This window comes from Coenobita brevimanus, chromosome 84 (assembly GCF_032717465.1).
Source record: "Coenobita brevimanus isolate Jiangsu-jjx chromosome 84, ASM3271746v2, whole genome shotgun sequence".
Lineage (NCBI taxonomy): Eukaryota > Metazoa > Arthropoda > Malacostraca > Decapoda > Coenobitidae > Coenobita > Coenobita brevimanus.
Genome location: NC_137037.1, coordinates 952,361 through 1,017,360, shown reverse-complemented (window position 1 = coordinate 1,017,360; position 65,000 = coordinate 952,361). Strand labels below are relative to the sequence as shown.

At 42.1% G+C, this 65,000-nt stretch overlaps 1 protein-coding gene and 1 pseudogene across 1 annotated transcript; one reads left to right on the top strand and one right to left on the bottom strand.

Moving 5' to 3' along the window:
- The first annotated feature begins 21,238 nt into the window (after positions 1-21,238).
- LOC145410025 (uncharacterized) lies at positions 21,239-32,657 on the top strand. Its single transcript, XM_080280244.1, has 5 exons — positions 21,239-21,242; positions 23,685-23,786; positions 24,192-24,280; positions 32,034-32,167; positions 32,564-32,657. Exons 1-5 carry the CDS (start codon positions 21,239-21,241, stop codon positions 32,571-32,573), a joined length of 339 nt encoding a protein of 112 aa, XP_080136370.1. The 3' UTR covers positions 32,574-32,657.
- LOC145410256 (5S ribosomal RNA) lies at positions 22,696-22,809 on the bottom strand (annotated as a pseudogene).
- Positions 32,658-65,000: the final 32,343 nt, after the last annotated feature.

Below are 65,000 nucleotides of genomic sequence, written 5' to 3'. Positions count from 1 at the left end.
AGTTTCCTGCCTCTATATATCTTTGTACATTTTCCGCTTTGCACTTGCTTTAGTCGTCTGCTTCTGGTCGTTAATTTTTCCTTTGCCAGTCGTGGCCCACGGCTGCCTCCTGCCTTACACTGACACCCAAGAGCCTGTTCAGTGAAAACAATGACACTCACTGAACCAGGAAGACACGCATAGTAATCAGCAAAACTACGTGTGTTACCTGTTGATGGATTTGCCAGCATGACACAGGTGCGGTCGACGAACATAAGTATTATAAACCTGGGCTGGGATGACTGGAAGGGGGAGGGAGGGAGAGAAGGAGGGGTAGGAGGTAGAAAATAAAGGTGTGAGGAGGATGGGGGAGGGGTAAAAGGTAGAAAATAAAGGAGTGAGTAGGATGGGGGAAGGAGGGAAGGGTAGGAGGTAGAAAATAAAGGAAGGAAGGAGGGAGGGAGGGGTAGGAGGTAAAACAAATAATGCAGTGAGTAGGAAGGGATGAGATGGTAATGGCTGGTGATGAACAAATAGATATGAATACCCTGTGAGGCTAAACACTGATGTTGTACAAAATGGTTCAGTGTTTAATGGAGTATCGTGTAATATCGGTGCCTCACAACACCACAGCTGCAGCACACTGCATGAAATGTTAATAGAATGGTCCAGTCTCGCTGTATCCACGCCCTTTACCATATTAACGTCTCCCTCTTATGTATCATATTGGCCTTTTTATGCGGCTTTGCTTACCCATTGTTTAGAAATATTATCTACTCCCTTCCTTACTTTGTTATTTTATTGTTTCCCTTCTCTCTCTCTCTCTCTCTCTCTCTCTCTCTCTCTCTCTCTCTCTCCCTCCCCACCTACTTCCTTCAGCACACTCTGCCATATGTGTCTGATATTTGGAGTATTTAGTATGCTTCCAGTGTTAGTTTTCTCTCATCCTCTGGTGCGTCTCTCCAGCCACTGTTCAACCCCAGTACATCACCTGGCGGCAGATTCACCTTTACCTGTACCACAATAACACCTGAACATTGATAAGCTGGCCCTTTACCACAGACGTACAGTACTGTGTGTAGAAAGTGACCCAGTTACCGGCACACAGTCCACCAGTTACCGGCACACAGTCCACCAGTTACCAGCACACAGTCCACCAGTTACCGGCACACAGTCCACCAGTTACCGGCACACAGTCCACCAGTTACCAGCACATAGTCCACCAGTTACCAGCACACAGTCCACCAGTTACCGGCACACAGTTCACCAGTTACCGGCACACAGTCCACCAGTTACCAACACACAGTCCACCAGTTACCAACACACAGTCCACCAGTTACCAACACACAGTCCACCAGTTAACAGCACACAGTCCACCAGTTACCGGCACACAGTCCACCAGTTACCAGCACACAGTCCACCAGTTACCAGTACACAGTCCACCAGTTACCAGCACACAGTCCACCAGTTACCGGCACACAGTCCACCAGTTACCGGCACACAGTCCACCAGTTACCAGTACACAGTCCACCAGTTACCAGTACACAGTCCACCAGTTACCGGCACACAGTCCACCAGTTACCGGCACACAGTCCACCAGTTACCGGCACACAGTCCACCAGTTACCAGTACACAGTCCACCAGTTACCAGCACACAGTCCACCAGTTACCAACACAGTCCACCAGTTACCAGCACACAGTCCACCAGTTACCAGTACACAGTCCACCAGTTACCAACACACAGTCCACCAGTTACCGGCACACAGTCCACCAGTTAACAGCACACAGTCCACCAGTTACCAACACAGTCCACCAGTTACCAACACACAGTCCACCAGTTACCGGCACACAGTCCACCAGTTACCAACACACAGTTACCAGCACACAGTCCACCAGTTACCAACACACAGTTACCAGCACACAGTCCACCAGTCACCAGCACACAGTTACCAACACACAGTCCACCAGTTACAAACTCACAGTTACCAACACACAGTCAACCAGTTACCAGTACACAGTTACCAACACACAGTCCACCAGTTACAAACTCACAGTTACCAACACACAGTCAACCAGTTACCAGCACACAGTTACCAACACACAGTCAACCAGTTACCAGTACACAGTTACCAACACACAGTCACCCAGTTACCAACACACAGTCAACCAGTTACCAACACACAGTTACCAACACACAGTCAACCAGTTACCAACACACAGTTACCAACACACAGTCAACCAGTTACCAACACACAGTTACCAACACACAGTTACCAACACACAGTCAACCAGTTACCAACACACAGTTACCAACACACAGTCAACCAGTTACCAACACACAGTTACCAACACACAGTCAACCAGTTACCAACACACAGTTACCAACACACAGTTACCAACACACAGTTACCAACACACAGTCAACCAGTTACCAACACACAGTTACCAACACACAGTCAACCAGTTACCAACACACAGTTACCAACACACAGTCAGTCAGTTACGGGCAGACGGTGGCTGAATGGCGGCAGGAAGTACAGGCCATAAAAACATTGTGTGGTGCCACTGATAACACAAAAGTGGCTGGTAACTCAGCCAGTCCCTACGCCACTTCTACACTGGGGTCTTGTATGCCACCAACACTAAGGTTCTGATGCTGCCGCCACATCACCCACACCCTCAACGAACCACACTTGACCTATTTTGTGTGCAGGAAAGAAGGAACCAAAGGCCAGGAGCCCGCAAGACTGTTCCCTCCAAGAAAAAACAAAAACAAGATAACAGGGCGCCAAATTCAAGATGCGTTCATATCGAGATGCCTGGACACACTGCTTTTGAAAGACTGGAGATCATAGGCAGTAGGAAATACAGACAGAGGGAGACAGTTCCAGAGCTGACCTGTACAGCATCACCTAGCATTCTTCCCTTTCCTCTCTCCTAATGTCACTTACTCTTTCCTCAGCTCACTGCTCTCTCTCCAGCTCCTCTCTTTCCCCCTCCTCTTTTCCTCCCTCCTCATATCCTCTTCTGCTCTCTGTCTAGTTGTGCCTAATATTTTGCCGCTGGATTTCTCTTTTATTTCCTGCCTTTAAGCACACACACACACACACACACACACACACACACACACACACACACACACACACACACACACACACACACACACACACAGATATAGTCATAAACACAGAAACTAACAGGAATTGCATATGGACAGTGACACACACACACACACACACACACACACACACACACACACACACACACACACACACACACACACACACAAGGATATAACCATAAACAAAGACACTAACAGGGAATTCCACAGAAAATGAGAGAGAGAGAGAGAGAGAGAGAGAGAGAGAGAGAGAGAGAGACGCACATTGATAAGAAACACCCGGACGCTTACAAAGAGATACACACACACACACACACACACACACGCACACGCACACACAAAACAAATATAGAAACAGAGAGAGAGAGAGAGAGAAAGAGAGAGAGAGAGAGAGAGAGAGAGAGAGAGAGAGAGAGAGAGACGCACATTGATAAGAAACATCCGGCCGCTCACAAAGAGATACACACACACACACACACACACACACACACACACACACACACACACACACACACACAGTCACATCCCTTGCTCATTCACCATACTCACTCCTGTCCCTTGTCTCACCTCAGTCAATTACTTCCTCATTTTACTCGTTGGCTCATCTTACTCAGCTGACACGCCTCATTCACCTCACTGACTGACTCAGGCAGGAAAGAACCAAGGAAGAGAGGAAAGCACAGTCACCCAGGAGCAACACTACATCCAGTGAGTGGATGGTGAGGCCTAAAAATGTTTGTCCTATTCCAATTTATTTCACGTAGCTCAGCGGCAGAAAATTTCAAATACGTTTCAAAAGGTCGTTGGGGAAAACTGCCATTAACCATTTTTGAGATAACCATTTTTGAGTTAACCATTTTTCTTTTTTCAGTTACGCGAGAGATACTATGGCAGCGGTTGGTGTATTTTGGGGTTATATAATTCAGGAAATATTTACTCCTGCAGCCAAGCCAATAACTATACAGTATAACACAAGGTTCATCATTTATCTGTACAAGTTTAGGAATTTATCAAAAATACAAGACTTGGCAAAACTTGGTGTGGTTTGTTGTATATTACCGAAAAAATGTTAAAGTCAATCTGTCTATCTACCTATTGCCACACGCCTTAATCCAGTAAGGGGTGGCCACAAACAAATCACCTCCATGTCGCCCTGTCCCCCGCCATGTCGCTGCCCTCCCCCCAGCTCACACCCCTCTCTCATACACCTCTCCACTCCATCCCTCCATCTCATCCTCGTATTATAAGGACAGGTTAGGGTTCAGGTTTTGGTCTGATGGGGACTGGGGCTTCCAACTGGGGCTTCCAACTGGGGCTTCCAACTGGGGGCTTCCAACTGGGGCTTCCAACTGGGGGCTTCCAACTGGGGCTTCCAACTGGGGCTTCCAACGTTACGACTAAATTGCCATATTTTCATCTTCAAATAAGTATCAGTACATTAACACTAGAATATGATGCCAGTCACGAAGAAGTGCTGTGAAAAGGATGTAGAAAGTGACTATAATGCACACCAGAATAACGGTGGGGGGGGGGAAGGACGGCAAAATGAACACTGTGACTAGGCAACTCTCTCTCTCTCTCTCTCTCTGTCTCTGTCTCAGTCTGTCTGTCTGTCTGTCTGTCTGTCTGTCTCTCTCTCTCTCTCTCTCTCTCTCTCTCACTTCCATCAACCAGCCACTATTCCTAACCTGAGAGAGGCTTGGAATCTTCATCTGCTGATAGATGTGTTATATGTATGTATATTTGTGTGTGTGTGTGTGTGTGTGTGTGTGTGTGTGTGTGAGAGAGAGAGAGAGAGAGAGAGAGAGAGAGAGAGAGAGAGAGAGAGGTGTACAATCAACCAAAAAAGACACATTGTGATATATGGGCCGCCCTGTTATTATAAGTCTAATATTGTCCTTGCTAATTATTACCACTCGATATCGCATAAATCGTCACTTGTTGCCTGGTATATTTTTTTGAGAGACAGACTGACAAATGAGGAAGTGAAGGAGCGTTGTGGTGTGGATGTGGATGTGATAGGAAGCGTTAGGAGAAATAAAGGGAGGTGGTTTGGCCATGTGGAGAAGATGGAGAGCGAGAGACTAACGAAGAGAGTGTATATGAGTGAGAATAATGTGGAGTTGTATGGAGAGACTGACATATGAGGAAGTGAAGGAGCGTTGTGGTGTGGATGTGGATATGATAATGAGCGTTAGGGGAAATACACTGAGGTGGTTTGGCCATGTGGAGAGGATGGAGAGTGAGAAACTGACGAGGAGAGTGTATGTGAGTGAGGTGGAGGGAGGGAGAGGGGGGGGAGGCCGTGGATGAGATGGAGATAGAGTGGACAGGTATATGAGAGAGGAGTGTGTGGGCTGGGGGGAGGGCAGGGAAATAGCTTGGGACAGGGCGACATGGAGGCGATTTGTTTGTGGCCATTTCTTACAGGATAGGATGTCTCGGGGGAGAGAGAGAGAGAGAGAGAGAGAGAGAGAGAGAGAGAGACTACTGACTGCAGGACACCACAAGCACTGACAAAAAGCTTTACCATAAACCTTCCTCTCTTCCTCCCTTACACCTTCTTTCTCCCTTCCCTTCTCTTTCTTTCTTCTTCTCTTCCTTCCTCCTCTTCCTCCTTCTTTCTCTTTTCCCTCCTCCTTCTCCTTCTTTCTCTTTTCCCTCCTCCTACTCCTTCTTTCTCTTTTCCCTCCTTCTTCTCTCTCTTTCTCTTTTTCTTTCTCCTGCTCGTTCTGTCCTCCTTCTTGTTGTTTTCCCTCCTCCTTCTAATTATTCCTTTTTTCCCTTCCCCTCCTCCTCCTTCTTCTTTTTCTTTTCGCTTCCCCTCCTCCTTCTTTCTCCTTTCCTCCTCCTCCTCCTTTCCCTCTTCCTTCTCCAACTTTTCCCTCCTTCTTTTTCTCTCTTCCTCCTCCTTCTTTCTCTTTCTCTCCAGTTGTCCTTCCTTCTCCTTTCCCTCCTTCCCCATCACCTTTCTCCTTGCCTTCCTTCTCCCCATCCTCCTCCTCCTCCTCCTCCTTTTTCCTCTTCCTCCTCCTGCTTCTCCCTCTTACTCTCTCTCTCCTTCTCCTCTTTCTTTCTCTTTTCCCTCCTCCTCCATGTCCTCCTCGCCCTCGTGCTTGTTGGGTTGGAGGGGCAGAATGAGCAGCGTGTATTCATCAGCGTGCCTGAAGGCCAGCTCATCAGTGTAATGGTGGGGCAATATCTGCACACCCTGGCATCTCCTTGCAGCCCTCCTGTCCCGCCCCACCACACCCGACCACTGGCTACCACACTGGTTTGGTCTAGAATTGCAGCCCAGTGAGTGTGGTAAATAATAATAATAATAATAATAATAATAATAATAATAATAATACTGATGATGATGATAATGATGATCAGTCTATCTGTCTATCTATAGCCAGACGCCATAATCCCGTAAGGGGTGGCCGATTGACTTTAAGTTAGTTGTTTTACGGGGAGGGGCACTAACCCTCCGCCAACCCACTTGTTGACACGTAGGGAACACGTATGTGTTGGTTATATGGTTACCACCCAGCTTTGTAAATGGTTTCCTGTAATGGTTTCCTGGCTTACAGGAAACCATTAGGCTTGTCAATGTAAAGCCACCTGAAAAGGAAAGAAGAGTAATAAAGAGTGACAGGAAAGATGGGAGAAATAGGAAGAGAGGACAGACACAGAAAAAGAATGATGAAGGTGAAGAAAGAAGTAGGCAGCACTACATCAAGTGAGTGGATGATGGTGGCCACCACCTACCACCATATTAATAATAATAATAATAATAATAATAATAATAATAATAATGATGATGATGATGATAATGATGATGGTAGTAGTAGTAGTAACAGTAGTATAGTCTGTTCCATATAAACTGGCGGAGAGAAACCTGTATTTTCCTTCCCAAGTCTGGGTCAAACGTAGAATGCAGGTGACCTTAGAAGGATTATCCCCCTCTTTCCTCAAGCCCCTCCCTCTGAGAGAGAGAGAGAGAGAGAGAGAGACACACACACACACACACACACACACACACACACACACACACACACACACACACACACACACACACACACACACACACACACACACACACACACACACACTCACATGCTCCCACGCACACGCATATAAGGTATATTCTCTATCGATAATTCTTATAAAAATATGTGGAACATGCTGGAACTCTTGGGTGAGTATAGCTTGAGATGAATGGTAACAAAGAAGAGGAAGGAGGGAATACATGAGTGGAGCACCTGCTGACCCGTACTGGTTCAGGTGTGCGTTTGGCCTCAGGTCAAGATGGGTGGAGCTTTTGCCCTGAGGTCACATGCAACATTTCCTGGAACGCCCTTGATGATGCTTCCCAACATCCCGCCAGGTCACTTATAATAATGGACAACGCATCATACCATTGCAAAATCATAAATAAAGCACCAACACAGAGCTTACGAAAACAAGAAATTATAAAGTGGCTTCTTGATAACAACCTCCCTCATAACCCTCTGCACACTAAGGCTGACCTGCTACACCAAGTGAAAAAAAAAAGAAAAAAAAAGACAAGCAATTGTTTGAAATTGATGAAATCGTCAATAATCCTGGTCACCAGGTGCTGCGGCTTCCTCCCTATCATTGCCAGCTCAACCCCATAGAGCTGATTTGGGCTCAGGTCAAAGATGATGTGAGGAAGAGAAACCCAAATTCTTCTCAAAAATTACGAGTGATAGAAGAGCTGACGAGAAATGCGATAGAAAAAGTAACAGCAGAAAACTGGCAGAAATGTGCGGCACATTAAAAAAAAAGAAAAAAAAAAATAATTTATGAGAAATGACATTGCTGTAAACCACATGGTAGAAAATTTTGTTATCAATATATGGGACGAGTCCAGCAGCGATGAAGATGAATAAGTGTTGTGTGAGGTGTCTTGTGTATACTTATTGTAAATAAGAGTTGTAAATATAAATATAAGCCATATACATGCATTGTTTAATATTATACAAGAGAGAGAGAGAGCGAGAGAGAGAGAGAGAGAGAGAGAGAGAGAGAGAGAGAGAGAGAGAGAGAGAGAGAGAGAGAGAGAGAGAGAGGGAGGGGGAGGGAGGGAGGGAGGAGAGGAGAAGGGGGGAGGGGGGAGGGAGGGAGGGAGGGAAGGAAGTAAGAACAGAGAGGGTGGGGAGGGAGGGAGGGAGGGAAGGAAGTAAGAACAGAGAGGGTGGGGAGGGAGGGAGGGAGGGAAGGAAGTAAGAACAGAGAGGGTGGGGAGGGAGAGGGAAAAACTTTCCCTTTTTAATCACACACACACACACACACACACACACACACACACACACACAGTACAAGGGAGAGAGAGAGAGGGTAATGAGTATTTCACCATTTTTTTTAATATAAAACTCTATCTTGATAGAAGTTATTTTCAGCAAATCATATGAATGAAATTTTCATAATTATAACGTTTCACCATTTCGCTACGAATTGGTGATTTTCTTAGGATTGCAAATCAGGATATAACTCGTAATAATGCCTTCAAATTACACAAATTCATGTTTGGATTGGATGTAAGAATAATTAATATTAGGTCAGAAAAAATATTATTGCTATATTAGAAGATTAGACAATAAACTGTTCAAATCTCTCTCTCTCTCTCTCTCTCTCTCTCTCTCTCTCTCTCCCAGGAGAGTAGGCTGGAGAAAGAGTCAGGTGAGGTCACGTTAATCCCTTTGTACGGTCACCTGCGTTCGACTATATAGGACTTGGGCGTAGCTTTTCCGCCACTTTATATGGAACATAAGAACATAAGAACATAAGAAGAGAGGATAACTGCAGTAGGCCGGTTGGCCCATGCTAGGCAGCTCCTAGAAGAGTAACTGAACTACTAGAATGAGATAAGGATAGCAAAGAAGAAGGCTCTCCCCCGCCCTCCAAACCCTCCAGCCGAAGCCGGCAGGAAAAAGTCAGAAAGAACACCACGCCGTATAGAAAAACTGGCGTGGACATTTTACAGGAAAGTGTGAAAGGAGAATAGAGACTATCATAGTGTAACCTGAAAAGAAAATTTATTTTTTAGTTAGTATTGGTTATAATATTTTCTTTATTCTATATCCACCCCTTATTTGTCATATGCTTATCTAGCCTATGCTTGAAACTCTCAATGGAAGAGGCAGCAACTACTTTACTAGGTAGCTTATTCCATTCGTCTACTACTCTATTACCAAACCAATTTCTACCGATTTCCTTACTGAAACGGAATTTTTCTAGTTTGAAACCATTATTTCTAGTTCTATCCTGTATGCTCACTTTAAGTACCTTGCTAATATCTCCCTTATTTATACCATTCATCCACTTAAAAACCTCAATTAAGTCTCCCCTTACTCTACGCCTCTCTAGCGAATGCAGACTTAGTCTTTTCAGTCTGTCTTCATATGACAGGTTCCGGACGTCATGTATCATTTTAGTCATTCTTCTCTGTACATTTTCTAACGAATTAATATCCATTCTATAGTAAGGACACCAAAATTGTACTGCGTAGTCTAAATGTGGCCTTACTAATGCTAGATAAAGTTTCAGTATTACTTTAGATGATCTATTGCTCACGCTTCTCGAAATAAATCCTAGGACCCTATTTGCTTTATTTCTCGCATTAATGCACTGTTGCCTAGGTTTAAGGTCGTTACTAATCATAACTCCTAGATCTCTCTCGCATTCCGATTTGCTAATTTCTTTGTTATCTAAGCTGCATTTAGTATCTCCAATGGTCTTGCCTACGTTAAGTACTTTACATTTTTCAACGTTAAATTCCATTTGCCAAGTTTTAGACCATTTGGACAATGTATCGAGGTCTTTTTGTAAGTAATGGCAATCGTCAGTCGAGTTAATGATACGCCCTATTTTTTGTATCGTCGGCAAATTTGCTGATTCTGCTATTGACTCCTAAGTCTAGATCATTTATATATATGATAAATAATAAGGGACCGAGTACTGAACCCTGTGGTACACCGCTAGTTACTAATCCCCAGTCCGATTTAGTTCCATTTATTAATACTCTCTGCTTTCGTCCTTTCAGCCAGGATTCTATCCATTTTAAGATATCGCCGTCTATACCGTGTGCTCGAACCTTTCTAACTAACCTTTCGTGTGGGACTCTATCAAAAGTTTTACTAAAGTCCAGATAAATAACATCGTAAGCTTTATCGCTATCTACTGCCTCATAGACCTCCGAGTAGAATGACAACAAATTTGTGAGGCAGGATCGTCCTTGCCTGAATCCGTGCTGACTTTCGTTTATAAGATTAAATCTTTCTAAGTGTTCTCTAATCTTATTTGCCTAAATTGACTCTAACATTTTTCCTACTATTGACGTTAGACTTATCGGACGATAATTCGACGCAGCTGATTTATCACCCTTTTTAAAGATGGGCACTACGTTTGCGGTTTTCCACGCCTCTGGAACTTCTCCTGAACTTAAAGAGTCATTAAATAACGTTAAAAGTGGCTGACATAATTCTTCTTTGGTTTCTTTTATAATTTTTGCATATATATCGTCCGGACCTGGCGATTTTTGGGGTTTTAACTTGTTAATTTCTTTCAATACGTCCTCCTTACTAATGGTTATTTTACTAAGAATATTTTCTGTATTCTCATGGTAAATATTTGCTGCTTGAGGGACCAGGCTTAGATTTTCCTTGGTGAATACTGATATGAAATAATTATTTAGGATGGAGCACATTTCTTTATCTTCACTGGTAATGTCACCTGATTCTGTTCTGAGTGGTCCTATCCTATCTTTATTTTTCGTTCGTAGTAGTAGTATAATAGTAGTAGTGACTGCTGATCTGGTAATGAACGTCACCTTGCAAATCTTACATCGTCATCCTTCCACCAAATTTGGCTAAAATCTTATCAGAACAAATTTATTTTAATAACCCCTCACACACACACCGACTTTGGCCTTGACCTGTGACCTTGACCTCTGAGTATTTGTCCTCAAGAGCCAGTCACTTCACTTCAGTCTTATCCTCCAGCCTTGCCCCAGGTGTAGCTATAATGAATACTGTTAAGTTGATGTTCTCTCTCTCTCAAACTTTCACCTAGCCCTCGAACCTTTACCTTTTATTTACAGTACTTTCTTAAAAAAAAAAAAAAAAAAAAAAAAAGCACGTTTCGTTCTAGGCTGTCACTCAATCCTTCCACCTAGTTTGGTTAAACTCGGATAACAACTGAGTTATCTCATGATAGGAACTATTCTCTTTGGGGGTTCCTCTGTGAGAATAGTTCCGGCCATAAGATAACGAGCGGTTTTTATCGGATTGTACCCAAACTTGGTGGATGTGTTGAGGATCAGCCCATGGCAAAAACTATTATTAATGAGGGCATTGTAAAAGTTCAAGTCCACACAGCATGGTCAAATTTCTGCCCTTGTGTGTGTGTGTGTGTGTGTGTGTGTGTGTGTAACACACATTTCGATTAGTTTTGATACATAGCACCTTCCCATCCTGGAACAGCGGTCTCCATTTTTAGGGATTTACAGGATTCGTTCACTCAAAAAATCTACCAGCTTTTACTGCTCTCTATCAACTCTGCCGTTTTTAAGGTTGTCGGTTTACTCTACACTGGGGACTATCGATCTATGGTGGCGTCGATCAACAGCCACAACAGGAATACGGTAGACAGACAGCGCCAAAAAGGAGTAGGCCTATAACAGATTGACAGCCACAAAAGCAGTACGGTAGAGGAGACTGACAGCGCCAAAAGGAGTATGGTAGAGTAGGATGACAGTCACAAAAGGAGTGTGTTAGAATACTCTGGCCGCTGCAAGAGCAGAGTACTGTAGATCGGTAGTCGCCAAAGGAGTACGGTAGAGTACGTAGCTCATTGCAAGAGTCGGGAACACTCCTTCAGCGGCTATCAGTCTACTCTATCTTAACTTACTCCTTTTGCGGTTTCCAGTATAATATACCGTACTCTTTTTCAATCTACTCTACCTTACTTTTTTCAATCAACTCTGCTATAGGCCTACTCCTTTTCAGGCTACAGTGCCCTACTATCAATCAATTTACCGTACCGTACTTTTTATGCGGATGGCGACCGTCATCTGTTGCCTTCACACAGCTGTTCACCAAAATATAAACAAGAGTAGACTGCATAGGAATCTTGTTGACACTAAGACACTTATACACTGACAGAATCAAACTTGTAAGGTAAGTATACAGGTGAGCGGGTGTGCATGTAGTTATTTTATGTTTAGGAGGGTAAATAGGAGAAATTTATAATGAGAGTAGTGGGTGGTTAGTGTGTTTGGAGCAGCCCAGGTCCCGCTACCTTCACTGACAACTCACTAGGTATATTTTTGTTGTGTTTAAAGCCCCCTTGTAGCAAACATTAGGATTATCAGTATATTTACAGTTAGTGAGATGTTTCAAGTCTGTGTGAAGTGTTTATAGGTAATTTACTAAGGGCTAATTGACCGACTTGACACATTTGATGTTGTAATGGCCCGGTGTATAGTGTAACTCTACAAGATAATTATGGGAAAGGCTGTGAGTGTAAGTCATAGCTGTGGTAGTTCACCTGACACAATGGCCTGAAACAAGCTGTGGTAAAATTATAGTTTCAGCCAGCCACAGAACTACCAGATTTTGATGCATTTTTTTTGGTATTTTAGACAATTGTAAGACATGTTTGTGGCATGTTTCTCCTAAACTATTTTTGTTCAAGAAGATAACCTAATCTGTCCTTCAAGAGTAAAATAAAAAAAAACTGTCATTTGTGACAACTATGCCATAGAAGAAAAGTGTCTCTAAAATACAGTACGAAAAAAGCAGATCAGAATCTCTTAATTCTGCGGCAGACTAAAACCAGACATGGCCATGATTATAAAAAATGATTATGTTTTGATTTTGATTATTGTCTGGAAAATTTTTTTGATTGTGATTAAATTAGGCTGTGATTACTTGTTTTTTGTTTTTCTGATTATGATTTGATTATGATTACTTTTTGTATTTTTGATTAAGGAGCGTTGTGGTGTTGATGTGGATGTGATAGGAAGCGTTATGAGGAACACACTGAGGTGGTTTGGCCATGTGGAGAGGATGGAGGGTGAAAGACTGACGAAGAGAGTGTATGTGAGTGAGGTGGAGGGGGAAAGAGGGAGGGGGAGGCCGAGGATGAGATGGAGAGATGGGGTGGAGAGGTATATGAGAGAGGGGGGTGTGAGTTGAGAGCAGGGGAGTGAAATGGCGGGGGACAGGGCGACTTGGAGGCGATTTGTTTGTGGCCACCCCAAACGGGATTGAGGCGTCTGGCAATAGATAGATAGATAGATTAGATTTTTTCTATTTTATTATGATTACTTTAGTTTTTGTATTTTTTATTATGATAGATTTTTTCTATTTGTGCGTGATTATGATTAGATTTTGTTTATAATCACATTTCACTGTGATTATTTATAGAAAAATAATAATTAGCAATGATTAAGGACAATGCTTAAATAGTTAGCAAATTACATCTAGTAGGTGCACCGTTCCATATTTGAGTACAGTAATAACTGTTTAAATCACTTACCGGTACTAATGGTATTAAAAACTTACATTTTGTGTAAGGGGTTTTATTGGTTTTTGCTATAATATATTCTATCTATCTATCTATTGCCAGACGCCATAATCCCGTAAGGGGTGGCCGTTTGACTTTGAGTTATTTGTTTTACAGGGAGGGGCACTAACCCTCCACCAACCCACTTGTTGACACGTAGGGAGCACGTATGGTTTGGTTATATGGTTACCACCCAGCGTTGTAAATGGTTTCTTGGCTTACAGGAAACCATTTGGCTTGTCACTCAATGTAAAGCCACCTGTAAATGAAAGAAAAGCAATAAGAAGTGATTGGAAAGATGGGAGAAATAGGAAGAGAGGAGGACAGGCACAGAAAACGAATGATAAAGGCTAAGGAAGCAGTAGGCAGCACTACATCAAGTAAGTTTCATTCATTCATTCATTTCAAATCATGGTCGCTCAAGTCTTCCGGAACTATATTAATTTGTTGGGCACAACAAAAATGAAAACAAAGAATTGCTTTGTGCAAGATAAATATAGAACTGAAAAGTATGATTATACACTGGATTTCTTGTAGGCTAGATTTGATGTAAGCTACGGTACATTACTTCTCAGTTATATATTGGTTGCGCTTAATAAACATCAACTCCTCAAAGCGAACATCTGTCATTCTGCATCGCTCAGGATGAAAGACTTTCCCAGCAATAGAGCAAAATCTCTCAGCTGGAGCTGATGATGCGGGATACCGGTACACAGATATTGGAGAGCCAGTATTGTTAGTTCAGGTACTGGTACCGTACTGTTGACTGGTTCTGTTGCCAGAAGAGAAGGGGATCACTGTCATCATCTGTTGTTGGCTGACTCAGGTAGGATTCTACTTGTGATGAAGTTGTAGATAGGAAAGAGCTCGTTGATGCTGATGGTATCATAAATCTGAACAGCTTGCACTTCTTCTTTGGTGGGGCATCCTTATTTTCCTGAAGGGAACCCTTCTCTTTATTAGACATAATTTCATCTACTTTAGACCTCAGTGGAGATTTCATGACCTTGACTTCTTCTGGTGAGCACCAGTCCACCTTAAAGCCTGGATCTAGGAGTGAAGCCAGCTGAATCATCTCCATGTCATCATAGATTTTCAACCTTCTCTTGATTGAGCTTTTGAGAGTAGTAATCGTCTTTGACATGTATGTCTGTGATAGTTGTTCAAGCTCGGCTTTCAGTCCACGAATACATGGAATTACTTTGCTTGACGTTACAACATTCTCTCCCTGACACTCTAGAGTTGCTACTCCAAATGGTGTCAAAATGTCTGTTATTTCCTTGATGAAATTAAGTTCATATTTGGTTAGCTTTACTGGACAATCTAACTGATCAAGCTGGACTGGATCAATCTTCAGAAGGGAGCGAAGCATCTTGTTACTGATGTTCCATCGGGTTGCATTTTTGGCCTGAGGTCTGCATTCATCTTCAAGAATGGCAGATGCCAGTGCAGAATGACAAATGTGTGATACTAGACTTGAGGCTTTTCCAGTGACTTCTGATACAGGTCCTGCTTCCTCGAGCCCATCTTTCACAGTATTTTGTAAATTATGAACAAAACATCTGACATGCTCAGGCAAGAGCTCCAGGAACTTCTCATTGTTATCAGGAATGTCAAAGGCATCATCTTCCTCTTCACTTTCACTGTCTTGATTAGTGTCTGGATCGTCCATACCGTGAAGTGTCACAAATGCTTTAAGCATATTGCTGGCACTGTCGGTACAATTGTCAGAATCTTCTTTTCTAGGTTAAAGCTAGTGATGATTTCAGTGAATGTGGCATGAATCTTTTCTGCAGTGTGGGACCCTTTGAATCTCCTGCAAGCTAACATTGTTGACTGGAGCTGGAAGTTTTCAATGAAATGACATGTGATCCCAGTGTACGAATGCATCTGTCTGTTTGTCCAAAGATCAATTGTAACACAAAGACACCCAACAGAACGAAATTTGTCATTGAGATCTCTCTATCTCTATCTAGCTCTATCATTGAGATGTTCTTGTATTTTTTGAGTTTGAGAGGGAAGAAGCTTGCTGCTGAGCTCCTTGCGGCTTGGGATACTGTAGCAGGGCTGGGCCTTGTTTAGAAGGGCTTGAAAGTTAGGATCCTCAACTCCTGAAAGAGGGTGGAGAGAGCCGGCAATGAAGCAAACCAGTAACTTATTCATTTCCTTTTGGCAGGCATCACTGTTGCTCCATTTTTTCTTAGTACAAGATACCCCGAAGTCAGTTACTGGAGCTGGACCCCCCATTTCCTTATATAACTAAAGAAAAGCCCTATGTGCATGTTTACAACCACTTTATTTAATTCAAGAACACTAAGAGTTAAAAATAATGAATAGTGCACTCCTGCATGGCCTCTTCTGACAACTGTGCTCATCCCAGCTCCCTCCAAAAGGAAGAGTGTTACAGTATACAGTAACCTCTCAACTAACGCGAGTTTAAAAAACACGTTTTTGTTTTAACACGAGCAAATATTTAACCCCTAATACGCGGCCATTGACAGCCGAACCCCCCCCCCCGGTGGCAGTGTTTGATCGCGGTCTGAGTACCTGTAGGAAAATAGCCAAAAATCAGAGATTAACCCTAGAACATTATACTTGGTATGGCAGATAGTACAGTAATCACTCTAATATCCGGACGCCCAATATCCGAACATCCCCACTATCCGGACATAAGAATGTTTCATACTGTACTTTTTTACATACTATACTTACCTCATTTCACTCTTTAATGTCCTTTATTGGTGTGAATAGGGTGTTAGGAGCTATGCATGTGCAGTAGGAAGGTGTTTTTCTGAGTTAGGCTAGGTTAGGGTCCATAAGTACCAGTCCAGGAGCCAGTAACCAGAATGTTTAATACTGTATGAACCTACCTCTAAACCCTCATTTTATGTTTCTTTTGCATTTATTTCAGTCATTTATGTGCCTTATTGGTGTGATTTGGGTCTTAAATAGGTGCTGTGCATGTCCAGAGGGAGTTGTATAGGTGTTTCTCTGAGTTAGGGTCCATAAGTACAAGTCCATAAGCTGGGGCCCAATATCCGGACAGAATCAATATCCGGACCTACCTATGGCTCTATTACGTCGGATATTGGAGTGATTACTGTACTTACATTCAGCTTTCTCCAGAGACAGGTGTTGAGCCTTCGTGGACTACCCAAGGACTTGTGGAGACTTGCAAAGTTGGGTAACCAAATCTTCAATTTCACACCTCCAGCAACCCGGTTTCCCCTCTACCACAGCCTCATTCTGTCACAGTAAACTTTATACTACAACGTACAGGTAGTTAGGAATCCGTATTTGTACAATAAGCACTGAAAATAAGGCTAAAATCAACGAAGCGTACGGCCGACATGCAGCATGGCGGCGGTCTTCCCGTCACTCAACAAACATTTCCATTTTCACAGCTAAAAACACGTATACTACATTATTTTCAATCATTTTACTTCCCAAAAGATCACCCCAGCGCACTTTTTATTCTGCCTTACGCCCGTCACTTTATTCTCGTTCCTGTCGGCCGCTCGCACTGACTCGGAAGAGCTAGAACTCGCCATAATGTCACTTTGAAAGCCTGCGGTAAACTGACGCTAAACAGGGGCAAACCGTGCGAAAAAAAGCTAGTGTTACAACTGGGGAAACAAGCGTTTCCTATTAGCATAAAGTGCTGTGAGAGGAGAGCGCAGATTTACAGTTCTGAGCAGTCAGAGCGCTGCCATGTATCACAGCCAGGCTGGCCGGGCCGTGGTGGGGGGGGAGGGGGGAAAAAACGCGATACTTGGCAACAACGGAGGTCAGTAGTACAAAGGTAAAGTATACTAATTGTGGCTAAAGGGTGGTGGTACTGATAGACAATACCAGCTGGAACATCCTTGCCCGCGTTTATTCAAAATTAACTCGAATTGCAAACGCAACGCTCTGCCTTTATGTCCTTTTCGGCGAGCGTCGCAAATGCGACGCCCCGCATTTTAGGGGATAAGGAGATATGTTTAACTAACAAGGGTTTCTCAATTTAATGGGACTTTACATGTACTGTATGTGATGGTTTCATATTAGCCGCGCGCGCCTTGGACAGTCCCGAACTGATAGACCGTGTGTGGCAGTTTATGCATAAATACAATTTTTTATTTGCCTGTTGCTTAAACTGGTTTTATTCGAACTATAATATTCGAAAATGAAGTTTGGCTCCATTTTGAGCAATTTGGCTCATTTTCGGACAAAATTTGGCCAGGAAAGTGATGGCAGATCTAAATTTTTACAACTTGATCCTGCAGAACAGAAAGAAGAAAACCACTCAGACCAAGATAGAGCAGTTCTTTATGAAGAAGACAGAAAACTTAAGGGAGTTATTTTCAACACCAGTAGCACGGGAGTCAGAGGAAGAGGATGGAGAGCAGAGTGAGGAGGGACAACAAATTTAGCGTGGGGAGCGGCGGGAGGTGGGGGAGTGGGGTGAGGAGGGACAGCAGCAGATGACGAGTGATGCATAGATGAAGTGAGGCTGTGTGTTGTTATTGTTTGTGACCTACTGACTGTAATGAAAATGTTGCTTTTACTGTAGTGTTTTTATGACCTACTAATGCATTAATAATGTTGGGGAACTTTCACAATGCAGTGAATGAAGCAGAATTGAAAGAAAATCCACGTAAAAAACGAAAACAGTATGTATTTGGGGAGAAGTAAACAATGCTTCGTCCCAACAAGGGCTCAGATGTTGTTTATTTCTCCCCAAATATACTGTTTTTGTTTTTTACGTGGATTTTCTTTCACATTAATATTGTTGCTTTTAAGTTTAGAGTAGCATAACTCCCCAAATGGGTAGACTTTCCCAGAGTCCAGGAATGTAACCCCCAATATTACCATTGTTTCTTATGGGAAAATTATGTTTAAATAACGCGTTTTTAACTAACACGACCTCTCCAGGAACCTAACCCTTGCATTATTTGAGAGGTTACTGTATTTCATTCACTGGATAATGCCATTACTGTACTAAGACAGCCACAAACTGTGCCTGGGATAATGTTACAGTGTCAGCAGAGTTCAATGAGATTTTTGTTTTCTGTAGCCATCTGCGGATATTAAAAACCATGAATGTTAAAACTGCGGATGTTAACCCCTTCTTTACCCACCCCTTCCTCCAGTGTAAAGACTACGTTTACCCCCCATACCGACCTGACATCTCCCCCTCCCCTAGTGTGAGGGGTAGTGTATGTTTTTTTGCCACATCCAAACTACAGTCATCCCTAAACATTTGCGGTTTGAACATTCACAGTTTTGCATATCCGCAGATGGCTACAGAAAAAAAAAATTATCTCATTGAACTCTGCTAACACTGTAACATTATCCCAGGCACAGTTTGCGGCTGTCTTAGTACAGTAATGGCATTATCCAGTAAATGAAATATACTGTAACACTCTTCCTTAAGGAGGGAGCTGGGATGAGCACAGTAGTCAGAAAAGGCCATGCAGGAGTACGCTATTCATTATTTTTAACTTTTAGTGTTCTTGTACTAAATAAAGTAGTTGTTTAGTGTTCTTGTATTAAATAAAGTGGTTGTAAACATGCACATTGGGTTTTTCTTTAGTTATATAAGGAAATGGGAGGTCCAGAGTGTTTTTAAGGAGGAACAGCGGATATCTGCGGATTTTTAACATTCGCGTGTGTCTCTGTTACCTAACCCCTGCAAATGTTAAGGGATGACTGTATTCACTTCTTGTGATTTGTTTGTATACTGATGATCACATAATCCAAGCATGATGTTGGTAATGGAAAAAAAAAAATATTATAAAATACTGTAAATCATTATATAAGTTTACATATCTTATACTAAAGTACTGTTACCCAGATAACTACTGTACAAACTTGCTTGAAAAAAATGTCCTGCACAGATGGATGGCTTATTTATTTACCTTGTAAGCTGTGCATGAAGTGTGTGGACACACGTGATGGTGATGGCGACCTTGACCCACTTGTTGCCGAGAGTGTGACATCACCAAGCTCGTTACTAATTTCCTCCTCCTCCTTAATCACATCAATCTCGCTATCATTTTCAGGATCACAGTCATCTACTGACACATCAGACACTGCTGCATCATCATCTGGTACATCTAAATAAGTATCCTCATGAGGAATAAACTCGTCACTATCGGAAGCTGCCAGAGATGCCATGAGAGAAAAATATCCTGTACACCCTCTCTTGTGGTCAAGTGCGTGGTAACTGACTCTCTCAGGCAGGCCAAGGGATGTAAACTTTGCCATATGTTTGAATTTGGGACAGTGTGTAGGAGGAGGAATCTGAAAGTTAATGTAAACAAAAGTAAAGTTATGGTGTTTGAGAGGAATGAAGTCACAGAGTGTGCAGTGAGGTTGGATGGTGAGGATATGGAGAATGTGAGTGCATTCAAGTACTTGGGTAGTGTGATGAGTAAGGATGGAACTTTGGGGGATGAAGTGCGTGAAAGGGTACAGGAGGGAAGGAAGGTTGTTGGTACACTGAAAGCAGTGATGAGAAATAGGGAGTTGAGTATGGAAGTTAAGAAGTCACTGCATGATAGTATTGTGATCCCTACCCTGACGTATGGAAGCGAGGCATGGACCTTGCAAGAGGGGAACAAGTCAAAAGTGAGAGCAGTGGAAATGAGTTACTCGAGAGGAGCATGTGGAGTGACGTGGAGGGACAGATTGACGAATGAAGAAGTGAAGGAACGCTGTGGGGTGGATGTGTATGTGGTTGAGAAGATTAGGAGAAATACACTGAGGTGGTTTGGACATGTGGAGAGAATGGAGAATGAAATACTGACTAAGAGGGTGTATGTAGGTGAGGTGGAGGTAGGGAGAGGGAGAGGTAGACCGAGGATGAGGTGGAGGGATGGAGTTGAGAGGTATATGAGGGAGGGGGGGGTGAGTTGGGGAGAGGGTAGTCAAATGGTGGATGACAGAGCGACTTGGAGGCGTTTTGTCTGCGGCCACCCTTTGCGGGATTAGGGCGTCGGGCTATAGATAGATAGATAGATAGATTTTTCAATGGGGAAAATCGTTCCAATATACAAAATTTTGAATTATGAAAGTTTTTTGGATATCAAGGACTCACTGTATGATGTTCTGTGCTTATTTGAACCCCAGAAGAAAATGGGTTGTTGATTTCATGTCATATCTTGAAGGGTTCCATAACTTGCATGTACCCTGTTGTCTAAGTATGCTGGGCTGTTATTTTGAAAACATGGTAGCCTTTACTCTTTTATGCAGTCATTCTTAATACAGTACTAGAATATTTAATGCATATTTATATACAGTTCTTCAGTACTGTATATGTAAGTTATTGCTGTTGCTTTACTTTGGTCTGTCATGCCTAGCAGACCCATTAAGCACAGATAAGCAGCTGCTTCTTTGGGGTTGTCTCACAATTGCAGCACAGTACATACCATGTAGGGATCTGGCATCCCTATATTACAGACAGTGCCATACCAGCATCAGACCAGGCTCCTTCCCACTGTGAGATGCAGTGAAATATGAGAGTTTGGCTCCTGAGTGGATGCTGCAGTTGTTCCACCCAGGGTGCACCGTGCCACCATGTGTAGGTCACTTGTATCATATCGTATCGTTTATAAAGGCTCCAACATGCTTGCATGCGTCGACCTTGGTCACCTAATGTCTATCCACGCTGCTCGGTCTCTGGCAGCTTCCCTATTCAGTCCCTTATCCATGAGATCACACTCTATGACGAAAACCATATAATTAAGTGAACATAGTAAACAATTCTAAGAGGTTTTCTTCACCTGCTTAAAATGACTTGATACCAGCCACTTTATAGGGAACTTCAGTCACTGAAATGCTTAAAACAGCCAAGATCTTCCTTTGAAAAAAGTTGGAATCAAGCCCTTTTAACCGGAGGTTTCCTGATGACCCCCTGCTGAACCTCTTAACTCTGATGATGCGCATATTACTTAATTCTTTTTACCTTGAAGCTGTTACATTTAGCATGGAAGAAACAGTTCCAACATGAGGGGTTAGGTAGAGCCTTAATAAACCACTTGAGTAAAAGAGATCTTTCTGTAGTTGAATACAGTATAGTCATTTAGAGACAGGAGAAGCATTCAGAGTGCAACACCCATGCCCTACATTTCCTACAGTTGGTCTAAGGAACAAACATTTGTCTTTGCCATGTGACCTCAGCTTTCATCCAATAGTTCCCAGAATCAGATCCCAACATCCTCGGCTATCCTTCACCTGCTCCACCAAGTTTTATCTGTCGAATAATATTTCCTTGATATTTGACTGATTGTTATCAAAATGATATCCTCTCATCTTTGCTATACCCTGAGCCCCTCCACCAACTTTGATCAGAATCAGGTAAAAACTGTAAGTTGACCTTGTCTTGCAACTTTGACCTTTGACCTGTTGTATTAAGAAAACTTTAGCTTAGTCCCTTGTATAACTCTCAACCCTTGCAGCAAATTACATCAGAGCTGTTTTAATCAGTTTGTTCATACACACCCACACACACATAGACTGAACTTTGACTTTCCCCTGTGACCTTGACTGTTGACTGATTGTTATGAAAATCAGATCCTTTCATGTTTGCCTTAGCCTGAACCCTTCCACCAAGTTTGGTCTAAATTAATGAAAATTATTTAAGTTGACCTTGTTGTGTGATCTTAACCTAGCCATGATGTATTGCTCACAAAACAGTAGGTCAGCACCTTTGCTGACCCATTTTCCTTGAACCAAGTTTGGTAATTGGATTGAAACTGGTTAATACTGCTTACATAGATACACAAATATATAGACACACACCTTGCAAAACAATACCCTGCTCTGCACAGATGTTAAAATAAGCTGTCAAGCACTGAAGTAGCTTCATACAGTATGTGTTATCATTTTTTTCTTTTTCCCCTTGTAGTAACCATACTTCATTCATTCATTGCCAGACGCCATGTATCTCAAATGGGGTGGTCAAGGGCTTAGAGTTAATTGTTTTACAGGGAGGGGCACTAATCCTCCACCAACCCCACTTGACACGTAGGGATGCCAACAGCATCTGGTGTTCCCAGGCGGTCACCCATCCAAGTACTAACCAGACCCAACGTTGCTTAACTTCGCTGATCGGACGGGAAGCGGTGTACTCTGAAATACTGTATTGGAGGCATCTGTGATGAGTGTACAACATCTGATAACCCCTTTATTCCATAGTCATCTTAATCATTGTCATCCTGATCTCATTCCCACCTTACAGTATTCTGGTGTTCCATTTTCCTCTCTTTGGCTCTAAAATAATTCCCCATAATTTGCCTCGTTTGTGCATTTGATTATTGTGCTATACTTAACGTCAAATATAGCACAGTACTGAAAGCTTATAATATTGAGTAAGGGTCAGAAGATAAGGTACTTTCTGTAAGGCACCATTGACATTTTTTAGTAACTGTTTCTTCAATCTGCCATTATAATGAAGGAAAAATTAAAGAGAAAGTAAGCTATGGAAAATGTTGAGGCCAGGGAACTGGATTGAGCTGGTTGGCAGAATTCTGTCAGGGAGGAGTGTATAACTAGGGTTTGGCACCCCTGTCCTTTCCCAGCAAAATTGTAATGATCAGACTGACTCAAGGTGATAGGTGGTATGAAACACTGACAAATGGATGTTTATGCCTGTGAAGTGGAGTCAGGATTCTAGGGGTGTGAATGGTGAGTGAATGAGAGTGTGGCCTATTTAATGGACAGACTTAACAAGAGCCTACATGTAGTGGTGTCAGGTACCCAGAGGGAGCCAAGCAGCTGTGGTGTCCACCCAGAAGCCAGACTTTCTTATATTTCCCTGCACCTCACTGTGGGAAGGACCCTGGTGAGGTGCTGTCTGCCAGGAGGACATGACAGATCCCTACATAGTGTATATAGCTGCTGTACTGTGTCTGTGGGATGGCCCTACAGAAGCAGTGGCTTACCTGTGTTTGACGGGTCTGCTCAGCCAGACAGGCCTGGGTTAAGCAGCAGCAACTACTTATGGTTAATTTCCCTTTGTCAGGTTACCAGGACTGTGAAGTTGGTACCCAAAACACCCGACTCCAACTCCACAGGCCTGCAGGTTACTTCTTGCTCTCAGGATCTTACCTCACCACATCTTTAGGTGGGAAGAGAGGTCTGGGTCATGATGATGATAATAATAATAAAGCAGATTAGAGATATTACTCTCTAGGAGTTACTGTATGTCAGTACTGTAGCAACACTTGATTTTTAAATGTAAGAGTTCACATGTGATAGATTTACCTGTCAGTATCATTGAGTATCATCATCGTCATCCAGATTTCTTTGACCATCCTAAGGAAGGCAGTGTTCAGAAAGCAAGGAAAGAGAAAGCACAGGAGAGGGAGAGCAGACAACAGCATATCCAGTGAAATGGGCTTGACATTCATTCATTCACTATTATTTATATCTGCTTTTCATATGACCAGGCAGATATAGTTAACATGTCAACTGACAAGTTAAAAGGGGTTGCCAGAGGGCATAGATTAATAAATCCTTTTTTCATCAGGGTGTACAAAGCTGCCACACACCGTGACTGCCTCCACCCCAGGCCAGGAATGGGCAGAGTACATGGAGGTGTATCATCTCATTGAGAAAGTACGTGAGCATGAGTAAGGTGGGTAGTATGGAAAGAGACTCTGCCCTTTCACCATGAAATGCCTTTTTTAAGTTGAAAACACTTGTTTGTTCATGGCCAGAACAACTTTATTAAGGTGTCATCATACTGCAGAGGTTGATGAGGATGGTGCTAACCCAGTCATTGTACTGTAATGTCTCTCCTAGGCTGGTGGTTGTCTGGCAGTAAACAGAATCAGACACAAAAGACATTGTGGCAATGAAGGCATACTGGAAGATTGTAATCAGTGCTTTACCTTGGGACAGGATGTTCTCTGTTTGTCATGAACAGTGACTTAACCCCTTCAGTCCAGGGACATCCTTATTATTTTGGAAGGATCTCTACTGATGAAGAGATTAATTAATTCTGAACTGGTATCTTACCCCTCCTGTTTGAACAGTTTCCTAAATTGAATAAAGTAATGTGGAAGCAGAAAAAAAAGCTTTAGATGGATGAGATTAAGCCCCCTTACACACACACACACACACACACACACAGTTTGAATTGACAGTCTTGACTGGACTGAAAGCTTATGGAATGTGGTGTTAGCTCATACACAGTTCAGTTTGACAGTGAGGCTGGACCTCAGTTCATACACGAGGATAACCACTTGTTTCCCAGGACATTGTTTTTGAGTGGAGGAGGAGTATTGATATTTGACCATGGTGGAAAAGAAGGCCAGCTCTCATGAAAAATGGTTTAATGAATGCTTACTGAAGTTTTTTTTTTTTCACCTTTACATTTCTGTTTGTTAATGAGAATGTCATTGGCAGCTGCCCTCATGTTTCTGTGTGAGTATCCACTGCACTGTACATTCCTCAGGCCTGGATGTTAATGACAATTTTGTATACTCAGTCCAGGTTTTCATGTAAGACTCATGTACAGTCAGTCAGTCAGTCAGTGGGACCTCAGTCAGTCAGTGGGACACAACATGAATGGCTACTGAAAAATACCTCATGATTTTTTCCCCACATTGATAAACCTGCCTTCATTAGGATGTCATATAATGTTTGCTTGTGGCATTTTCCAGTCAGTATTATTATCATATACATATTCCAGTGTTAATAGATTGATCTCCTTGGAACTTCTCAAGCTATGCTGATAATTTGGGATATCATTGTATCCCCCCCCCCAGTGTGATACTTATTTGATTGACTGCGTTAGAGTAGGAGCATGTCTGAACATCTATTACAGCAGCAGTGAAGGCCCAGCCCAGCTGAATAAGGCATGTAGGCCAGTCATACACAATCTGACCAAACTGTCTACCAGTTTTTAGGCACTTGTACAGTACTCATTTCAAGGCTTCAGTTGATACAGTCTATTCCTTGAGTTTACCCCATCTTAACACATGCACAAAGTGGTTTGAACTTGTTTCCTCAGCAAGACTGACAGTTGGAAGTGTGGGTATGAGGTACCCTAGGAGGAGGGTACAGGTAGTGGGGTGTGACAATGTGTATGCCATGTATTGGTGTAGGGGTATAGTGACCCCACTGCCTAATACTTGTACAGATTGCAAGGTTTTTGTACCTCCTCTGACACAGAAGAGGTTGTACTGGGGACTTACATTCTTAAATGATTCATTGTAGATTTTTCCCATCTTGTGTAATATAAGCCATTGGGTAATGATGATACAGTCAGAGTAAGTCTGTGGATCCTGGGTGTTTCCATCAGATGATTAACCCCTTCAGTATAGTAACTTTTTGGTAGTTCATACAGTACTTGCCACAACTAGGTAATTTTATTCACCTTAGGAGGTCCCACTGATAGACAAGGGGTTAATTAAGGCTATATCTGACCTCTCTGATGGGGAAAGTGTATCCTAAGCTTAATGATATTGCCTAGTGATGGCAAGAATGAATTATAAATTGCCTATGGGTGGAATGGGTTATAATGATCAGGTACAACAACAGTAGGATAAAAATCAGTACTGGTTTGTGCTGTTGTGTTCTCAGACATAAATGTGAACCATCCATCCACCCATCATCCAATCCTGTGTTGCCCCATGAGGAGGGTAGGAGCCCGGGGCTAGGCAAGTTGGTCCTGACATTTAAGATGAGAGTGACCAGCCTCACTCATCCTTGAGTGGAATTACTTGAGCAGTAAACCCCAACCATCCCTTGGACACAAACCTTCACCGCCTCTATCCGATTGGAGCTCCGTAATTACCCACTAAACCACCAGGCGCCATAATTTGGTTATATGGTTACCACCCAGCATAGTAAATGGTTTCCTGGTGTACAGGACACAATTTGGCTTGTCACTCAGTGTAGTCATCCATAGGCAGAAGGAAGAGGAAAGAGTGAATGAAAGAAAGACAGAAGAGGAAGTGTAAAGTCACCCTTAGGCACAAGGATGAGGAAAGAATGAAGTAAAGAAAGACAGAAGAGGATGGAAGGAAAGAAGGAAGGAGGAGAGGAAAGAGCAGACACACACCTGAGAGCAGCACTACATCGAGTGAGTGGATGGTGAGTGTCCCCACCTGCCACAAACATTTTTTTTTTTTTTCCAGCACAGTAGTATATGGTGTGAGTACTGTATCAAAAAAGTTAGAAGTGACAGCAGTGGTTGTGAGATGACTCATGAAGATTGTGGCTTGCTTAGATTGGATCGCCATATCGTTTGTAAAAGCTCCAACTTGCTTGCATGTGTTGGCCTTGATTACCTAATAGCAGCTTTCCACACTGCACAGTTTCTGGGAGCCTCGCTGTTCAGTCTCTTATCCCTGATGTTGCATTGTGACTTCATCCAAGGTTTTTTTTTGGTCTTTCTCGTAGCCCCACTCCTGACATTCACACTTTTCACCTTCCTCATCCAGCTGTCATCTTCCGTCCTCTCAACCTGCCCAAACCATCTCAGTCTACCCCTCTTCATTAAAGCACCAATACATTCAAGTCCCAACCTTCCTTTCAACTATTCAGTCATAATCCTAGCCTTCCACCCCCCAAGGCCTTGCATTCAAGAACACACTGCATGTCTAATCATTGTCATCTCCTTACGGTTGAAATGAGTATCCTCTTCCTTTACTGCCCAGGTCTCACTACCATACAACATACACTCCTAACACATGCTGCTTACAAAAATCCCTTTGAATAGGATAAAAAATATGGACAGCCTTATAAATGAAAAGAAATAAAACTTCTAAAAAGATGAGGAGTAAGTAAATGTTCAGGTAAATGGGTTGAAGAGTCTTCTATTGTACTGTATGGATCTATCAAGATAATAAATAGGATGTGGGTGATGAAAAGTGTAGATGGAATGTGAGGGTGGAAGGCAAAGGAAATAGCTTAATATTTTAAAGAAATTTGTGAGAAAAACAAATGTGAATATTTATGAGGCAAAAGGATTGAAGAATAGAAATGAATTGGAAGAAAGAGTGTATATATTGAGGTTCATAGGACAAGACTTGCATGCTTAAAAGAAACTTGACAGTGGAAGGGTTCTGCCTGACAGTTGTTGTGACACTAATGTAAGAATGTAAAGTATATCGCCTGTCACTGTTTTCAGTAGGATGAAGCTAAGAATTTAGAAAGCTTGAATGATAAATGAATGAATGTATGGGCCTGTTCATTGAGCTTTGGGTGTATAGTTCCTCTCACTTTTGTGTTTTCCTTTGCTTGTCACTGGATCCAGTCCACCTCATTTGTAATTGTGGAAAATTGGATGGGGATGATGAGGTGTTCATGCTTGTGAAAAGTACAGTACTTTGTAATAACTCTGGATTCCTTTGCATACTACATTTTTCCTAACTATATTCACTTGTGTCAGTGTAGGATTCATGTTGTCAGTGATTTGATTATAGTAGTTAGAAGTTGGAAGTTAAAAGATGGAAGTTTGGAGGGTGAAGTGCTTGAAAGGGTACAACAGAGAAGAAAAGTTGCTGGTTTCTTGAGAGCAGTGATAGGAAACATGGAAGTGAACATGGAAATGAAAAAGTTACTACATGACAGTATTGTGATACCAACTCTAACGTATGGAAGTGAAGCTTGGACCTTGTTGGAGGGACACAAGTCAAGAGTAAGAGCAGTGGAAATGAGTTATTTGAGAGGAACATGTGGAGTCACATGGAGAGACAGACTGACAAATGAGGATGTGAAGGAGCATTGTGGTTTGGATGTGGATGTGATAGGAAGTGTTAGGAGGAACAAACTGAGGTGGTTTGGCCATGTGGAGAGGATGGAGAGTGAGAGACTGATGAGGAGAGTGTAGGTTAGTGAGGAGGAGAGAGGGAGGGGAAGGCCAAGGATGAGATGGAGGGGTGGAGTGGAGAGGTATATGAGAGAGGGGAGTGTGAATTGGGAGCAGGGTAGTGAAATGGTGGGGGACACGGTGACGTGGAGACAGTTTATTTGTGGCCACCCTGTATGGGATTAAGGCGCCTAGCAGTGGATAGATAGATGGATGTGTGTGGAGGATGAGGTGGAGGGTTGGAGTATATGAGGGAGGGGGGAGTGAGTTGGGGGAGGGCAGTCAAATGGTGGGTGACAGAGTGACTTGGAGGCGTTTTGTCTGCAGCCACCCTTTGCGGAATTAGGGTGTCGGGCTATAGATAGAAAGTATTTGTTTGTTGCATGGCTGGTAATGGACTTGTGTTGAATCATTTAAGGGGCAGCTCAGAACCTTGCACCTCAAGGAGCTGTGATCTGCGGATGGGTAATGTAATGGATGATGACAGGGTTGAAATTGCTGACACTTCTGCTGACGAACCTTTTATGAATGGAGAATGAGAGACTGACGAGAAGGGTGTATGTGAGTGAGGTGGAGGGGGGAAGAGGGAGGGGGAGGCCGAGGATGAGATGGAGGGATGGAGTGGAGAAGTACATGAGAGAGGGGGGTGTGAGCTGGGAGCAGGGCAATGAAATGGTGGGGGACAGGGCAACATGGAGGCGTTTTGTCTGCGGCCACCTTTTGCGGGATCAAGGCATCTGGCAATAGATAGATGGATAGATAGATATTGTGTGTGTGTGTGTGTGTGTGTGTGTGTGTGTCTGTATTTACCTAGTTGTGATATACAGGAAATGAGCTACTCTCATGGGATCCCATCTCTTTTTCTCACTGTCAGATTTTACTTTGAACTCATTTAAGTTTTTAGACTGGACGATCTCTCTGTCCAGGCTATTCCACAGGTCTGTGCATCTATATGGAAAGCTGTATTTCTTGATATCCTTGAAGCAGCTTGGCTTTTTCAGTTTCATTCTGTGTCCTCTTGTTACTCACCCATCCCATACAAATAGATCATTTTTATCTATCTATCTATAGCCCGACGCCCTAATCCCGCAAAGGGTGGTCGCAGACAAAATGCCTCCAAGTCACTCTGTCACCCACCATTTGACTACCCTCCCCCCAACTCACCCCCCCCTCCCTCATATACCTCTCAACTCCATCCCTCCACCTCATCCTCGGTCTACCCCTCCCTCTCCCTCCCTCCACCTCACCTACATACACCCTCTTAGTCAGTCTTTCATTCTCCATTCTCTCCACATGTCCAAACCACCTCAGTGTATTTTTCCTAATCTTCTCAACCACATCCACATCTACCCTACAACGTTCCTTCACTTCTTCATTCGTCAACCTGTCCCTCCACATCACTCCACATGCTCCTCTCAAGTAACTCATTTCCACTGCTCTCACTTTTGACTTGTTCCCCTCTTGCAAGGTCCGCGCCTCGCTTCCATACGTCAGGGTAGGGATCACAATACCATCATGCAGTGACTTCTTAACTTCCATACTCACCTCCCTATTTCTCATCACTGCTTTCAGTGTACCAACAACCTTCCTTCCCTGCTGTACCCTTTCACGTACTTCATCCCCCAAAGTTCCATCCTTACTCATCACACTACCCAAGTACTTGAATGCACTCACATTCTCCATATCAATTTTATTTATTCCCATCATGGCCCTGAACACTGCAATCATGTCTCCCCTCTCTCTCCTTTCTTCTAGGGAAGGCAGGTCCAGCTTTTCCAACCTCTCTCTGTACGGCAGGTCTGCCAGGCTGGGGACCATCTTGGTTGCTGTTCTTTGTATTCTCTCGATCTTGTTTATATCTTTCTTTTTGTGTGGGCACCACACTACTGCCGCATATTCCAACCTGGGGCGGATCATGGCCACTATCAATTTTTTCATAATTTCCTCATCCATGTTATGGAATGCCACTCGTATGTTTGTCAAGAGATTGTACGTCTCTCTAACTATCTAGTTAATGTGTTTTTCCGGTGACAAACTATCCTGGACCAGCACTCCAAATCTTTCTTTTACATTTTTTTGCATTGAAATTCATTTCCCACATCTAACTCCAATCATGTGTCCTATCCAGATCCTCCTGCAGCATTTTACAGTTTTCATCAACTTCTATTTTCCTCAAGATCTTTGCATCATCAGCAAACAGACTTGCATAGCCTAACTGTTCATTCCATGTACCATATCGTTTACATAAATCAGGAACATCACTGGTGTCAACACCGAGCCCTGTGGGACTCCACTTGTTACTTCCCTCCATCCAGACATCTTGTCCTTTATTACTGTCCTCATTTGTCTGTCTCTCAAAAAGCCTCTCATCCATTCCAGGAGGTTTCCCTTCAGTCCTCCTGTGTGCTTCATTTTCCACATTAGTTGCTTGTGGGGTGCCGTGTCAAAGACTTTCTCCAGATCTAGATACACACAATCCACCCAGCTGTCTCTCTCTCCTGTAGCACATCAATCGCTCTTGAGTAAAAGCTCAGCAAGTTGGAAACACACGACCTTCCACTTCTGAACCCAAACTGACTTTCAGCCAAAATATTCATCTCTTCCAGATATTTTATCCATCTGTCTTTCAGGATTCTCTTGCACAATTTTGTGACTATGCTGGTCATGGACACTGGTCTATAATTCAGGGGTTCTTCCTTGTTCCCTCCCTTATAAATTGGTACCACATTTGCCCTCTTCCATTCCCGAGGCACTTTCCCCTCTTCCAGAGAACACACAATTAAACTGTGAATCTTATCTGCCAGTTGTTCTCTGCATTCCTTCAGTTCCCAATTAGAGATTCTATCTGGTCCTGAGGCTTTCCTTACATCTTGAGTTTCCAGTTATTTATGCACTTCCTGTACCTCCACTTTTATATACAGTATTTTATCACTGCATTTCTAGTGTGTGTGTGTGTGTGTGTGTGTGTGTGTGTGTGTGTGTGTGTGTGTGTGCTTTAATCATTTTTAGTGATGGAGAGAGAGAGAGATGCTTCACATGGTAACACTTGATATAACTAGACAGTTCCACTGCCTGGTTATGTTGCTCTTCTCCTACCCTATCCTGTGACTGGAGTGCTGTTAGCCAAAGGTGTCTTTCCCCTGCAGTGCACATTCCTCTATTTGGAGGATGGGGAAGGAGCTTAGGCAGTGGTACCAAGTGGTTATATCAGTGCCACCACCTGAAGGTGTCCCTACCCAACTGTTCACAAAGTTATTCAGTTTATGATAACATTCATTAACACCTTCATTACATACCATTTTCTTAAGCCCCTTTAACCCAAGTGCTGTTTTTATATATTTTTTAATTCAGCTTATGGGAGACCTGCCCCTTTCACCTGTGTTGCAGGACAAGTGTATTCAGACTGAAAGATAAATTATATATTGGCTGGTAACCAAGGAGAGTCATTCCCACCTCACAACTAAAGTTCATGGAGTTTCATGCAGCCATGACTTTTAGTTCCACCATATGAACACAGACAAGCTGTAACTATCTTTTCCTCTTTGACAGTTCACCTGTACCGTCGACATGGAATACCGGACTGAGGAGCGACGTGCTGCAGGAATCCTCACTAACGGTCCTTCATTCCACGCGGTTGACGAGCAAGACATATGTGACATCATCTACACATCAGAGAAGTTAAAGTGTGTTATGTGGCATCTGTTTACATCAGCTTACCCATTTACACCTATTTTCAGTACCATTTATGCTTGTTTTGTACATAATTTACACTTACTTCCATTTAATTATTTGCATCTTTATTTACACCTAGTGTCAGTATCTGTTTACAGTTATTCTGTACATAATTTGCTGATACCCTTTTACTCTGACTAAAATTACCAAGAGATTAACACTAGAGTATAATGCTAGTCATGAAGAACTTGTACGGAAAAAAGTATAGAGCTACTGTATTGTCTTATTCTGCCAATGAGTTACATCCAATAAAGTGTAAAAGGACATAAGTTTGGCCGATGTTAAGGTGAAGCACTTTAGTTAGCTGCACTTAGAATATGACCAGTAGTGCTTGTGTTTTGTCCCAGGTTCAACTGAAGAGCAAATAGGAGACCCATCACACTAAACTCATGATGTTTGGCCACAAAGGACTGAGGCTTATTGTCCACACCTCCAACTTGCTGCCCAACCAGTTCATCAATGGGTTTTGGATCTCACCCCTGTGTCCTGCCGTGGGTGAGTTTTTTATTATTATTCTCCTTGTTCTTATCATTCCTGTTATTATTATTTATTTATGATGATGATGATGATGATTATCATGCTTATTATTATTGTTATTCCATCCATCGTCTAATCCTGTGTTGCCCCATGAGGAGCGTAGGAGCCCGGGGCTAGGCAAGTTGGTCCTGACATTTAAGATGAGAGTGACCAGCCTCACTCATCCCTGAGTGGCATTATGTGAGCAATAAACCCCAACCATCCCTTGGATATAAACCTGCACAGGCTCAGTCCAATTGGAGTGCCACAATTACCCACTAAACCACCAGGTGCCATAATTTGGTAATATGGTTACCACCCAGCATAGTAAATGATTTCCTGGTGTACAGGAAACCGTCTGGCTTGTCATTCAGTGTAGAGTTACCCATAAGCAGAAGGAAGAGGAAAGAGTGAAAAAAATAAAATAAAAAGAAGAGGGAGTGTAAAGTCACCTGTAGGCAGAAGGAAGAGGAAAGAAAGAAGGAAAGAAAGACAAAAGAGGAAGGAAGGAAGAGAGTAAGGGCAGATATCCAAAGCAGCACTACATCGAGTGAGTGGATGGTGAGCCCCCCCCCCACTACTGCTTACCACCATTGTTAGTACTGTATCGCTGTTACTATTACTGTCATTATTTTATTATTATTTTTTTTTATGATGATGATGATGATTATAATTATTAGTAATAGTATTATTATTATTATCATTATTGTTATTATTTATTATTATAATTATTATTCCTCTACATTTTATGTGGAGCTGCATAGGATTGTAAGTGTTTTTTGGTCTATCTGATAGAGCCAGGATTCCGGGGGCTTGAATGATAAGTGAATGGAAGCGTGGCCCATTGGCTTGGGCAAATTTGGGCTGTCTGGACGTTGCTGCTCCTCACCCTGCCTGTGGGAGGGGAGGTCTGGGATGATGATGATGATTATTATTTTTCCTATTATTATCATTATTATTAATTATTATTATTATCCATTTCTTATTGCATCCTTCTTTCTCCCCTTCTCCTTACCTACCTTCCTCCCTTATTTATCATTATCATCATCATCAGCAGCAGCAACAGTATCATTGTATCATTCTCTCTCTCTCTCTCTCTCTCTCTCTCTCTCTCTCTCTCTCTCTCTCTCTCTCTCTCTCTCTCTCCCCTACTACTACTACTACTACTACTGCTACAATCAACGCACACCCCCATTATCATCTTTCACAGAGGAAGTCACACACACAACAGATGGGAAGTCTGTTACCAGCTTCAAACAGGACTTCATTGACTACCTGCGCTGCTGCCGGTTCCGCAGTGGCTCCAGACGGACACAAACTGTAAGAGGCCAGGACTTTCCAGTGTGCAGGTGAGTTGATGCATTATTGTTGTTATTATTATTATTATTATTATTATTATTATTATTATTATTATTATTATCTATCCATCCATCCATCCATCATCCAATCCTATGTTGCCCCATGAGGAGCGTAGTAGCCCAGGACTAGGCAGTTGGTCCTGACATTTAAGATGAGAGTGACCAGCCTCACTCATCCCTGAGTGGCATTACATGAGCAATAAACCCCAACCACTCCTTGGATATAAACCTTCACCAGCTCAGTCCAATTGGAGCACAATAATTACCCACTAAACCACCAGACGCCAAAATTTGGTTATATGGTTACCACCCAGCATAGTAAATGGTTTCCTGGTGTACAGGAAACCATTTGGCTTGTCACTCAGTGTAGAGTCACCCACAGGCAAAAGGAAGAGGAAAGAATGAAGGAATGAAAGACAGAAGAGGGAGTGTAAAGTCACCCGCTGGCAGAAAGACGAGGAAAGAATGAAGGAAAGAAAGACAGAAGAAGATGGAAGGAAAGAAGGATGGAGGAGAGGATAGGGCAGACACCCAAGAGCAGCACTACATTGAGTGAGTGAATGGTGAGCACCCCCACCTATTATTATTATTATTATTATTATTATTATTATTATTATTTCACCACTCTACAGGGCACTTGTTTGGCGAGCCACAGCTTGCAAATGCGAGTATTTTTTCCCCTTGGCAAACAAATTTTACATGCTAGTCGCCTTTTGACAAGGAGAAAATACATCCACTTTAAAACCCAGTACACTACAAAATAAGTAAATCTCACTTAAATGAAGAAAAAAGCAAGTTGTGATCGATTATTAAGTCTTTCCTTGTCGCCATTGTGAATGTTTAAAAATAGACATTGTGTAAATTTATAAATACACTAATTATATTTATTGTTCGTAAAATATTTCGGCTCGTAGCCAGTTTGTGCACTAAAAACTTATTTGGCTCGTAAATCTGAAACCTTAGGAGCCAAATGGCTCGCAACAATCGGCAATTAGCAAGAGCCCTGCTCTGTTGTCATCCATTCTCTCCACATGACCATACCATCTCAGTACACTCTCTTCAGTTCTGGTGTCCACCGACTTTCTCACTCCACACCTTTCACGAGTTACATTATTTCGTATCCTCTCCACCCTCTGTACTCCACATACATTCCGCAATGGAGATGGGACTGCTGAGGAATGTATGTGGAGTACAGAGGGTGGATAGGATACGAAATAATGTGATTCGTGAAAGGTGTGAAGTGAGGAAGTCGGTGGATACCAAATCGAAGAGAGTGTACTGAGATGGTATGGTCATGTGGAGAGATTGGATAACAATCAATCAATCATTTCCTGTGGCACCCTCGGGGATGCATAGGGCCTCGATGAACTCACACCACCACATCCTATCTTGTGCTAACTCCTCAAGATCTCCCCAACACTCATCTCCAGCTTCCCGTCTCATTGTCCTCACCCACGTCTCTTTTGGCCTTCCTCTACCTCTCCTACCAAGTGCCACCCACCCTGGTGTACCTCGTACTATTCCCTGTCTCCTATACACATGTCCTAGCCACTTCCATCGTGAGAACCTAACATATTCATCGACCGGCTGCACTCCCGTTATTTCTCTAATTCTACTATTTGGTATCCTTTCCCACCACTTAACTCCTAATATTCTTCTAAGTGCTTTGTTTTCAAACACCAAGAATTTATTTTCCATAGTCACTGTGCTGTACCAAGACTCATGTCCATAAATTAAGATACTCCTAACCATTACCTTATAAAGTTTGATTTTTGTATGCACAGAAAAATTGTTATTATTCCAAATATTTTTAAGCAGTCCCATTGCCTGATTAGCCTTCTTTAACCTTTCCTCGAATTCAAAGTTCAAAGAACCATCCTTGGCTAAATAAGTACCTAAATATTTAAACCTATCAACTTGCTTTACAACCATACCTCCAATTACACATTCCTGCGCATTTTCCATATTCATATTGATTATTTCAGTTTTTCCACAATTGGATAACAACAGAGTAGTCAAAATGGTACATCTGAGCGAATTTGAAGGAGGGAGGAGCCGAGGTAGGCCAAGGAGAAGGTGGAGGGATATGGTGGATGAGTGTGTGAGGAAGAGAGGTTTGGAAGAGGCTAAGGAACTGACAAGATCAGGCTGGCTGGATGAATGTTGTGAGAAGTGCATGATCAAGGATTTGGCACCCGTTTTTAATGTGGCAGCGTCCGGATTGACTCTATCATATACGTTTATGTGAAGCCACAGAATGTGGTGAATGTTTTTGGCATATCCAATATAGCCAGGATTCCGGGGGCTTGAATGATGAGCAAATGGAAGCGTGGCCCATTGGAGTGGGCAAATTTGGGCTGTCTGGATGTTGCTACTCCTCACCCTGCCCTAGGGTGGGAAAGGTGATCAGGATGATGATGATGATGATGAGTGATAGATAGACAGTATTGTAGAGGTGGATGATAGATAGACAGATTAGTGTTTTATAGGAGTGGATGATAGATAGACAATAGGATATATAGGGGCAGATGATAGATAAATAGATAGCACAGTAATATAGAATGTAATCTTTCAGACAGAACTGGAATGTACTGAGCCTGGCCTGCCCATCCATCAACGTGTGGATGGAGCCAAGAGACTGGCCGACAGTGGCTGACATGCGGTTCCTTCACACCTCAGAGACACAGTGCTTGGGGGTCATGGCGTCCTGGATTTATCAGGCACCCACATCAGCTCATATCTCTGATTGGGGTCAAGGTAATCTGGTTGGTTTTCTATCTCTCTCTCTCTCTATCTATCTACAGTAAGACCTCACTATAACGGACTAAATGGGGCCCAAGCCAGTCTGAAAAATGCAAAATTTTGATAAAAGCGACATCTGGACTTCCCCCTGCTAATCTGGACTTTTTCCGATATATCAGACATTAGTCTAGATCTCATGAACGGTTTTTAAACTGTTTTGACTATCATTGCGGTACTGTACTGTGGTATAACTTCACTACATTAATCAGATGGTATAATATGTATAATTATACTATACTGTACACTGATAAACATGTGTTTTATTTACCTTATTGTGGTGAATATAGCTGAAGTGGTCAGGCAGTCTGGACTGCTTCTGGCTTTATCAGACTTTTTCCAATACATAGGGATTTAGTCCGGTAGTTCCTCAAGTCTGATAAAAGCGAATTCCGGTCTATTGAGTTCCGTTAATTTGATGTTTTATTGTATCTATTTATCTGTTACCAGACTCCTTAATCCTGTAAGGGGTGGCCACAAACAAGTCACCTCCATGTCACTCTGTCCCCTGTGATTTCACTGCCCTGCTCCCAGCTCATACCTCCCTCTCTCATATACCTCTCTACTCCATCCCACCATCTCATCCTTGGTCTCCCCCTCCCTCTCCCCCCCTCCACCTCACTCACATACACTCTCCTTGTCAGTCTCTCACTCTCCATCCGCTCCACATGGCCAGACCACTTCAATGTGTTTCTCCTAATGCATCAAAAACTCAGTTCTTACATCTGCCAGCCCAACAGAATCTTCCACAGGAGTACCCTCTAATTTTTATCAATATCCAGCTCAGTGCTGCATCATCTTTAAACATACATGGGGTTTCATTTTATCGAGATTTATCTTGGAAAGACCATATTGCAGTCCATCCATCCATCATCCAATCCAACGTTGCCCCATGAGGAGCGTAGGAGCCCGGGGCTAGGTAAGTTGGTCCTGACATTTAAGATGAGTGTGACCAGCCTCACTCATCCCTGAGTGGCATTATGTGAGCAATAAACCTCAACCACCCCTTGGATATAAACCTTCACTGGCTCAGTCCGATTCGAGTGTCTTAATTACCCATTAAACCACCAGGCGCCATAATTTGGTTATATGGTTACCACCCAGCATAGTAAATGGTTTCCTGGTGTACAGGAAACCATTTGGCTTGTCACTCAGTGTAGACTCACCCACAGGCAGAAGAAAGAGGATAGAGTGAAGGAAAGAACGACAAGAGGGAGTGTAAAGTCACCCATAGGCAGAAGGAAGAGGAAAGAATGAAGGAAAGACAGAAGAGGGAGGAAGGAAGAGAGGAAAGGCCAGACACCCAAAGCAGCACTACATCGATTGAGTGGATGGTGAGTGCCCCCACCTACCACCTGGTTCCTTCTTCCTTGCATTACAAAAAATAAATAAAAAGCTGCCTCCAGTGCATCAGGAAGCCTACATAACCCATCTTTGGAGCTGTGGTCAGTTTGTCTTGTGTGTTTCCACCCCTCTCATGCTTAGGACAAGTCTAGGATTCTGTTCACCTGATGTCCGATGATTTTATTCTGTTGAGTATGGGAGATTGGTCAGTATTCTTGTTGGTTAAGGAAGCTCCCTAACACCTCTTCCTAAGTGATTTATTTTGCCTATTACACCTAACCGTCCTCTTCTGTGCTACATAAATTCTTTCAGTAGTACCATACTGTGTATAGCCTAAAGCTCCCTAACACCTCTTCCTAAGTGATTTATTTTGCCCATTACACCTTGGTGTCATCTTCCGTGCTACATAAATTCTTTCAGTATTACCATCCTGTGCATACCCTAAAGCTCCCTAAACACCTCTTCTTAAGCAGTTTGTTTTGTTTATTACACCTTACTCTCTTCTGTGTTGCATAAATTCTTCCAGTAGCTATCACCATACTCTGCATCAAGCTACCTAACATCTTTTCCTAAGTAATTTATTTTGTTTATTACAGCTTACTGTCCTCTTCTGTGTTACAAAAATCCCTTCATTACCACCATACTTTATAAATAACTTACAAAAGGATATCAACCAACCATATCCCAAAATAAATCACTGAGGCAGAGGTGTTGGGGAGCTTCCATAGCTAACCAGTGAGAATATGAACCTGAGGTGTGAGGAATTAGTTGGAGAAGAACAGGGAGGCTGTAGGAAGGGAAGAGGTTGTGTAGATTAGATATTCATTCTTAGATCTTTTGTGGAAAAGTTTCTAGAGAAGGGAAAGAAGTTGTACAGTATGTGGCCTTCATGGATTTGGAGAAAGCATATGAAAGGGTGGATAGACAAGGATTGTGGAAAGTGTTAAGAATATATGGAGTAGATGGGAAGTTGTTGAATGCTGTGAAGAGTATGTACGATGGTGTGAAGGCTGCAGTGCGTGTGGATGGTGAACTAAGTGAATTTTTCTCTTTGAAAGTTGGTTTGAAACAGGGATGTGTCATGTCTCCATGGTTGTTCAATCTGTACATGGATGGGGTAATAAAAGAGGTACAAGTTAGGGTAGTGGATGTTGGAGTGGCCCTGGTGAGAGAGGATAGTGTTTGGAAACTCCCTGTACTGTAGTTTGCAGATGACACTGTGTTGTTGAGTGAAGACGAAGGGGAGCTGCAAGGCTTGATGGATGAGTTTGGGAGTGTGCGTAAGAAACGGAATCTAAAGGTGAATGTAGGGAAGAGTAAAGTTATGGTCCTTGAGAGAGGTGAAGTCAGTGAATGTGCAGTGAGATTGGATGGTGAGGAATTGGAAAATGTGAGTATGTTTAAGTACAGTACTTGGGTAGTGTGATGAGTAAGGATGGAAGTTTAGAGGATGAAGTGTTTGAAAGGGTACAGCAGTTTAGAGGATGAAGTGTTTGAAAGGGTATCACAGCAGTGATAAGAAACAGGGAAGTGAGCATGGAGGTGAAAAAATTACTATAAGACAGTATTGTGATACCATCACGGCAGCAGGAGTCTGGTCACTGAAGACAATAACAGCAAGGTGTTCGGCCCAAGACCTAGACACCCTCCTTCAGGATAGTTTGGTAGGCTTGGTATAATTCCCCATCTGTACTTCTCATGTATTTAGATCTTCCATCCATCCATCCATCATATAACCCTATGTCGCCCCATTAGGAGCGTAGGAACCCGGGGCTATGTAAGTTGGTCCTGACGTTTAAGCTTAGATCTTCACTGTTGTATATCCACAGCAGGTGTGCCAAACATTGACAGTATAAACAAATAGAAGAATTGCAATGGTCCCTCACAGGGCATGCATAATAAACATCCCCACAAATTGTGAATTGCTTGAATATTTGGTGCCTGTCCCCACCCCACCCCACCAGAAGTACAAGAAATATCATGGTAGTGAAGGAGTCGGCCTTTTCACACACAGCAGGAATTTTCTGGCCAGGAGAGTTTATTCAGTACAGAATGCTTTTCAGAGGGGGGAAGGTTTGACTGTCCATTAAATGACCCCCTCCCCATTCAAAATCACTTATTATGGGTTCACATCAAAATGGGACTTTGGGAGGTAATTTTTGCAACTTAAATCATGTTCTTATGTCACTTTATAAGAGATATTTTTTTGTGATGCAGTGTGTGTCACAGCGCATCTTCAGGAGGTAATTACATGACACAAATCATGTCGCAGTGAACAAATGGGTTAAAGAGGCAACCTAAATACCAAGTCATTGTGTGAAAAGTCTCAGTGATAAGGTAGGAATGAGTCTCCTTGGTTAGTAGTCAAATTTATCCTCCAATCTGACAGTGTTTGGCCATTAATTGAGCTGCAAGAGGCTAAGGATATTTGTCAGATGAGATTAAACAGACATTAGTAACAAAGATTTACTTATACAGGAAGGAACTGTAGAGCAGGCTTATCAGCAGCTCTTGTGTGAGGCCTTGACAGTGTATGGATGCCTGCTAGTACACTGCATCAGCAGCAGCCCACAGGAGGCCATGCCAGACTACTTCAGTGTGGCCGTCAACAATGTATGGATGCCTGCTAGTACACTGCATCAGCAGCAGCCCACAGGAGGCCATGCCAGACTACTTCAGTGTGGCCGTCAACAATGTATGGATGCCTGCTAGTACACTGCATCAGCAGCAGCCCACAGGAGGCCATGCCAGACTACTTCAGTGTGGCCGTCAACATGCCGGAGGGTAATGGTGGTTAGTAACATACCCTTTTTACTCTGACTTGGCTAAATTTCTCATCTCTCCAAGTTGAATGCAGAGTTGTAAAAATATACCGACACTGATATATAATGCTAAGTGTGAGAAAGTGTCATGGAGAGGATATTATAACTGTAGTACTGTATTGTCTTCTTCTGCCATTGAGCTATGTAAAGTAGCCACAAACGGATGAAAATGTGGGCCAGATTAGAGTAAAACAGTACAGTGGCTGTGTAGTTAACTCTTCAAGTAATTTCAGTTCAGCCATCTTTATTTTAAAAAGTTTGTAGTTGCCCATTCCTCTCTTCCTTCCTTCCTCTTCTGTTTTCCTTTCCCTCATTCGCTCCTCATCCTTCTTCCTACGGGTTACTTTACACCTCCTCTCCTATCTTTCTTTCCTTCATTCTTTCCTCTTCCTTCTGCCTGTTGGTGACTACATTGAGTGACAAGCCAAATGGTTTCCTGTACACCAGGAACCTTTTCCTGTGCTGGGTGGTAACCATGTAACCAAATTATGGCACCTGGTGGTGTAGTGGGTAATTAAGGCACCCCAAATGGTTTGAGCCTGTGCAGGTTTATACCCAAGGGGTGGTTGGGGTTTATTGCTCATATAATGCCACTAGGGGATGAGTGAGGCTGGTCACTCTCATCTTAAATGTCAGGACCAACTTGCCTAGCCCTGAGCCTCTACATTCCTCATGGGGCAAATAGGATTGGATGATGGATGGATGTATTTGTTTGTATTTTGTTTGTAGTTTCCAGGCTGCAAAGCATGTGAAAAATTAGCTTGGGGGGGGGGGTTCTGTCATGGCCATCCCCAGTTTGGGGGTTCCCAGCAGGAAGCAGGATGTCAGAGGTAGTGGTGGTGGTGATGATGATGATGATGATGATGATGATGATGATGACATACTTTTTTGTGTTTATGGCAAGGTGGGGAAAAAAGGTCAAAACGATGGTGGTTTTTATTTTTGTGTTCACAGCAGGGTTGGAAAAAACACTGATGATGACGCTTTATTTTTGTATTGTTTATAGCAGGGTGGGGATAAAGCTGAGACTGGTGATGATAATAATATTTTGTATTTTTGTGTGTATGTATCAGAGAGTTAAGAATGTTGGATTAAAAGAGGTCAGACTAATGATGATAGTGATGATGATATTTCTGTATGTTGAGTTTGGAATGTATAGACTGTTGTTGGATGATGATATTGATGATTATGATGGTGTTGATGATGATGGTTATGTTGTTCTGTGTTTGTATTAGGGTGTGTGGGATGCCTTTGGCTAAATAGTACAGAATAATGATGGTGGTGATGTGACAAAGATGATGAATGATGATGGATTTTTTTTTTTTTTTTTCCCGTATGTATCAGGGTGTGGTGAGTGTGGCCAGATTTGCACACACCAGTGCCCCACCACAGGCCCATCAGGGAGGACTCTGAGGACCTGCCCATCAGGGCCAGAGCATGGACATCCTCCCTCACCCACACAGTTGTTAGGCCTAAAGTTCAAAAATTTGATGGTAAGGACACAAACATTGTACTCCTTTTATTCTAACGACCTAAAATTACCATCTCTCCATCTTGAATGCTGGGTTGTAACAATAGATTAACAATAGAATATGAGGCTGTACTCTTTGTACTGTAACTTTACCCCAGATTGCCATCTCTCCATCTTGAATGCTGGGTTGTAACAATAGATTAACAATAGAATATGATGCTATACTCTTTGTACTGTAAGTTTACCCCAGATTGCCATCTCTCCGTCTTGAATGCTGGGTTCTAACAATAGATTAACACTAGAATGTGATGCTATACTCTTTGTACTGTAACTTTACCCCAAATTGCCATCCTTCCATCTTGAATGCTGAATCATACCATTAGATTAACAATAAAAAATGCTGCTATTCTCATTTTACTCTGACTTGGCCAAAAATTCCATCTCCATCTTGAATGCCAAGTTGTGACAATAGATGAACAGTAGAACAGAATATGATGCTACATAAATATAACAGTGCAGTTGGTACATCACTCTTAGGTGATTATTTGCAGTCCATATCATGCAGTACATTAAGTCTTTGGTACAATGGCTGGATGAATCACTCTTGCGTGATAATCAAAGACGGTGAATAAAACCCACACTTGTAGACGAAGAATATAATTGCCAAACAGTTTCGGTGGACACTGCCACCATCTTCAGTGGTCAAGATAGTGAGAGGGAATGACATATTGACTATACAAGGGTTCCTTTTTATGCGTGTGTGTGTGTGTGAAAGGGGGGGTAAAGGTGAGGTGGGGTGGGGTAGATTGTAAGCGGGGATTAACCCCAGGGGGGACATTACCGGGCAGGTCAGGTGTAATTCCTATCTGACCCTACCTGTGTCTTATCAGGAAGGGACATTTCCACTAGGGACCTCAGTATTGGATCTAGCTTGTACATACCTTCACTAAGGTTGAAATTCTCGTATTTCTGGATACACATGGCTTCAATAATCTTTCGTTTCCGAAAGTCATGACTTCTATACAATAGATGGCTACCTTGCCAGTCAATTCTGTGGTTGGCTTCACAAACATTATCATTCCTCCTAGACATGGAAAATTCTCTCGATTATTAATTGTGGAGGCAACGAAATCCAGTGCAACATTATTATTTGGTTTTAGTGCAAAAGATAATCCGAGACTGAGAACTTGTTCTTCAACATTTGTGAGCACATAAGATGATAAATTTAGTACTGCATTTGGGATACTGCATTGGCTCCAAACACTATTCTCACACAACTCCGAAAGTTTTCTACTTAGATTTAACTGTTCACGATGCTTTTCTTTTAGACACTTATTGTCTATCCCCAGCACACGTAAAGAACTCTTTGGATTTTATAGAGAAAATTAAATCACTTGACTTTTTCTCCGGTAAAATGGTTAGCTTCGATGTTGATTCATTGTTTACCAAAGTTCCCATTAATGATGTTTTGGAATTTCTAGCTAACAAATTGCCAGAATGTGATATTGACTTAGGTATGCCAGCTGACAGTTTCATAGAACTTGTAAAATTATGTGTGACTTCGAATGCTTTTTCATTTAACAACAACTTCTACATGCAACGTTTTGGTATGGGTATGGGTTCTCCATTGTAACCCATTTTAAGCAGTTTATATATGGAGTATTATGAAACGGAACTACTGCCACGAGTTTCTCCCCCTCAACTCATTTGGTTTCGTTATGTTGATGACATATTTTCATTTTGGCCTTCAGCACTTGATAATTTTGACGAGTTTTTCACACACCTAAATAATCTTGCTCCCTCCATTAAATTTAAAGTTGAGTGGGAGAACGGGGGTGTTCTTCCCTTTCTTGATGTGCTGGTGATGAAGCAAAATCATTCACTTAGCTTTAAGGTGTATAGGAAACCAACCAGTTGTAACTTGTTCATTCATTATTTTTCGTATCATCAGTCTGCCACAAAATTGTCTGTTATCTCATCAATGTTCCTTAGAGCCTTTAGAATATGCAGTCCAGAACATATACAAGAAGAAAACAATCTCATTTGGGAAATCTTCCAAAACTTAAGGTATCCCAAATGGTTCATTAAACAAGCATACCTCCGAGCTAGGCGATCTTACTACGTACCTAAAGAACCCACCACAGAAAAGAAACGTTTCCTCACTTTGCCTTATGTTGCAGACCTGAATATGTTAAAGTTAATAGGTTACAGTAGTGAGGTAAATATAGCATTTAGGTATACCTCCACCATCAGAACAATGTTAGTAAAGAACAAATGTACAACATATTCAGAAGCAGGCATATATAAAATTCCTTGCAAAGATTGTGAACTAGTTTACATAGGAGAAACAGGTCGTAGTTTGGAAACACGGATTAAGGAACACAAGTATGCCATAAGAACATGTAATTTAAATAATGCAATATTTAACCATGTTTGTGAAGCCAACCACAGAATTGACTGGCAAGGTAGCCATCTATTGTATAGAAGTCATGACTTTCGGAAACGAAAGATTATTGAAGCCATGTGTATCCAGAAATACGAGAATTTCAACCTTAGTGAAGGTATGTACAAGCTAGATCCAATAATGAGGTCCCTAGTGGAAATGTCCCTTCCTGATAAGACACAGGTAGGGTCAGATAGGAATTACACCTGACCTGCCCGGTAATGTCCCCCCTGGGGTTAATCCCCGCTTACAATCTACCCCACCCCACCTCACCTTTACCCCCCCTTCCACACACACACACACGCATAAAAAGGAACCCTTGTATAGTCAATATGTCATTCCCTCTCACTATCTTGACCACTGAAGATGGTGGCAGTGTCCACCGAAACTGTTTGGCAATTATATTCTTCGTCTACAAGTGTGGGTTTTATTCACCGTCTTTGGTACAAGTTACCCTTATTTACTTGCTTTTTAAATTAATTTCCTGTGCTTGCCCGTAGGTATTAGTGAGGGTGGAGAGGAGTACAGTGGCACGTCCTCCCCTCACCACATTCAGTCCATCACCAACAAGCCAGTCAAAGCCTGAGCATCCCTTCCTGCTGGGCATTTGACCATACACAAAATTCAAGGATCAGAAGGTGGGTGTTGCTAACATGTTTTGATGACTTAAAGTTGGTTCTCTTTTAACATTATTTCACTTAGTTATTTCATTACTGACCCCTCCATGATATTGACAACTCTAGTATTTTATTGCAGCTGCTGGGCCACAGGGAACAGAGTGTCAAGTCTGTGGCCAGAGTTGGACACACCAAAATTATTGCAGAGAAACACAGTAGATGCTGGCAGACATCAAGGCAGCACCAGCCCACTACAGTACACACAGGATGAAGTCTGACCTTGACCTTTGACAGGTTGTTCTCATTATTGAATCTGCTCATCTTGGGCTGACCCTCAACCCTTCCATTAAGTGTGGTTTGAATTGGATAAAACCTTTTTGCCTTGAGGGCCTGACCTTTGACCAATTGTTTTCAGTAACAGGAGGTAACCCATTGACTGATCCACCACATTGTCATCACATTTAGTTTAAATCATGTCAGAACTGTTTGAGAAAACTAGTGCTGTGCACTGTATACCAATCCCATATCAGGTCTGTTCAGAAAGTATCCAGCCTTAGGTCGTAAAACAATAAATAACTAATCTGTAGCGTTACGACACTAGTCTCCTTCAAAGTAGGCCCCTTCTGACTTGACACACGTAGCCCAACGTTCTTTTCACTGCCTGAAACATTTTTCAAAGTTGGTTTTCGGCATCTCCTGCAGGTGCTACGTTGCATTCGTCAAGATCTCTTCTCTTGGGTGGATGTTGCTCAAGACATGCTGGAGTGTACAAATCACAATCCAGACTTTCTGAAGACTGTTGTCACTGGAGATGAGACTTGGGTGTAGGGGTATGACCCAGAAACCAAAGCACAGTTGTACCAGTGGAAACATGCAGGGTTGCCTTGACCAAAAAAAAGCACAATAGGTCCACAGCAAGGTGAAATGCACCCGGATGTTGACAGCTTTTTTAAACTACCGTGGTGTTGTGCATCACGAATACGCACCAGAAGGTCAGACTGTCAACAAACATTAATACCTCAACGATTCCATTTTCTTTGTAATGCAGTTCAGTGAAAGAGACCAGACCTTTGGAAGCTGCACCATGACAACACCGCTGTCCATTCTTCTCAACCGATTAAGGAATTTTTGGCCAAGCACAACATCCCACATGTCCGGCCGGATCCCTACTCACCAGACATGGCTCTGTGCATCTTTTGGTTATTCCACAAGCTCAAAACTCTGCTGAAAGGGTACCGAATTGAGATGAGAGGAGAGATCATGACGAATGTGATGAAGCAGCTGCAGGAGATACGGAAAACCAACTTTGAAAAATGTTTCAGGCAATGAAAAAGAACGCTAGACTACGTGTGTCAGGTCAGAAGGGGCCTGCTTTGAGGGGGATTAGTGTCCTAGCTCAACAGGTTAGCTATTTATTCTTTTAGAGCCTAAGGTTGGATACTTTCTGAACATAACTCATACTCACCTACATTTTGTTTCTGACCTACTTATACAGTCAGTGACAGTGAAATGTTGAAATGCTTGTCAACATTTAAGAATAGCAACATGTGGAATCACATGGAGAGACTGATTGACAAATGAGGAAGTGAAGGAGCATTGTGGTGTGGATGTGGATATGATAGGAAGTGTTAGGAGAAACACACTGAGGTGGTTTGGCCATGTGGAGAGGATGGAGAGTGACAGACTGATGAGGAGAGTGTATGTGAGTGAGGTGGAGGGAGGAAGAGGGAGGGGGAGGCCAAGGATGAGCTAGAGGGATGGAGTAGAGAGGTATATGAGAGAGGGGGGTTGTGAGATGGGAGCAGGGCAGTGAAAGGGTGGGGGACAGGGCGATATGGAGGTGAATTGTTTATGACCACCCCATACAGGATTAAGGTGTCTGGCAATAGATAGATAGAGAGAGAACATACTTTGATGTTTGTAGGTAGATAGTAAGATAAAATTTCATTTTTGTTTATTCATTCATGATACAATGTACAGGCAGACCCTGAGATACAATACCCCTAGATGTGATACCCCAGCATAGCAATGGGGGTAGAAATACCACTCTACCCCGCTGAACGATGGCCAGACCCTGGTATAACAATGGGTTTTGTTTGTTTTTACCAATTTTGATGTTAGTTTAGACTTAAATTTTGTGTTTAGGTTGATGTATAAACTGTTTTTAGACTTCTATTAATGTGTTTTAGTCAGAGGTGGGGTGAACATTGTCATTTGGGGTACAGTTTACTAAGTTTGATTTTTCCAGACTTATTTTTTATGATTTTCAGATTTTATTGTTGGTTTTAGGTGAGTTATAAACTGCTTTTAGGCTTAGTTTAGCTTGTGTAAAGCTATTTGGGGGTTTAGGTGGGCTAGAAACTTGTTTTTGGACTCATTTGGGTGGGTTTAGGACTTGGTGGGGAGAAACCCAAGGCTCAGAAACGCATCCCTATACTTTACATGTTAAATCTACCCTGAGATACGATACCCCGCCCAGCAATGGGTTTTTACTTAACCAATTGTATCATTAAACTGGGGTATGTCTGTATATCAGTGAAGAAGGCTGTCGCTTTTACTGTACTCATTTTTACTCCTACTTGCCCATAAATTGACATCTTGAATGTTGTAACAATAGATTAATGCCAGAAAAAAGTCTATCTATCCATCTATCTGTCTGTCTATAGCCCGATGCCCTAATCCCGCAAAGGGTGGCCGCAGACAAAATGCATCCAGGTTGCTTTGTCACCCACCATTTGCCTGCCCTCCCCCTAACTCACTCCCCCCTCCCTCATATACCTCTCAACTCCATCCCTCCACCTCATCCTCAGCCTTACCCTCTCTCTCCCTCCCTCCACTTCGCCTACATACACCCTCTTAGTCTGTCTTTCTTTCATTCTCCTTTCTCTCCACATGTCCAAACCACCTCAGTGTATTTCTCCTAATCTTCTCAGCCACATCCACATCCACCCCACAATGTTCCTTCACTTCTTCATTCATCAACCTGTCCCTCCATGTCACTCCACATGCTTCTCTCAAGTAATTCATTTCCACTGCTCTCACTCTTGACTTGTTCCCCTCTTGCAAGGTCCACGCCTCGCTTCCATACGTCAGGGTAGGGATCACAGTACTATCATGCAGTGACTTCTTAACTTCCATACTCACTTCCCTATTTCTCATCACTGCTTTCAGTGAACCAACAGCCTTCCTTCCCTGTTGTACCCTTTCACACACTTCATCTCCCAAAGTTCCATCCTTACTCATCACACTACCCAAGTACTTGAATGCACTCACATTCTCCATATCCTCAGCATCCAACCTCACTGTGCGTTCTGTGACTTCATTCCTCTCAAACACCATAACTTTACTCTTGTTTACATTAACTTTCAGATTCCTTTTCCTACACACTGTCCCAAATTCATTCATCAAACCTTGCGACTCCCATTCATCTTCACTCAACAATACTGTATCATCAGCAAACAGCAACACCTGAATCTTCCAAATCTCACCCTCATTCATTAGAGCCACCCCCACATCCACTGCCCTACCTTGCACCTCCTTTACAACCCCATCCATGTATATATTAAACAGCCATGGAGACATCACACAACACTGTTTTAGTCCCACATTGAGATCAAAGAACTCACTCAGCTCACCATCCAGTTGCACCGTAGCCATAGCTCCTTCGTACATACAGTACTCTTCACAGCACTCAACAATTTCCCATCCACTCCATATATTCTTAGTACCTTCCCCTGAACTTGCCTCTGTCCTAGCTAAATTATTCAGACTATGCATACGTACTTCTTTATTCCCAAATTCATGGAAAGAAGCCAATATCCACCCAGTTCCGAAGAAAGGAAGTTCGTCTGACCCCTCCAATTACAGACCAATAGCTATCACATCTTCTCTTGGTAAGGTATTTGAAACTTTAATTAATAAGCATATTGTTAAACATCTTGAAACCAACAACTTAATTAATGATAGACAATACGGTTTTCGCCACGAAAGATCCACCATTGACATACTCAATCTCTTAACTCATACCATCCATCAGTCAATTGATCTTTTTGGAGAAACTCATGCAGTAGCTCTTGATATCTCTAAAGCTTTCGACAGAGTATGGCACCGTTCCCTGCTGTCCAAACTCCCTTCCTATGGATTAACGTCTTTTGTTCCTTTGATTTCTTCTTATCTTAGTGACAGGAAAATAAGAGTAAAAGTAGATGATGTATATTCGAATTTCCACTCAATTAACGCCGGCGTGCCGCAGGGATCAGTTCTGGCGCCAACCCTATTTCTGGTTCATATTAATGATCTCTTATCTGTCACTCACAATCCCATTCACTCATATGCAGATGACTCAACACTACATAGTTCATTCACACTCAGACATCCATTTACAAAGTCTAATATCTCTACCTCTCAACTTAGTACAGCCATCTCCATAAATCAAGATCTATCTACAATCAGTGAATGGGGACAAAACAACCTTGTCTCTTTTAATGCTAGTAAAACTAAATATATACAGTTTACTAATAGACAGATATTGCCAGATTCGTACATTACCGTCAGTGCTACTAATATTCCCATCTCCAAAAGTATTGAAATCCTTGGTGTCTCACTTAACTGTGCCCTCAGCTGGACCTCTCATGTCAGATCACTTGCTAAAACCGCCTCAAAGAAACTTGGATTATTGTACAGAGTCCGTAACTTCTTCGCTGATGAGCAGTTAGCTATAATTTATAAGAGTCATGTGTGCTCTCAGCTTGAATATTGCTCACCCTTGTGGAATGGTTGTGGAGAGGTTGCATTAAGACAACTAGACAAAATTCAGAATAAAGCTGTTAGAATCATTAACAACCCTGCCATTACATATAAACTACCTCCCCTGCAAGTAAGAAGGAATGTTGCCTCCCTTGCATTATTTTACAGATATTTTTTGGCAAATGCTCAGACGAAGTTGCGTCCATGGTGCCACCTCTCCATGCCTTCCCTCGTGCTACACGGGCATCTGGTAGCGCTCATGACTGGAATGTCACTCAACCATATTGCAGAACTTCTGCCTATCAGAATTCTTTCATTCCCCGAACTGCATCTCTCTGGAACTCGCTTCCCCAGAGTTGTTTTCCTCCAAATTTCAACCTACAACTGTTCAAGTCTAACTGTTACAGATATTTTATGAACAGAGGACACCAGTAATCTGGTGTATGGATTATTTTTTTTCTCCATTTGTTTTTCCTTCCTCCGTTCTGTTATTTAAAAAAAAAAAAAAAAAAAAAAAAAAAAAATCCTGTCTATCTATTCTTTCATAAGCTTTCTCCAAGTCCATGATGATGATGGTTATTATTATTATTATTATTATTATTATTATCATCATCACCATTTTCATATTCTATTTTACAGTGTGGTGGGCAACAAGCACTATCGCAGTCCTGGCTTGCAGCTCCTATAAACACTTTTGGAGAATGGCCTGGTATCTCCACACTCAGTCTACTGTGTATTTTGTCAGGTATATCTATATCTAGTCACTTTATCTATTTCTCCATCTATGTGTCTATCTGTCTGTTGCAAGGCACCTTATTCCTGTAAGGGGTGGCCACTAACAAATTGCCTCCATGTTGCCCTGTCCCCTGCCCTCCCTCCAACCCACATCCCTCCTCTCTCATTATCTTTCTCCATTCCATCCCCCATCTTATCCTTGGTCTCCCCCTCTACCTCATTCACATGTACTCTTCCTGTCAGTCTCTTATTCTCCATCCTCCCCTTCCACCTCACTCACATGCACTCCTCTAGTCAGTCTCTCATTGTCCATCCTCTCCATTTCATATCATCCTTGGTCTCCCCCTCCACCCCTTTCACATGCATTCTTCTGTAGTCGTGGCGCACGACTCTGAGGTTGTCATTATCGTACCCTGGCAACCTACAATTCAAAAGTGCGTCCGATTTTGTATGAAATTATACGCGAATCATATTATTATGCACGAATATATTATACATGAATATTATTATAATAATAATAATAATAATAATAATAATAATCTGGCCTTTTGTTTCTCAAAAGCGCCAGTTCTTCCTTTTGGGAATTCACTAGCGCTCGTTATTTTTACAATTACAAGAATTGTGACATTTCTTGTTTATATTACAAGCTACATCATATATACATGAAAGTGGCAATAATTAAACCCTATAATCATCTGTCATAGTACCTCTCTCCAGGTCATAGCATTTTGAAAAAAGAAAGGCTTTCAGCTGTCTCTTAAAGGATTCAACAGTAGAGAGTTGTCTTATGGACAATGGCAATCTGTTATATAATCTAGGGGCTCTATATGCAAAAGAACGATCAGAGAAAGATGACTGGTGAATGGCTCCTGGCTCATCAAGACGCAAGGAATCATCTTCACTGCGTAACATCACACCCGGGCGTGTCGAAGGGAGTTTTAACAATTCAGCAAGATACTTCGGTTCACCAAACTTAAGAACCTTGAATGTAATAAGACACAGTTTAAATTCAATTCCAGCCTTTACTGGTAACCAATGCAACTCAATCAGAAACGGGGTAGTTGAGGTTCTCGGGGGGGAGACCAAAGATAAGCCGTGCCGCCCTGTTCAACACAGACTGAACTTTTGTTAGTATATTATTTGGAAGACCAACCCACAGTGAATTACAATAATCAACACGAGACAAGACCACTGCATGGACCAATGTTAGGAGGCACTGTCTGTTCAGGAATCTTCTCACAGAATACAGATTTCTGATATGCAAGTTACACCCTCTTACAACCTGATTAATGTGTTCTTTGTAATTTAATTTAGAATTAAAATAAACACCCAAATTTCGAACAGAACTGACTGGATGCAGCTGTGACACGCCAATGTTCAAAGCCAGGGCATTGTCAGTGTCGTCACCCCTTCTGTTTCCTCTGATGATGATGATCTCAGTTTTACCATCATTCAGCTTAAGTTTCCTCTTAGCCATCCAAATCTTAATATCAGACATTAGAGATTCAAACTTTATCTTAGTATCGTTGATATCTGACATCTTAACATAGAGCTGGGTGTCATCAGCATAAAAATGATAGGACACATCATGAGCATCAAGTAAAGACGATAAACTACTTGTGTAGATAGTAAATAGAATTGGACCCAAAACTGATCCTTGAGGGACTCCAAATAGAAGAGGAGCAGAATCAGAGCTAGCGTAATCAACAACCACTCTCTGAGATCTGTCCAACAGATACGACTTAAGGAGCAAAAGGGCACTATCACGAACGCCATAAAAATACAGATCATCCAACAATAGTTTATGATCTACTGTATCAAAAGCTGCAGACAGATCCAAAAGAACTAGGAGAGAGGACATCCCACTACAAGTGTTTGCCACCAAGTCGCTCTGAATCCTTATTAGTGCAGTTTCAGTCGAATGGTATTTTCTGTATGCTGATTGAACAACAGGAACAACTCTGTTGTGTTCCAGTAGTGGTAAGAGTTGGTCAAGTATGGCCCGCTCAATAATCTTGGATAAAAAAAGACAGGTTAGAGACAGGACGATAATTTGTCATGCTCTCGACATCAAGGCCAGGTTTCTTAATTAGGGGCCTAAGCAAAGCACGTTTCTCAGACCGCACAAAATTACTTTCTAAGAAGCATCTATTTATTATATTGCAGATAAAGTCTGCAGCATGCTCATACACATCAGGCAGTTGTGACATGTTACATGGATCGAGTGAGCAAAATGTTTTATTAAGTTCTCTGATGTAACATTTGACTTTGTTTACATCCAGTGGATGAAATGTTGAAAGCAAATGATCCCCGGTGCACCGTGGCTGGAAGTCAACTGAGTACACTTCACTAGGAGAACTGCTGTCTAAATCACTTCTTATGCGAGATATCTTACTTGTAAAAAATGAAGCAAAATCAGAAGCCAATTGGGCATCAGATAAAGAAGTTGGTTTAACAATTACATTCCTCCGACCAACCAAATTGTTCACAACTGCAGACAATTATACACGAACATAAGGAAGAGAGAGGTGAAAAGATTAGTAAGAAGAGAGTGGATGAGGAATTGGGAAGGAATTTGAGTGTAAAGTGGAGGGAGTGTAAGAAAATGTTCTGGAGAGAAGTGAAAAGAGTAAGACAGGGTGGAAGTGAAGTTAGCAGGGGAGTGAAAGATAAAAATGGTAGATTACTAGTGGAGAAGGGAGAAAATGTGAGCAGATGGAGAGAACACTTTAAGGAATTGTTGAACGTAGAGGATGGAAGTAATGCGAGTATAAGTGGTTGGGGAATGGCTGGGAGAAGGAGGGAGGTGAGAAGACAGGAAGAAATCAGTAGGATAGAAGTTGTGGAAGCAATGAAGAAAGTTAAATCGGGGAAAGCCCCAGGAATTGATGGAGTGTGTGGTGAAATGCTGAAGCATGGGGGAGAGATAGTAGTAGAATGGATGTGGAAGATGTGCAGAGTGGCCTGGGAGGAAGGTAGAGTCCCGGAGGATTGGAAGTCAGGTATAATTATTCCCTTGTACAAAGGAAATGGGGAAAAAGAAGTGTGTGGTAATCATAGGGGCATTTGTCTTCTTAGTATAATAGGAAAAGTGTATGGTAGGATACTTATAGACAGAGTTAGAGAAAGAACAGAGAAATTAGTTGCAGAAGAACAGGGAGGCTTTAGGAAGGGAAGAGGTTGTGTAGATCAGATATTCATTCTTAGATCTTTAGTGGAAAAGTTTCTAGAGAAGGGAAAGAAGTTGTATGCGGCTTTCATGGATTTGGAGAAAGCATATGACAGGGTGGATAGACAAGGATTGTGGAAAGTGTTAAGAATATATGGAGTAGATGGGAAGTTGTTGAATGCTGTGAAGAGTATGTACGATGGTGCGAAGGCTGCAGTGCGTGTGGATGGTGAACTAAGTGAATTTTTCTCTTTGAAAGTTGGGTTGAAACAGGGATGTGTTATGTCTCCATGGTTGTTCAATCTGTACATGGATGGGGTAATAAAAGAGGTACAAGGTAGGGTAGTGGATGTTGGAGTGGACCTGGTGAGAGAGGATAGTGTTTGGAAACTCCCTGTACTGTTGTTTGCGGATGATACTGTGTTGTTGAGTGAAGACGAAGGGGAGCTGCAAGGCTTGGTGGATGAGTTTGAGAGAGTGTGTAGGAAACTGAACCTAAAGGTGAATGTAGGGAAGAGTAAAGTGATGGTCTTTGAGAGAGGTGAAGTTAGTGAATGTACAGCGAGGTTAGATGGTGAGGAATTGGAAAATGTGAGTACGTTTAAGTATTTGGGTAGTGTGATGAGTAAGGATGGAGGTTTGGAGGGTGAAGTGCTTGAAAGGGTACAGCAGGGAAGAAAGGTTGCTGGTTCCTTGAAAGCAGTGATAAGAAACAGGGAAGTGAGCATGGAAGTGAAAAAGTTACTACATGACAGTATTGTGATACCAACTCTAACGTATGGAAGTGAAGCTTGGACATTGTTGGAAGGACACAAGTCAAGAGTGAGAGCAGTGGAAATGAGTTATTTAAGAGGAGCCTGTGGAGTCACGTGGAGAGACAGGCTGACGAATGAGGATATAAAGGAGCGTTGTGGTGTGGATGTGATAGGAAGCATTATGAGGAACACACTGAGGTTGTTTGGCCATGTGGAGAGGATGGAGGGTGAAAGACTGATGAAGAGAGTGTATGTGAGTGAGGTGGAGGGGGGAAGAGGGAGGGGGAGGCCGAAGATGAGATGGAGGGATGGGGTGGAGAGGTATATGAGAGAGGGGGGTGTGAGTTGGGAGCAGGGGAGTGAAATGGCGGGGGACAGGGCGACTTGGAGGCGATTTGTTTGTGGCCACCCCAAACGGGATTGAGGCGTCTGGCAATAGATAGATAGATAGAATCACATGCGTCTCATATTATACACGAAATCAGACACACTTTTGAATGTAGGTTGGCAGGGCTTGATAATAACAATGTCAGAGTGGCGCGCTGCAACTATAGTCACTCTCTCATTGTCCATCCTCGCCACTCCATCCCTCTTCTCATTCTTGGTCTCCCCCTTCCCCTCTTCCCCTCCACCTCACTCACAAACTCTTCTAGTCAGTCTCTCATTCCCCATCCATTCCACTCCATCCTTCCATCTCATTCTTGGTCTCCCCTTCTGCCTCATTCACATGCACTCTTCTAGTCAGTCTCTCATTGTCCATCCTCTCCACATAGCCAAACCATCTCAGAGTATTTCTCTTAACACTTTCAACCACATCAACACCACAATGCTCCTTTACTTCCTCATTTGTCAGTCTGTTTGTTTGTCTACTTATCTATCTATCTATTGCCAGACACCTCAATCCCATAAGAGGTAGCCACAAACAAATCACCTCCATGTTGCCCTGTCCCCTGCCATTTTACTGCCTTGCTCCCAGCTCACACCCCCTCTCTCCCATATACCTTTCCACTCCATCCCTCCATCTCATCCTTGACCTCCCCCTCCCTCTCCTCCTTCCACCTCACTCACATACACTCTCCTCATCAGTCTCTCACTTTCCATCCTCTCCACATCATAAAGTAACCATCTCTCCATCTTACTACAGGATATTAATGCAGGATATTAATGCTAGAATATTAAGCATTTAAGTGTGGATGTTTGTGAGGTAGAGTCAGGATTCCGGGGGCTGGAATGGTGAGGGAGTGAGTGTGTGGCACATTCAACTGGATAGGCTTTAGTTTCTCATTCTGTAGAGTTATTTCTGGCTCAGTACCCTACCTCACACCATCCTAGGGTTGGAAAGTAGATCTGGATGATGATGATGATGATGATGACTGATGGTGGTGATGATAATGAGAATGATGATGGTCTTACAGTCGTTCTATTTTATCAAGGCAGTTTGGGTCGGGCTCTCTGGGACCTCACTCTGTTAGCTTTGTTGCCACATCGTTGCCACACACGTGCGCTCTCTCTCTCTCTCTCTCTCTCTCTCTCTCTCTCTCATATCATATATTAACTACTACTAATTGTATTTTCTTAATTTTTTCTCTTGTTTTCGACTTTTTTCCACACCACCCCTGTGGTAAAAGTCTATAGGTGCGGTTTTTTTTTTTTTTTTTTTTTTTTAATAGCTTCCATGGCGGGAGACTGACCGAGTATGACCCACTCACGCAGGGCTGTCCCTCGTGTCACCACCTGACAACGTCTCAAAGGCAACCCTGACAAGTCTTATGAGATGTATACTATACTACAGCTTTTTTATTGAATTACATCTATACAGAGTGTTTAAAATTCATTTATAAGTAGTTACTAACTTAAAAATAGGAGAGTGAGTGAGAGAGAGAGAGAGAGAGAGAGAGAGGTGAATACATATAATTACACGTGTGTCGGCGGCGATGTGACAACAGAGCTAACAGTGTGAGGTCCCAGAGGGCCCGACCCAAACTGCCTTGATAAAATAGAACGACTATAGTGATAATTGATGATGATGATGAAAACAGTGATGATGATGATGATGGTGACAGTGATTGTGGTGAAGATGATGATGACAGCAGTGATGGTGAAAGTGATGGTGGTGATGATACTGACATGGGTAATGATGGTGACAGTGATTGTGGTGAAGATTTTTTTTCTTAATTGGATAATGGATGGAGGAAGGAAAAACAAAGGAAAACAAAATAAGTCCATGTGCCTAAAGGCATCCTCCATTCATAAAATACTTACAGTATAACAATTGGATTTAAAATCGAGAGGATTAAATGTATGTGGGAAGCAACTCCCAGGAAGTGAATTCCAGAGAGTAGTAGTTCTGGGGATAAATGAATTTTGATAAGCAGAGGTTTTGCATTGTGGGGGAGAGAATGTGAGTTCATGGGCGCTCCCAGCTGCCTGAGTATTTTGGAAGAAAATGTGAAGGGGAGGCACAATTGAAGCCAGTTTTTTAGAGCACTTACGGTAAAAATATCGATAAAATAGTGCTAAAGAAGCAACATCTCTACATACTGATAATGGAGGAAGGTCCTGCGTTATGGCAGGATTATTGATTAATCTGATGGCTTTATTTTGAATTTTGTCCAACTGCCTCAATGCAACCGCTGCACATCCACTCCACAGTGGTGAACAGTATTCGATCTGAGAACGCACAACAGTGATGATGGTGAAAGTGCTGGTGGTGATGATTTCTTTCTTTTTTCAGGACCGTGTTGCTATGATCAAGGAAGGTGTATCAGTGTTGGTCTCTCCTGTCATCACTCACCCTGGCCAAGCAGGTACAGGTGACTCGCTGTGTCCTAGTCAGAGGTGGCCATCGTTAATCAAATGGTTCATTTTGTTAACCATTAATCTGTTTACCAAAAAGTTAACTTCCATAACCGTTAATCAGTTAATTAGTTAAAAATGTCACGGAAGTTATTGATAAACCATTAAATGTTAATATGTATTATAAAAAAAAAAAATGTTTTTTCTGCCTTAAAACCACCTACAAAGTGCCAAAAGTATAAAGTAATCCTTTCTGGGTCTTTTCCCAGGGCTTTGGAAACCAGACTATAGTTTTGTTGCTTTAGAGTTAGAAAAGGCTGGCATGCTTTCTTGGCAGCAGAGGTGACAACAAACTGGGTAATACCGGAGTGCTTTGCCACGAGATGAACCTGCCTTGACCTTCTCCTCAAGCTGCTTGAGGTTGTTGAGGCTTGTCATGTGTCCCTTGACTGGCACAGCCTTGGGCAGGCACAGCTTGCACTTGAACATCACCTTGTCTCCTTCCCTTGACTTGAACAAGAAGTAGTGGTCCAGGTGGGGCCAGGGGTTCTGAGCCTGCTCCTGCTGAGGTCCAGTGGCACTGACAGTTTCAACCACAACAATGTCATCAGTGTCAACAGATTCAAGTTCTTGGGATGCCATTATGCCATGATGACTTACAAAAACAAAATCACACAAGTGTCTGTATTGAAAATCTGAAAATTATAGAAGCTTGATAAAGTTTATCAAATGTTGAGTGCTACCTCTATAGATATACGTAAGAGAATATAATATGCTAAACACACACACAAGATGGAAATGTGGTAGAATGTATGTTGTGTAGTAGGTGAATTTGAAGCCGTGGATGTTATTGGTAGCTAGCAAAGACCAAAGAGGGAAAGAGCCTTTGTAATCTGATAGAACAAATCCACAATACACACACACATACACAAAACTCAGTCTCATACGACGCACAAAATTCGGCTATGTCTGTGGCCGTGGCAAGGCAAAGGTAAATTAAATAAAACAGATGTGTAACTGGTTATCTTATATTTTTGGCTTAATGGACTTGAGCTAAATATAATGGAAGTTAATTAGTCCAATAATGATTTTCACAGTTATCCGGTAACTTAAAAGCTACATCGTTAAGAAAAAAGTTAACCATTGATTAATGATTAACGGATTAACGATTTGGTGGCCAGTATAATTTTTTTTTTTCTGGTCATTTGAGTCATTCTCGTCAGTTGAGGAAACTCCCAAACACCTTTTCCTAAGCAGTATATTTATTTTCTTTGTTTTTTTTGTTTTTTTTTATACATATGCTAAACAGGAAGTAAAAAAAAAAAAAAAAATGGGTGCACAAGATAACAAGTGTCCTCCATTCATAAAAAATCTATAACACTTAGACTTGCACTGCTGTAGGTTGAAGTTTTGGGGGAAATTATTCTGGGGAAGTGAGTTCCAGAGAGAAGCAGTTCGGGAAATAAATGAAATCTGATAGGCAGAAGTTGTTCAGTATGGCAGTGTAGCAGATGGGAAAAAAAAAAAAAAATACCCAGATGAGGTTATAGAGTGTGACCTCAGGGACAAGGGACTGATAGAGAGGGTGCTAGAGATTGAGCAGCATGGAGAGCAGCCTTCCAGTGACCAAGGCCAACACATACAAGTATGTAGGAGCCTCGATAAATGAGTGATGGACAGGTAAATAGACAGACAAGTAGACAGATAGACATAAATAGACAAACAGATAGCAAGATATATAATGCTTTGTTTTGATGTACAGTGAGTAGATTTAATTGACTTTCTTTTTCCTTTTTTTTTCTAGATCTGGGAGCAGGGCAGTGACATGGCAGGGACAGAGCGACATGGAGACGATTTGTTTGTGGCCACCCCTTACAGGATGGAGGCGTCTGATAATAGATAGATAGTACAGCACACAACCTGGCCCATAATGACCTCCATCAGTGCTGCCTTCAGTTGGACTCTGATGGGGTGACTGATAGGAAGGTAAGAGCATGGCTTAGTGTAAGAAGTGGAGTATAGTAGTGGTAGTAAGGGTTTTAGTAGTAGTAGTGGTTGTAGTGGCAGTAGTAGTTACAGTAGTAGTAATTGTTATTGTAGCAGCAGTAGTAATAGTGGCGGTTGTAGTAGTGGTAATAGTAGTAGCACAGTAGGAGTAATAGTAGTAGTTGTAGAAGTAGTAATAGTAGTACTTGTAGTAGTAGTAATAATAGCAGTAGTAGTAGTTTTGATGGTTGTAGTAGTAATAGTAGTAGTTGTAGTAGTAGTAATAACAGTAGTTGTAGTAGTAGTAATAGTAGTAGTAGTAGTTGTGATGGTTGTAGTAGTAGTCAAACAGAGAGGCATTGATGTTTAATTTATACAGGCATGTTGGAGCCTTTATAAACGATACAAACAGAGTGGTGTTGATATTGTATGTTTGTGTCGTTTATAAAGGCACCAACATGCCTTTATAAACGATACAAACAGAGAGGGGTTGATATTGTATGTTTGTGTCGTTTATAAAGGCACCAACATGCCTTTATAAACGATACAAACAGAGTAGTGTTGATATCACATCCTCACAGGGTTAATTTATCTATCTATCTATCTATCTATTGCCAGACGCCATAATCCCGTAAGGGTTGACCATTTAACTTTGAGTTATTTGTTTTACGGGGAGGGGCACTAACCCTCCACCAACCCACTTGTTGACACGTAGGGAGCATGTATGGTTTGGTTATATGGTTACCACCCAGCGTTGTAAATGGTTTCTTGGCTTACAGGAAACCATTTGGCTTGTCACTCAATGTAAAGCCACCTGTAAAGGAAAGAAAAGCAATAAGAAGTGACAGGAAAGATGGGAGAAATAGGAAGAGAGGAGGACAGGCACTGAAAAAGAATGATAAAAGCTATGGAAGAAGTAGGCAGCACTACATCAAGTGAGTGGATGATGGTGAGAAATAGGAAGAGAGGAGGACAGGCACAGAAAAAGAATGGTAAGGCTAAGAGGAAGAGAGGAGGACAGGCACAGAAAAAGAATGGTAAGGCTAAGGAAGAAGTAGGCAGCACTAAATCAAGTGAGTGGATGATGGTGAGAAATAGGAAGAGAGGAGGGCAGGCATAGAAAAAGAATGATGATGGTCACCACCACCTTCCACTACACAATTGTGCAGATTTAAAGATAGTTTTATTGTAGCATGAAAAAAAAAATATTCTGGAAATTAGCTGTTTGGTTTCAGTAATGTGTACTGTATTGTAAATGAGTTTTTATTCCTGTAGAACAGATTGACTTTACTGGATACTTTTATGTGAAGCTACAGAATGTGGTGAATGTTTTTGGTGTATCAGAATTCCGGGGGCTTGAATGATGAGTGAATGGAAGTGTGGCCCATTGGATTGGGCAAACTTGGGCTGTCTGGACATTGCTACTCTTCATCCTGTCCTAGGGTGGGAAAGGAGGTCCTGATGATGATGATGATGATGATGATGATGATAATAGAACAGTAATGAGAAGCTTCACAGTCTGTTGCATAACACAAGCATTGTGGTTGCCCTGGATGCTGGTACCTTCAGCCTATATGTTTTTTTGTAAAGTGTGTGTATGTGTGTGTGTTGTTACCTAATTGTATCTTTACAGGAATGAGTCAGGCTTGTACTGTCCCATGTATTAAACCATTTTTATCATACATATCCTTAAATTTATGAATTGTTTTGACACACTGTTTCATTTGGTAGTGCATTCCACTGATCAATTGCACTATTTGGGAAACAGAATTTCCTTTTGTCTTTATTGCCTCTCTTTTTATGTAGTTTTTTGCAGTGTCCTCTTGCTGATGCTTCCCCATAGGTTATATATTCATTTATGTCTATTTCATTTTATGGATTTATATAGCATAATTATTTCTCTTCTTTTCCTTCTCTCCTGTAGTGTTGGTAGATTCAATTTTTCTAGTCTTTCTTCATAGCTTAGATCCCTTAAGCTTGGTACCCATCTTGTAGCTGCCCTTTGTACTTTTTCAATCTTATCTATGTGTTTTTTGAGATGAGGACTCCAGACTACTGATGCATACTCCAGGGTTGGTCTGATGAATGATGTTATTATCTTTCTCAGCATGTCTTCATGTATATATGTGAATGCTATTCTCATATTTGCAAGCAGTGTATACATGTTACGCACCTTCTCACTGATGTGGTCAGCTGGAGATAGTCTGTTATTGATAGTCACTCCTAGGGCCTTCTGCCTTTCTGATATGTGTAGGGTTGATCTTCCTAACTTATAACCCCAGTCTGATCTTTTCTCACTTTTACCAAACTTAATTACATGACACTTGTCCACATTAAATTCCATTTGCCATTTATTGCTTCATTGTGTGTGTATGTGTGGGGGGGTGGGGAGGGGGAGAAGCAACCAGAGGCCAATGACTATTCATATTGTAAGAATAGCTCTGTTCCATTGGCTAAAAACTATGTAGTATTAACTCAGAATTTTCCATCCACAGAAGAAGGTCAGGCCCCTGGATCTGTGGCCCAAGACGACCCGTGCCATCTGATGCAGCCTGACAGCGGCAGATGAAGCGCCTCACACCTAAGATATCAAGAAGTGAATTTCCCACCCCAAAGGTATGCCATCAAGGCATAAATAAACGTCGGAATATTTACTTTTTAACCCCCACTAAACTGTTTTTAATTCCCCCTGAAGAGTTAGATGACTGCAACTGTGTGAGAATGTTAGATGACTGCGGTTATGTGTCTCTTGTCATTTTTTATCCCACAGTGAAAAATAAATTATCTATCATGTGAAATATGAGTTTTAGTACGGCACCCAGAGTCATACCACAAGAGGCTTTTGCAGACTTAACACATCTCTGTGATTCATTCCTATTGCATCTCAGCATCCTTTTGTATGTAACTAATAATGAAGAAAATGATGCAGAAGAATACTGAGTTGCAGAAATGAAGATAAATCACTAACAAAAAGGAGCTACAGTGCCTGCCATACAACTCATAATGTGGCCTCTTGTGGGTTGCGCCATCCACTCGTGTGATAGTTTTATTTGCTATTTACATCTTACTCTTATAGATTAGTCACTTACAGGAGCAGCCTAGCATGGACGAACCCACCTTAAGTTTTCCCTTCATATGTTTTTTGTTTTTTCAATTTCTTGTAGTTATCCTTTCATGTTTTTTGTTTATGTTTTGTTTTGCCAAGCTTTTGCAGTTAAATTTGCATGTTTATTGTTGTCTATCTATCTATCTATCTATCTATTGCCAGACATCTTAATCCCGTAAGGGGTGGCCACAAACAAATCGCCTCCATGTTGCCCTTTCCCCTGCCATTTCACTGCCCTGCTCCCAGCTCACACGGCCTTTTTGCAGTTAAACTTGCATGTTCATAGTTATGTTCTTTGTTCTTCCAGGTTTTTGTAGCTACACTTTCATGTTCTTTATGTGCTGTGTTCTGTCAGTGTCATATTCTGTGTTTATATGCTTGTGTCTGCCTCCTTCTTCTGTTATGTTCTTTATGTGCTGTGTTCTGTCAGTGTCATATTCTGTGTTTATGTGCTTGTGTCTGCCTCCTTCTTCTGTTATGTTCTTTATGTGCTGTGTTCTGTCAGTGTTATATTCTGTGTTTATATGCTTGTGTCTGCCTCCTTCTTCTGTTATGTTCTTTATGTGCTGTGTTCTGTCAGTGTCATATTCTGTGTTTATATGCTTTTGTCTGCCTCCTTCTTCTGTTATGTTCTTTATGTGCTGTGTTCTGCCAGTGTCATATTCTGTGTTTATATGCTTGTGTCTGCCTCCTTCTTCTGTTATGTTCTTTATGTGCTGTGTTCTGCCAGTGTCATATTCTGTGTTTATATGCTTGTGTCTGCCTCCTTCTTCTGTTATGTTCTTTATGTGCTGTGTTCTGCCAGTGTCATATTCTGTGTTTATATGCTTGTGTCTGCCTCCTTCTTCTGTTATGTTCTTTATGTGCTGTGTTCTGTCAGTGTCATATTCTGTGTTTATATGCTTGTGTCTGCCTCCTTCTTCTGTTATGTTCTTTATGTGCTGTGTTCTGTCAGTGTCATATTCTGTGTTTATATGCTTGTGTCTGCCTCCTTCTTCTGTTATGTTCTTTATGTGCTGTGTTCTGTCAGTGTCATATTCTGTGTTTATATGCTTGTGTCTGCCAACCTTCTTCTGTTATGTTCTTTATGTGCTGTGTTCTGTCAGTGTCATATTCTGTGTTTATATGCTTGTGTCTGCCTCCTTCTTCTGTTATGTTCTTTATGTGCTGTGTTCTGCCAGTGTCATATTCTGTGTTTATGTGCTTGTGTCTGCCAACCTTCTTCTGTTATGTTCTTTATGTGTACTGTGTTCTGCCAGTCTGTGCTTTTGTCTGCCAACCTTCTTCAGTTATCCTCTGTTATGTTCTTCTCTTGACTCAGTGCTTAGCCAGTTTTTAAAATCATGGCTGGTGCTCTGTTCAGTTAAGGCAGCTCCCTAACACCTCTTCCCAAGCAATTTATTGATTTATTTTTTTCTTTAAATAACAGAACAGAGGAAGGAAAAACGATTAAAAAAAAATAATCCATACACCAGATTCCTGGTGTCCTCCATTCATAAAATGTCTGTAACAGTTGGACTTGAACAGCTGTAGGTTGAAGTTTGGAGGGAAACAACTCTGGGGAAGTGAGTTCCAGAGAGATGCAGTTCAGGGAATGAAAGAATTCTGATAGGCAGAAGTTCTGCAATATGGCTGAGTGACATTCCAGTCATGAGTGCTACCAGATGCTTATTACCCATTGCTGTTGTCTTGTATGTTATTTAAATAACATACAAGACAACCATATTCTTCCTACAAAATGTACAAAATCCTATTACCCCGCTGTATCCAAAAATAACTAGCTAAGGGCTAGGGAGCTTGCTTAATTGATGAGAATACAAGCCATGTGTACAGTAGCATGGCTCACCTCAGTTTGGGGATTCCTTCAGAAAAAGGATGGCATCATTATTTTGAATTGAGTGATTAAATCCTTCAGCATTTAGCTTCATGTATTGTTTTCACTTCACTCAGCTAGATATGAACTCAGGGGACTGGTGGTCAGCATCCCCTGAAAGGAGGATGGTGATCTGCCGCCAATATGCTCCTGTAGACAAGAAAGCAGGGAAGGGATAATAGATCAGGTAAATGAGAGAGCCTTGGTTAGTAGTGGGCAGTGGTGTTTAGCACAGGAGGCAGTCCAGC

Bases quoted from the DNA above. Each gene is read 5' to 3' on its own strand.
- LOC145410025 (XM_080280244.1), top strand. The intron at 23,787-24,191 runs GTGGGAAGAGAG...TTTTTTCATCAG, and splicing joins TTACCTCACCACATCTTTAG to GGTGTACAAAGCTGCCACAC. The intron at 24,281-32,033 runs GTACGTGAGCAT...CCTCTTTGACAG, and splicing joins TGTATCATCTCATTGAGAAA to TTCACCTGTACCGTCGACAT.